This window comes from Hemitrygon akajei, chromosome 8 (genome assembly GCF_048418815.1).
Source record: "Hemitrygon akajei chromosome 8, sHemAka1.3, whole genome shotgun sequence".
Classification (NCBI taxonomy): domain Eukaryota; kingdom Metazoa; phylum Chordata; class Chondrichthyes; order Myliobatiformes; family Dasyatidae; genus Hemitrygon; species Hemitrygon akajei.
Window position 1 is genome coordinate 122,235,678 of NC_133131.1, and position 72,089 is coordinate 122,307,766.

A 72,089-nucleotide genomic window follows, 5' to 3' on the forward strand; every position below is an offset into this window, starting at 1 on the left:
CACTTGAATCCCAGGGGGACCAGTATGCTGGCGGGGGAGGTTTGCTAAGGCTACTGAGGAGAGTTTAAACTGGAATTGTTGGAAGGTGGGAACCAAACTGAGGAGACTGGGGAAGAGGAGGTTGGCTCACAAATTGAGAATGCTTGTAGGCAGTATGAGAGGGAGGATAGGCAGGTGATAGAGAAGGGATGTGCTCAGACCGAAGGATTGAGATGTGTCTACTTTAACGCAAGGAGCGTTGTGAACAAAGCGGATGAGCTTAGAGCTTGGATCAGTACTTGGAGTATGAAGTGGTGGCCATTACAGAGACTTGGATGGTGCAGGGGCAGGAATGGTTCCAGGTTTTAGATGTTTCAGAAAGGACAGGGAGGGAGGCAAAAGAGGTGGGGGTGTGGCACCGTTGAACAGAGATATTGTCACAGCTGCAGAAATGGTGGACACCATGGAGGGATTGTCGATGGAGTCTCTGTGGGTGAAGGTTAGGACCAAGAAGGAGTCAATAACTTTACTGGGTGTTTTTTATAGGCCACCCAACAGTAACTGGGATATCAAGGAGCAGATAGGGAAACAGACCCTGGAAAGGTGTAATAATAACAGAGCTGTTGTGATGGGAGATTTTAATTTCCCAAATATCGATTGGCATCTCCCTAGAGCAAGGGGGTTAGATGGGGTGGAGTTTGTTAGGTGTGTTCAGAAAGGTTTCTTGACACAATATGTAGATAAGCCTACAAGAGGAGAGGTTGTACTTGATTTGGTATTGGGAAATGAACCTGGTCAGGTGTCAGATCTCTCAGTGGGAGAGCATTTTGAAGATAGTGATCATAATTCTGTCTCCTTTACAATAGCATTGGAGAGAGATAGGAACAAGCAAGTTAGAAAAGTGTTTAATTGGAGTAAGGGGAATTATTAGGCTATCAGGCAGGAAATCGGAGGCTTAAATTGGAAGCAGATGTTCTCAGGGAAAAGTACAGAATAAATGTTGCAAATGTTCAGGGGATATTTGTGTGGAGTTCTGTATAGGTACGTTCCAATGAGACAGGGAAGTTATGGTAGGGTACAGGAACCGTGGCTGTAATAAATCTAGTCAAGAAGAAAAGAAAAACTTTCAAAAGGTTCAGAGAGCTAGGTAATCTTAGAGATCTAGCAGATCATAAGGCTAATAGGAAGGAGCTTAAGAAGGAAATTAGGAGAACCAAAAGGGGCCATGAGAAGGCCTTGGTGTGCAGGATTAAGGAAAACCCCAAGGCATTCTACAAGTATGTGAAGAGCAAGAGGATAGGACGTGAAAGAATAGGACCTATCAAGTGTGACAGTGGGAAAGTGTGTAGGGAACCGAAGGTAATAGCAGAGGTATTTAATGAATACTTTACTTCAGTATTCACTATGGAAAAGGATCTTGGTGATTGTAGTGATGACTTTCAGCAGACTGAAAAGCTTGAGCATGTAGATATTCAGAAAGAGGATGTGCTGGAGCTTTTAGAAAACATCAAGTTGGATAAGTCGCTAGGACCGGATGAGATGTACCCCAGGCTACTGTGGGAGGTGAGGGAGGAGATTGCTGAGCCTCTGGCAATGATCTTTGCATCATCAGTGGGGATAGGAGAGGTTCCAGAGGATTGGAAGGTTGCGGATGTTCCTTCTTTCAAGAAAGGGAGTGGAGATAGCCCAGGAAATTATAGACCAGTGAGTCTTACCTCAGTGGTTGGTAACCTGATGGAGAAGATTCTGAGAGGCAGGATTTATGAACATCTGGAGAGGTATAATATGATTAGGAGTAGTCAGCATAGCTTTGTCAAGAGCAGGTTGTGCCTTACGTGACTGATTGAATTTTTTTGAGGATGTAACTAAACACATTGATGAAGGAAGAGCAGTAGATGTAATATATATGAATTTCAGAAAGGCATTTGATAAGGTACCCCATGCAAGGCTTATTGAGAAAGTAAAGAGGCATGGGATCCAGGGGGACATTGCTTTGTGGATCCAGAACTGGCTTGCCCACAGAAGGCAAAGAGTGTTTGTAGACGGGTCATATTCTGCATGGAGGTCAGTCACCAGTGGTGTGCCTCAGGGATCTGTTCTGGGACCCCCTACTCTTTGTGATTTTTATAAATGACCTGGATGAGGAAGTGGAGGGATGGGTTAGTAAGTTTGCTGATGGCACAAAGGTTGGAGTTGTTGTGGATAGTGTGGAGGGCTGTCAGAGGTTACAGCGGGACATTGATAGGATGCAAAACTGGGCTGAGAAGTGGCAGATGGAGTTCAATCCAGATAAGCGTGAAGTGGTTCATTTTGGTTGAGTGAACTCAGCCTTTTCTCCTTAGAGTGACGGAGGGTGAGAGATGACCTGATAGAGGTATATCAGATGATGAGAGGCATTAATCATGTGGATAGTCAGAGGCTTTTTCCTAGGGCTGAAATGGTTGCCACAAGAGGACTCAAGTTTAAGGTGCTGGGGAGTAGGTACAGAGGAGATGTCAGGGGTAAGTTTTTTACTCAGAGAGTGGTGAGTGCATGGAATGGCTGCCGGCAACGGTGGTGGAGGCAGATATGATAGGTTCTTTTAAGAGACTTCTAGATTGGTTCATGGAGCTTAGTAAAATAGAGGGCTATAGGTAAGCCTAGTAATTTCTAAGGTAGGGACATGTTTGGCACAACTTTGTGGGCCAAAAGGCCTGTATTGTGCTGTTGGTTTTCTATGTTTCTATGTCTCTATGTTTCTACAGCAGCATTTTGCAAATGAATTGCATTGTCTGTTTTTCATTTGCTGTGTGATTCAATGGAAGTACAAAACCAATCAGTGTAGCATACAGCACTGTGAGGGTATGATTATGGCCTGGCTCTTTTATGACTTTACATCCCCACCCCTTCAAGGTATGACTGCTGGGTAAAATCTGGGGTGTTGTGTGATATCATACATCTCTGATCATCATGGTGAAATTTCCAAACTGCTGAATCCTTAAGAAGCATCCATTATGATGACACACTCACCAATCCCAGGTTCCCAAGTCAAGTCTCAATTGCACTTTTTGAAGAGCATCCCTACTTGCCCTCTACAAGTGCCAAGATCATCAGACATTAATCAAGGCTTATGTAGAAAAGCATGAAGATATTTATAATATTTAAAATGTCCTTAAGACCATATATTTTGGATATATACCTCAAGAATAGTTGAAAAGAGATAAATATTTAATGAATATACTGTTGTTGGCTGGTAAAAAGACTCTTACTAGGAAATGGTTATCACAGGAGAGCCCAACTTTAAATACATGGATGGAAATTACAATGGACATTTACAAAATGGAGAAGATAACAGCATCTGTTAATCATAAGCTGGAACAATTAGATTCATACTGGGGAAAAATAGTTTAACTACATAATGCCTCATAGGCCTGATTTTATTCTCACAAATCAATGAATCTGTTGTAAAAAAAAAATCACTCCCTACTTGTACATAGTTCTTTCCTTTTGCTTGTTTTTTCTTTCAACTCTTTTCTGTAACCCAGATAAATACTTTGTGGAGACTTGTGATATATATGTACAATGTCTGAAATACATCTTATGGAAATGTTTGTTTGATGATGAACTTCAATAAAAAATAAATTACAAAAAAAAATGTTCATAGATATATATATACTTAAGGAGACTAATGTGAAATTTACAAAAGGAAAATGACTATTCAAAAACCCAATAGATTAACAAAACTATATAACCACAATTAGTTTTCTAAATATTCCACTTCCTAAATTCTATGATTGATGTCTGAGCCTCTGATAGATTAACTGTTTTGGAGAGTGGTTTCAAGATGAGGCAGAAATATAATTGCAGATGAGTCACATAACGACTAAAACAATAGATAGAAAATTTAAGTTTGATTTTTTAATCATCATACAAAAGAATGCTTCTACATAAAATTTTCAGTGTAGAAATGTAAGTGATGAATTTTATTGTAAATACATATTTTCCATTGCATTTTATTTATTACAATAAAACACAAGTTCATAGTTATGGCAACTTTATTCTTCTTCTCTATATTGTAAAGTTATATATATGTTTTCTATATTCTCTATATTGTAAATCAGTGGGTGATGCTCACTGTAGAGCTGTAGCCATTATTTATCCTCCCAGTCCACTCCTAAATGTATTGCACTGAGCTGTGATAAATAGGGCTCTACCAAGACTTCTATTGAAAAATCCATAGCAAATTGTGAATGCAAGAAGATCAAACATGACACTACATATTTTTCATACTAGTAATAATTTCATTTTCAGAAATTGTTAATATTGTATTTAACTAAGTATATATATTATAATGAAATTTTAAAAAAGAAATGTTCTTCCTGATCATGAATCCCTTAACTACAAGAATTGGTATTGTAATTTAATATTAGGAGCAAGTGAAATAGGGAGAAATGATTTGGAGAAGGTGTATGTGAAGCAATAAAACCACTCACCACAGCCATTAGCTCTCCTTGGTGCCATTAGTCTCACTATTTAATGTGCTGGTCTTCCTGCTGGACCTCAGACACAACTAATACCAAATGTTCTGGAATCAAGATGGCTTTGCAGCCTTTTTTAGTTTGAGAAAGGCAGTGACTGATTACAATAAGCACTTGGGCAATCATTTTAACTTTTCCCAATAGTATAAGGATGGCAAGAACAGGTTAATCCCTTATTCAACACATCATCTGCTAGCAGATGAAGATTGATCCCTATAATGAAACAATGTCGGAATTACTAACAGATCATGTAATCACCAAAATTTCAGAAAGCAAAGCTGATAGTCTGTGGTTTTGCAAACATCACCTGTCATGTTGGATATTAAATTCCCAACAGAATTCATGTTCTCAATATCATTTATTTATTTTACATTTTAATTAGCACAATTTGTTTTCTTTTACAGTTTGTCACTCTTTGCTTATGCATAGATTTTCATAAGTTCTATTGTATTTCTTTATTTTCCTATAAATGCCTGCAAGAAAATGAACCTCAAGATAGTATATGGTGACTTATATATATATATATATATATACTTTGATAATAAATTTCCTTTGTATTTGACTTTTGAAATTCAATGACTGAGTTGTCATTGTCCATTTTAAACTGTCACGAAATTGTCCAGAGTTGCTTCACCAGAATAAGACCAGTGTCATTGTAAGAATTAATTATATTATTATTTAAACTGTGAATATGATGTAATTGTTGATAGTAAACACAAATATACATAACAGCGTGGAAAGTGGGTGTAGTCAGATAATTTTATCCCTATGGAAAGAATGGGAGAAATGTGCTGGTTTTGGGTTAAAAACTAAGAGGGAACCCTGTTCTCCTACTGGTCAAACCACTGAGATTGGTGAAGTCTGAAACTGAGCTTTCCCAACTAGTTTAATAGCGAAATCACAAAATTGTTTGGATCTTCTTTGAAATTTATCCGTCTTCCAGCTAGTACGCTGCAATGGAAGTAAAAATCCAGAACGTGGATAGGACTAGGAAAAGAATTATGGAAGATTGGGAGCTCAAAGGATTAGAACATAGACCATAAAACAGTGCAGCACTGGAACAGACCCTTTGTGCCAATCCAATTGATGTTTAGATCAGATACTGATGATTGGTCATAGAGTCATTGAACATGGAGTTATAGAGCATGGAAACAGGCCTCTTGGCCAACTCCTCCATGCCAGTCCAGGTGCCTACCTAAGACAGACTAATTTGTTTTCCTATGGCCTTTATATATTGAGACTTTTCCTATCTGAGTAACCGTCCAAATAGCTTTGAGATAAAACAATGAAAACCTACTTGTGTCTTGATAAATGTTGGGGAATAACCTGCTCTTGAGAGGTGGGCCAGGAATTGCAATATGTAATTGTGGGTGTGTTTCTCAGATTTATGGAGCCTGGCAGATGACTAGCTGTGAACTTGTCCTAGATTCTGCTGGATTTTGCTGACAGTTCTGCATGGACTTGTTGGCATTTCCCAACTGTGAGCAGCTTAGTCAGGCTGGGAAAATGGAAATGTGGTGAGATCAGACTGATCCAAGAGCCAAATGCCATAGCAGGTTGTAGACCAAGAGCAGCAAGAACTGCTTTCCTAGCATTACAAATCTATCAATCAAGATCTGTGTCACTTTCCCTAGCAAGCATCCAAGTCCCTTCAACCCAACTTGTCAATCAGGTCAGTATTATCCTGGTCCAGTCTCCAGCTTCCCATGTGATCCATTGCCTGTCTATGATGAAGCACAGTCTATTGTGCGCAGTTATAATCACATAGCTTTATTAAGCTAGAAAAATTGCAGAAAATGTTCACTATGATATTATGGGACTGATCAGCTTGAGTTGTAGGGATTAAATAGACAGGGGCTGTATTCCCTGGAGTGCAGAAGAGTATTTTACACTCATGAAGGGCATAATTAAGAGGGTGCTCACAGGCATTTTACCAGGGCAGGGGAGTCTAGAACTAGAAGGTATAGGCGAGAGGGTAGTAATTTAAAGGGGTTTTGACTGGCACGTTTTTTCACAGAGAGGTTGGGTATGTGGAATGAGCTGCCAGAAGTGGTAGAAGCAGATAAACTTAAGATGTTTAAAGCTACATAGACAAGTACTTTGAATAGGAACGTTTCTGAGGGGTAAATGACATAGGCAGACAAATAAGACCATCCTAGGCAGGCACCCTGATTGGTATGGACGGGCTGGGCTCGGCTGGAGGGCATGTAATGTGTCGTGTAACTCTATAATTCTATGGCTCTATGGCAAAATACCAGGATCTTCCTTATCCTTCAATCCTGTGAGCTCCCAGTTTCCAATTACTCCTTTCTCAGTCCTATCCACATCCCACACTTCGTTCCTCGCTGCAGCATTCCCACCGGTCGATGGAGAATAAATTTCTACAAGGATCCAAATTATTTTGTGATTTCACCGCTGACTTGTTTGGGAATGCTCAGTATAGGTCTTCACTTCACTAATCTTAGAGTTTTGAGAAACTCCTTGTTCCAGTTATTGCTCGATTTTGCTGACACTTTTGTATAGAATTTCCATTACTTCTCAGTAAGTACCTCCAAGTTGTGATTGTAACATTTTGCGGAACTTGACCAGGTGCTACTGGCCGTTCTCCAGCTGCAATCCAACACTGGTCACCCTGAATTCCATTGGAGTCCAACAGTGAGGCAGAACCTTGCTGAGACTCCCCAGCATTAACTCAGTGGAATCCACTATAGGCCCTACACCAAGATCTATTGCTGGGTTAATGAGACCTTTCACTTTAATGGGGATTGTAGGGTGGGAAGGAAGGAAAGAAGGTATAAGGCAACACACTATTTTTAAAAATCATTTGTGTTTTGCAATGTTTTTAATTCTTTGAAGGTTTTTTTATAAGTGATTTATTGATTATCATTGATAAACATTTCTGAATATTGGAGACAATCAGTATTTCTGACCAAACTCTGACAGCTAACAAATCTGGTAGAGGAGGGTGACTGTGAGGAACAGAATTTCTCCTGACCACAGTTTGTTCTAGCCTGGCCACATCACTCCATGATGTTTGTTTGAGGGCCTAATATCATTCTGGTTCACTTGGACCAGTGGAGTCAACTTTTTGGAATGGACTGAGGTACATTTGTGTGGAAGAGGGCATGAAACACTGGGGAGAGGCCAACTTCAGAGGAAAAAAAGTTCATTTATTCACATCATAGCATTATAAATGTGGTTATTCCAAGAGATTGGAAGTATCTGATTCTGCTGTTTGAAGATTCATTCGGGAAATGACATCATGTATTTACAAAGCATCTCATTCTGGTGCAATATTTGGTTCAGATATTGAGATCACTTGGGCCTTTCTTTTTCCTTTCCCAACCTTGCCGGATTCTGTTGACCATTCTGTCTACACATGGAATTATGAGAACTAGTTTTAGAGTCAGCACAATGCATGGAATCACCATGGACAGAAGGTACGTTGGTGGAAGTCCCCACCTGTAGCGTGAGGGATAGAGAAATTTATTCCACCCAAGTAAAGCAGTATGCAACGTGCACAGCAACAACGTGACATGACCCAGCTTTGACTGTAAGAAAAAGAAAAAATACTTTAGACAGGGTTATTATGCCTTCATACAAGGCACAAAGCCATAATAAGATCATGTATGCTTCTCATTATAAATAAACACAAATAAGTTCAACTACAGAAACAATTTCAGTAAAAGAAAATTTTGTTTACCAAATGCTTCTTTTTAACTTATAATCAGCTGCCCGACACTGACCTGCAAAGATACCGAGCACTTACGTGATCAACCATCTGAATTCAGGTGATGAAGTTTATAATTTGACTTCTGAGGGTTATTTCTAAGTTAAAGGCAGGAATATAGCCCACCTGGGAATTGTACAGGGAAGCTTTAATAAATTAACAATTGCTGGAAGTCGTCGGGATTTAGTTGCCAGGCCCTTCGAACTGAGGCGCATGTGACTCCCACTAGAGATCAAGGGAAAGATCTTTGGCACTATTAAGTTTTCAAGTTGTGTGTATGGGGTTTGAAGGAGCTGTTGGAAATCACTGTTTTTGTTTGTAATACTTTTTATAAGATTTGTATTTTTTAACAAACTCATGTATTTTTCACACTGTCTGGCAGAAAGTAGTACAGCAGCTAATCTAACGGTTTATCACCTTTCTCATTTTTCATTGTTTAAGTGTTAGCATGTTACCCATGTGAAGTAATTGTTTTAATTATATTGCCCATTCATAAATTCATTTCTATCTCAGGAATTTCTTTAATTTTATCTATAAAGGTGAGAGTTTTTCGGAAGAGCCATCTTTTATTTTTTATATTCCTTTGTCTTACACTTTTCAGCAATAACTCCCCTCTTAGCATCATTTCTCAGCCGTTTATTTAGCTTGCTTAGTATTTCTATGTTTGTTTGTACTTTAAAATAAACTGAGATCTTGGAATTCATCCATCTAGTCCATGCCAAATGATCAAAACTGCCTGCTCCCATCGACCTGCCCTCCATACCCCTGCCAACCATGTACCTATCCAAACTTCTCTGAAATGTTGAACTCAGGCTTGCATGCACCACTTGCTCTACTGGCAGCTGATCCACTCTTACCACCCTCTGAAAAAGTTTCTCCTAATGTTCCCCTTAAACTTCTCACTTTTCACCCTTAACCAATGACCTCTAGTTGTAGTCTCATCCAACCTCAGTGGAGAAAGCCTGTTTGAATTTACCCTGTCTATACCTTCATAACTTTATATACTTCTATCAAATCTCCCTGCTTTCTTCTATGTTCTAAGGAATGAAGCCCTAACCTATTCAGCCTTTCATTATAACTCAGGTCCTCCTGTCCTTGTGAATTTTCTCTGCACTCTTTACACCTTGCTTGCATCTTTCTCATAAGTAGGCAATCAAAACTGCACACAATAATCCAAATTAGGATCACCAACATTTTATACAACTTCAACATAACATCCCATCTCCTGAACTCAATACATTGATTTATGAAAACATATGTACCAAGAGCTTTCTTTATGACTGTATCTACCTGTGGTGCCACTTTCAATGAATTATGGACCTATATTTCCAGATCGCTTTATTCTACCACACTCCTCAGTGCCCTACCATTCACTGTGTAAGACCTATCCTGGCTACTCTTACCAAAGTGCAACACCTTACACTTACCTGCATTAAATTCCATCTGATATTTTTCCACGCACTTTTCCAGCTATCCAGATCCCACTCCAAGCTCTGATACTTTCTTGCTGTTCACTACATCCCCAGTCTTGGTGTCACCCGCAAATTTGCTGATCCGGTTGACCACGTTATCATCTTGACAAACAGCAACAAACCCAGCATCGATTCCTGTGACATTCCACTCGTTTACAGGCCTCCAGTCCATTTTACTACCTTGTCTTGAATGCCAAGTGACTAAACCTGCTTAACTAATTTACCCATGTGAGACCTTGTCAATTACCTTGCTAAATTCCATGTAGACAACATTCACTTCCTTGCCTTCATCATTGCTGGTAAATTCCTTGAAAAACTCTGTAAGACTGGTTAGACGTGACCTACTATGCACAAGGACATGCTGAATATCCCTAATCAGTCCATGTCAATCCAAATAATCATATATCTGGTCCCTTAGAATACCTTCCAATAATTTTCCCACTACTGATGTCATGCTCACTGACTATAATTTCGTGGTTTATTTTTAAAACCTTTCTTAAACAGTGGAGCAACACTGGCATTCCTCCAATCCTCTGGTACTTTGCCTGTCGCCAGGGGCGATTTAAAAATCTCTGCTGGGCCATCTGCAATTTCTGCACTTGCCTCCTATCGGGTTTGAGGGAACATCTTGTCAGACCCTGGGGATTTATCCATCCTAATTTGCCTCAAGACAACAAAGACCTCCTTCTCTGTAATCTGTATATTGAAAAAAATGTGGGGAGAAAAATGGGATTGGTGTAAATAGATGACTGATGATCAGTGCAGACTCAGTAGGATGAAGAGCCTGTTTCAATGCTGCCTCTAACTAACTCCATTTAGATCCTGGAAGATACGTCGCTCAATGTGTTGATTAACTTCCGATTGTTAGACTTTTACTACTCTTGTCTGATTGGGTGGCATGGTAGCCTAGTGGTTAGCACAACTCTTTGCAGTATCAGCAACCTAGTTTCAATTCCCGCTGCTGCCTGTACATTCTCCCCCTGACTGTGTGGGTTATCCACAGGTGATCCGGTTTTCTCCCAGAGTCCAACGATATATGGTTGATAGGTTAATTGGTCACTGTAAATTTTCCTGTGATTAGCCTGAGGTTAAATCAGGGGTTGCTGGGCACTTCAGCTCGAAGGGCTGTATCTCAATAAATAATAAAATAGAGAAATAAAAATCCTGCTTGTATTGCACCTATAAGCTTTATCTTACTCTATAGCTACTAAAGATGAGATTCAGTGTTTTCTCAATTTCACCCATTTTTTAATGATATTGAAGGCTGTTCAGCCTATCAAGTCTGCACCATCTCTCAGAACAATCCATTAACCCTATATTCTCACTTACTTCCCTATAACCTAATCAACCTCATTACATTCCCCTGATTTTCTTACCACTCAACCATAACAAGTAAATGACCATTTATGGTGGCCAATTAGCCTGCCAAACAACACATCTTTTTGGCATGGAGCATTTCTTTCTTTCCATATTTTCTTTTTGGATGTGGGAGGTAGCTGGAGCACTAGGGAGACCTACCCAGTTATGTGGAGAATGTACACACTTCGCACAGTTGTCACTGGATGTCAGGGGAGCTGTGAGCCAGATGCATTTGATTAAAAAGGTATTTTGAGAAATAAACCTGATTTCTCACCAAGGGCAGTTTTATATTTATGCTCTGCTTTATTTGACCAGCTGTAATATAATACATTAAAATAGAAATTAATAATCATCTGTAGCAACTAACAAAGTACCTGAACAAATCTGAATTCTCTCCAGTTCATAGTGTTGCTCACAGATGGCAGGGAGGTTATTCCAAGCAAAAGGAAGACTGAAAAGCCCAGGATTCCAGATGCATAAAATGCATCACTTCGCCAGGTCCAGACCATCTTAAGTTCTGAGGACGAGTTCTTTTTCACCTGGATGGCAATCAAGAAATAAACTGTTATAGCTTTACAGTATGATACCTTCTCAGATGGAAACAAATTCACTTCAAATAGGCTAGCATATTAGGATATTGCAATGATTAATTAATACTTTCCTCTCACAGGATTACAGGAATCATTTAGCTTACTTTTAGCTCACCTAGTTACAAGTTTTTCATAAAGATATCCATGTTTACAACAGCTGGAAGACAGGGGTTGACTAAGGATAGTCAGCACAGCTTACTGTTTGGGCGTTCATATCGTTCGAACTTGATTGAGGTTCTTAATGATATGAGGGAAGTAGATAGGCTAGGTGTATAGATTTCAGTAAGAGCTACATGGAATCCAGGGAGCACTGGCTTATTGGTTACATGATTGGCTTGATGGTAGGAAGCAGTGGGTAACGGTGGAAAGTTACTTCTTGCACAGGAGACTTTTTACCAACAGTGTGTTTCGGGGATCAGTGCTGGGCCTTTGTTGTTTGTCATCTATATCAAAGATTTAGATAAGAATTTGGTTGGTAAGTTTGGAAACAAAACTAAAATAGGTAGTATGGTGGACATCTTCAGAAACCTATTGCAGTAGGTTAGTTTTCATAGAATATAGAATAGTACAGACCTTTCAACCAGCTCCACAATCAATCTAACCCTTCCATTCCACACAGCTCCCCATTTTTCTTTCATCGCTATGGCATTCATAAGAGTCGCTTAAACGCTCCTAAAGTATCTGCCTGTACCACCATTCCTGACAGCATGTTCCACAATCCCACCATTCTGTGTAACTTACAGGGGGATCTTGATCAGCTGTTATGTGCACCGAGGAACGGGAAATGAGTATGAGGTGTTGCATTTTGGGAAGTCAAATCCAGGTAGGTCTTTTACAGTGAACAACAGGGTCCTGGGGGATGATATAGAACAAAGGGAACTTGCAATACAAGGACATGGTTCTCTGAAAATGGAGTCACAGGTAGACAGAGTAGTGAAGGCTTTAGGCATGCTGTCCTCCCTATGACAGGGAATTGAGTTTAAAAGTTGGGGTGTCGAGTACACTGGCTAGGCTGCGCTCGGAGAATTGTATTCAGTTTTGGTTACCCAACTGTAGGAAAGATGTTAGTGAACTGGAAAGAGTGCAGAAAAGATTTATAAGGATGCTGCCAGGACTTGTGTGGCTGAGTGATAGGAACAGACTGAAAAGTGATTTTATAGAAGTGAATAAAATAATGAGGGGCTTAGATGAGGTGAATGTACTCACTCTTTTCCCTATGGTTGGGGAATCAAGAACTAGAGTGCATAGGTTTAGATGAGAGGGGAAAAGTTTTACAATAACTTGATGGGCAACTATTTTATACAGTAAGTGTATGTAAGTGGAATGAACTGCCAGATGAAGTGGTTGATTCAGATATAATAACAACTTCAAGAGAGAGTTGGACAACTACATGGATCAAAAAGGTTTACAAAGTTGTCAAACAGTGGAAAGGAGTTCAGGTTGTATGCAGCATTTTTTGTGCCTCATAACACTGTGCCAACAATGTGTGGAGCTGCAGGAGATGGCTGAGGTTTTTAATGTCCATTTCTCCTTGGTGTTTACTAAGGAGAATATTATGGAGGCCATAGAAAGGGGAGGAATAAGTAATGAGATCTGGGACATACTCATATTATGAGGAAGGAGGTTTCTACAGCCTTAAAGTGTATTAAGGTAAGAAAATAACCAGGGCCTAACCAAATGCACCTCTAAGCCTTATGGGAGACCAGGGAAGAAATCACAGAAGACCTTGTAGACATTTGCTTCATCCTTAGCTATTGGTGCAATTCTGTAAGGCTAGATGGTAGCTAATGTTAACACGTACAAACAAGCTGGATGAACTCAGTAGGTCTGGCAGCATCCGTTGAAAGGAGCAGTCAACTTTTTGGGCCGAGACCCTTCATCAGGACTGAAGAAGGAGGGAGCAGGGGCCCTATAAAGAAGGTGGGGGGAAGGTGCAGGTGAAAAACCAATCAGAGCAAAGATCAATGGGTGGAGGAGGGGAATCAGGGAGGGGATAGGCAGGAGAGGTGAAGAAGGAGTGTAAGGGGAAAGCACTATGTGTAGTAGAAGAAGGCAGAATCATGAGAGAGGTGATAGGCAGCTAGAAGAGGAGACAGAGTGAAAGTGGGATGGTGGAAGGGAGAGGGAGAGAATTACTGGAAGTTGGAGAATTCAATGTTCATACCAAGGGGCTGGAGACTACCCAGACGGTATATGAGGTGTTGCTCCTCCAACCTGAGTTTGGCCTCATCATGGCAGTAGAGGAGGCCATGTATGGACATATTCAAATAGGAATGTGAAGCAGAGTTGAAGTGGGTGGCAACCGAGAGATCCTGTCTGTTGTGGCGGACGGAGCGGAGGTGCTCAACAAAGCGTTCTCCCAATCTGCGTCAGGTCTCGATGATGTAGAGGAGGTTGAACTGGGAGCACCGGATGCAATAGATTACCCCAACAGACTGATATAACAGGCAACATAGCTAATGTTGTTTTTCATTGGTCAAGGAATAAGCAAGGACAAACCAGGGAACTGCAGACTGGTGTGACTGACTGCACTTGTAGAGAAGTTACTGGAGGGAATTCTGAGGGACAATATCTACCATTACTCAGAGAGTCAATGTCTGATCAGTAACAGCCAGCATTATTTTATGCATGCAAATTTATATCTGATGAATATCTTGGAGTTTTTAATTAAGGAGACAGATGATAGTAGTGGGTAGTGCAGTGGATGTTGTCTATACGTACTTTAGTAAGGCCTTTGACAAGGTTCTACATGGCAAGCTAATCTGGAAGATTAGGTTACATGAGATTTGGGGTAAACTTGTGAGGTAAATTCAGAATTGGCTTGATAGTCAGATGCAGAGTGTGATTGTTGAAGTTTTGTTGATTGTTGATTCCCTAACTGAAGAACTGTGACTAATGGGATGTCCCAAGGGTTTGTGTTGGGACATTGTTTGTTTAGTTTTTATGTAAATAACTTTGATGTGAATGCACATGGCACAATTAGCAAGTTTGCTGATTATACTAAATTAGAGGCACTTTTCATAGTGAAGCAGATTGCAATGAATTACAAAAAGATTATGATCCATTAGCAAATGGTTTTACTCCTTTGACAGCAGTGAAGTGATAGATTTTGAATGTCAGACCAGGATAGGATCTATATGTTGAATGTCAGGGCATTGATGAGTATAATGAAACATAGGGACCTGGGAGTACATGTACACAGTTCAGTGAGAGTAGACAGACATGGAAGAAGGCATTTAGCATCCTGACCTTCAGTTGACGCCCTGAGTTTAGAAGTAGAGACGTTCTGTTGCAGTTATATTAAACCTCTTAGAAGTTTATAAAGTCACAAGGAGTCATAGTCTTTTTTTTCCCCAATGTTGGAGAATCCAAAACTAGAGGACGCAGATGCAAGATAAGAAGGATAGATTTAAAAGAGAGCTGAGAGGTAACTTCTTTATATGGAGGTAGTGAGTACCTGGAATGGGCTGCTGGAGGAACATGAGAACATAAGAAATAGTAGCAAGAGTAGGCCATCTGGCCTGTCAAGCCTGCTCCACCATTCAATAAAATCATGGCTGATCTGGTGACTCATCTCCATCTGCCTGCCTTTTCCCCATAACCCTTTAATTCCCCTTCTATGCAAAAATCTGTCCAACCTTGTCTTAAATATATTCACTGAGGTAGCCTCCAGGGCTTCATTGGGCAGAGAATTCCACAGATTCCCCAATCTCTGGGAAAAGCAGTTCCTCCTCATCTCTGTCCTAAGTCTACTCCCCCGATTCTTGAGGCTAGATCCCCTGTGGTTGAGTGGTTGTGGAAGATACAACTGCAATACTGTAATTAAGAGGCATTTGGATAGATACATGGAGGGGAAGGACTTTGAGGGTTATGGGTCAAATGTGGGACTGGCAGGGAGGATGTTGTGGTTGGCATTGACCAGTTGGGCCAAAGGGCCTGTTTTTTGTGCTGTATTACTCCATAACGCTTTGTCTCCATGCCACTCTTTCAAAAGTCAGGGTGACATGAATTAATTGCCTAATGGGGGCTTCAAATAAATGAACAGTCCTGAACAAAATAAAGCCAGTGTTTTGTTTTTCAAAGGCAGTATTGAATACCTTTATATTCAGTTTGCATTCTAAATGAAATACTACCTCTCAATCTCAATGCTGAGCATCATGTGGGGTAGAGTGTGATTTTGTGCCATAGTGGAAGACTGGTGATACTGACAATCTTACAGCTCCCCTTATTTTCATTAGCCTGATCACAGATGAATAGTGACTATGCCATAGAGTGGATAGACTGCAAAATGGAATTTCTGCGAACCTCCTGCTTGATTTCCAGTAGTCTAACAGTAGAAATGCAATGACATCGGAAATCTTTAGTATAATCACAAACCAAAAACGAAGAAACACTGATATTTTTTTCTCTAAGGAAGGAAATATTGAGAGGACGTAGGGATACATTATGAAAATAATGACTATGGCATCGTTTTAAGGGAAATGTTTCAGTTTTCGTGTAAGCAGGAAAGACATTCAATTGTTTCACCATTGTGTCCAGAATTAACAATGGAGCTAAAACCTGACACAGAACAATGCTCAATGAACAAAAGATTTAAAAAAACCAAAGTGTCTGGAACATTATGAAGCTGCACGCAAGGGAAGGAGAGTTGTGTTTGGGTACATATGCAACTCCAGAATAATATCAGAGTGGCAGCAGATCATGCTGTCACCTCAACATAGTAGCTCAATTCTATAACATTAGTTTCAACTCATAAATTTTCACTATATGCCACATAAAAATAAAAATGCATTGAAAATGCTCGATGTGAGCCTTAACTGTCTTACACTACAGCACATAGTTGGTGCATTCATCCCAGTTGTCTATGCATGGCTTGATGGCAAAGTCACTCAGGTTACGTTGCACGTTGCCCATGGATTACAAAGGTTATTCTTGCTCATAAGAACATAAGTAGGGAGTCATCCACTCATTTAGTTCATCTAGATCCCAAACACTTGGCCCATTCTAACCACCTTAGCACCAGCTGCAAAACCTGCACATTTGCAGGATTTGTTTATGAATTATAAGCATTTTAAAACATGGAATGCTTGAGATTGAAAAGAAAATTGTGTTCAACCTATGATTTTTAGTAGTCATAGACTCTTAGTAGCATCATCAAGTGCTCATGATTAAGCACTCTTGTAAACTATGATTTTTCATAGAAGTTTTTCAAATGCAGTTCTGAGGACCTCAAGACTGAGATGGTTTCTGCAAATATGTTTGAGCTGATGGAATAATGGAAGGACAATCATACACCTGTAACTTTTACAAGACAGTTTCCAGAATTTCCAAACTGTATGTCCAAGAGATTATTAGGGCAATAACTCATAAAGGAAAATTTTAAGGTTACAAATGCCTTTGGAAATGTTCTGAAGATCAGACCGATGCAACACACACACACAATATTCCCAAAAGTGGATTGGGATTCTGCCTGTACTTGGAGAATTGTGTACATACCTGAACTATGCCTATTACAGCCTTTCCTGAGTATGCCAGTACATGTAAGACCAGAGATGGGCAATCAAAAGATAGCAATGCAGAGACTGAACCTGCACCGGATGAGTGTTACCTCAACCTTTATAAGTTCAAAGGGATCATTTTAGGTAGGTTACCATGTTCTTCTTGGGCACTAGTATGATTGAAGCCTGCTCGAAGAAGGTGGTTGCCTCAGACTGCCGAAGCAGTCGTTAAACACTCCAGTCAGTTGAATAACACAGGGTTTCAGTACTTGGCCAGGTACCCCATCTGAATCAGATGTTTTCTGTAGTTTCACCATCCTAAAGGAGCTTTCATGTGCACCAGTGACTGAAGTCACAAGGTTGGTGGGTGCTGTGGGATTTTGTAAAGGTCCCTCCATATTCTGTTGAGGCATTGATAAAGTGAGCAGGCAGCATCTTTTTCCCAGAATGGCAATGGCTAATATGAGAGAACATAGTTTTAAAGTGATTGGAAGGAAGGACAGTAGATCAGAGGCAGCTTCTTTACAGAGTGGCAAGTGTGTGGAACACATTGCCAGTGTTGGTGATAGAGACAGGTGCATTAAGGACTTTTAAGAGACTCATAGTAAGTACATGGGTGAAGAAAAATGGAGAGCTATGTGTGAAGTAAGGGTAGATTGATCTTGGAGTAGGTTAAAAGTTTCAGCACAACATTGTGGCCAAAGGGTCTATACTGTGCTGTACTGTTCTATGTACCTTAACTTGGCTCACACTACTCCAACATGAACCCAACCCCATGTTTTCTAGTTTTTGTATGTACTTCGGAGCCATGAGTCCTGAGCAACCTTTGATGAATGATCATCAACATGAAGAGTTAACTGAGACTCTCTGCAGATTAGATGTCAGAGTCAACAAATTGCTTTCTTCTTTCTCTCGCTAAAATCTGAGGTTTCCTGCTCTTCTCCTTCCTCCGCACTTTCTTCTCATGCCAAAACCCCCAAAGACTTGAAATTTTCATGAATCCCGAAGGACAGTTCATCAAGGGCCACCAGTGTCTTTGGTGTATGGGCCATTCTGCATAATAACAGGAGTTTCTGCTATTGAAAAGAAGTCATCTGCTATCACAGGGCAGGAAATGAGGTTAATGTAAATGAGCTCAAAGCAAGTGATACTAAATCAGAACAGCTCTTATCCCCATCTTGTTCCCATTCTATTTCTTCTTTGATAGTTATTCCCAACTCCAGGTTCTCTGATAAGGAGGTCTGTAAGGGAGCTATCTCTGACTTCTCAGATTTTCTCCCTGGGTTATTGTCCTCAGACTCTAATGTCCTACAGCAACTAGAATGATACCACAGTTCTACCCATTCAATTCACCTTACTTCACCATCCTGACAGAATAATATTTAAGACAATACTAAAATACAACAAAGGAACAAGCCTTACCTCTTCTGCAACATATTTAACATAGCTCCAGTAAACTGAGTACCTAAGTGATGCGATCAATGAATAGAATACATGAAGAAAACCATATGCAAATGCCACAAGGCCAAGTTGTTTTCGGCACAGCATCCACTTGTCAAGCCATTCAGGAAATCTCTTATACTTTGTCCCTCTGTAGAGCTGGAGGAATGCAGCAATCACACCTGGCAGGTAAACCAGCCCAAGGAGAATGAGAGAGACAACTGGAAAAATCGTATTGGGTATGGAAACCATCAACAGATAGGAATTATCCTTATTCTTTTCCACATAAGGATGGATCACTTTAATCACCAAACAATATAAGAAGAAGAATATTGTGAGACCAGCTGTTATAATAAATGGTAGTCTCCACATTGGGAAGAGCTGTAGTGGGTAGTTCTCTATTTCTTCAGCTGCTAGAAGAGACCCCTGGTCTAAAGGAGTGAGGCCTAGACTCCTGGCAACATCCATCACCTGCTGTTTGGATTTAGTGTCGTCACCGCAGATAAAGACCTGAAACAAAGTGCAATTGCTTTTACTTCTGATGGAGAGGCAAGTGCTACAATTCAATATAATTAGCACTACTGGTGAATTTTATTATAAAAATAGATTATCCATGTAGAGAACGTTCTTCATATAGTCAGTAGAGCTGTATGTGATCTTACCTGACTGTTGGCATCCAGGCTGCCTGACTGAAGGGCCCAGGCTGAAACTGTGTTAAATCCCTTCACCACAATTGCTTTGGGGACCAGCTGAGAAAGATACTGAGCATTGGACTCAGGGTATTGATTCATTTTGAGGTTGTTGCTCACGTCCACCAGCACTTTACCATCTAATAAATTGGACAGAGCTGGGAGAAAGTCATAGTTCTCCCTGTGAACTGCCAGGAAAATGATGTTAGATTCTTTCAGGGCTTCAGCATGGGTAGTGACTTGAGCTCCACTTGGAAGCAGGGTGGAATTTTTTGGGTTTCGGCTGCCATATACCACTGGGTACCCTGACTTGAGCAGCCTCATACCCAAAGATCGGCCAAAGTCCCCGGTGCCAAAAATGCAGATTGCCTCCCGCTTATGGTCCAACCTTCTTCTGCTGGTCGTCTGATGAAGTGGGATCATGTTTGATGAATTGATGTCCAACTCTGAAAAATATAGAAGAAATTTCCTATTTGTTATTTTTCTTCAGATATGCCAAATATCAATTCTGTAGTTTTATGATGTACAATTATGCTTGGTATGAAGTTATCCAATATTCAGTAATATTTTTAATTCATTTTTTCAGCTAAAACATGATAGGCAGTAATATCCTTACTTCTTATGACCGGTAGGAGCACATTAGGCTTCATTCCTCCCCTTATTTCCTTGTAATCTCTGTAAAAATCTCACACACATAACTATCAAGTTACTTGCCACGTATAGAACATCTTGTGATTTTTCTTAACCCCCATCTGCCAGATGCATCATACATCCTCTCTCTGTCCCCCAATTTCACTCTGAAGAGCTAATGTTTTTACAATCATCAAGGGATTTACTCATCTCCAATCGCGTAAACTCAATGTATGCTTCCTTCTTTCTCTTGTCCAGAAACTCAATATCTCTCATCAGCCCAGGTACCTTAAACTTGCCAGGTTTATCCTTCACCTAACAAGAACATGTTGCCCTAGATTATTGATATCACACTCTTAAAAGCCTCTCTCTTGCCATTAGTTCCATTCCTTTCAAACAGATTTACCGAATTGACCTCTGCTAGATTTTGCCTAATTACTCTCAAATTCACCCTGCTTTAATTTCGGGTTCTAACCTGTAGACCTGTCCAAAGTATCTTTAAACTAATAGAATTATGGTCAAAAGAGCCAAAGAGCTCCTTAACATTCTGTTACTTGCCCTGACTTGTTCCCTAGGAGAATGCCCAGTACTGTACCGCCCAAGTAGAGCCTTCTATTTCTTGACTCGAGAAACCTTCCTGGCCACATTGCGCAAATTTCATCCTGTCCATGTCCCTAATACTCTGGGTAGTCCAGTCAATACTGGGGAAACTTAAATCTCCCACTAATACAACCCTATTAAGTATGAGCAATTTCTCTACACACCTGAGATGAAAAACATCTGCAGATGCTGGGAATCCAAGCTACACACACAAAATGCTGGAGGAACTCAGCAAGCCAGGTAGCATCTATGGAAAAGAGTAACAATCGACATTTTGGGCTGGGACCCCTTTATCAAGTTCTGATTAAGGTCTCAGCCTGAAACATCGACTGTACTCCTTTCCTCCAGCATTTTGTGTGTGGTTTTCTACACACCTGCTTCTCAAGTTTCTGCTGACTGTTTGGGGTGGGGTTTATAATACAGTTCCACTGGAATGACCCTCCACTTCTTGTTTTCTAAGTTCTACTCATATGGCCTGACTGGATAACCGTCTCAGAATGTTATCTGTCAGCACTGCTTTCAGGTCCTCCCTTATCAAAAAGACAACACAGCCCCTTGCTTAGCTATAGCTCTGCCACACCTGTTGCACCTGTATGCTGGAATACTGAGCTGCCCATCCTGTCCTTCTCTCAGCCTTGTTTCTGTTACAGCACCCCAGGCCTCAGAGTCAATCCACGCTCTGAGTTCTTACCTGTTCAACCTCATGCCTTGAAATAAACACAGTTGAACTGGGTATTCCTTCCCCTGACCCTGGCTTTCCTGATTACTAAACTTGCTCTCCCTGGCTGCTGCTATAGTCCTTGACATCCTCCTGCTCAGAGTCACCCCCACCACCCACCTCGCTTATTTAGTTTAAACTCTCCCATTTAGCACTACCTAACTTTTCCACAAGGATATTGGTCCCATCTTCTTGAGCTGGTCGCTTCTCCCCCAGAAGGGATCCCAATGGTTCAAGAACATGAATTCCTGCCCTCTGCACCACATCCTCAGCCACACATTCATCTGGGCTATTGTTCTATGTCTGACCTCTCTAGCATGTGAGTAATCACTACCCTCAAGGTCTTGCTTCTTAACGTCTCACTTAACTCCCTACATACTCATCAATGACCTCGGACACCTACTTAAAGTTGATGAATGTACCTTTATGTAACCAATTATGTAACAAGGATCTCATTTTTTGCTCTTTATCCCCTCTCCAGGCCTCGCCAGCTGGCACAAACTTCCTGCAAGTTTTAAAACTATAAAGAAATCTGGAAAGCACCATCTCCTTGGTAGTATTTCTGAATATCGGTGGAAATCAACCTCAATCAGGAGAATGATTCACTTAAATTCCACTGATGGGGCATGTAGTGTATTTAATATTACAGTAATATTTGAGTAACCTTGCAAATACATTGCTTGATTGATCATTCTTGTTTGTTTAAATAATTAATTATGGGTTATATGTAAAATTATGTTAATTGCATATGTAATCACACTACCAGCAGGACTTGTTTAAAGTAAACACGAAGTTGGGCCTGCATTTTGGATTTCTGTGTGTTCATTTGAACTAGTTAATATTTTTAAAATTACAAAACATAACATTGGTGATGAATGAACCTGAGATAGCTGTCAACCTGTTGAAGTGCAGTGAAACATTTCATGTTCAAAGGAGTGAGTTGCCAGGCACGGTGAGTGGCAAAACAGCTGGCACATGGAGAGATAGGTCAAGTTAAAAAAAAGCAGAGCCACAGGTGTTCTTTGGAAGGGAAGACATGATTGAGTTTAACAATAGGTAGTAAACTGAGGAATTTATGTGTTCATAAAGTGTGAGTATCAGGTAATAATAATCATAAGAAAAAAGCAAAAATAGCTGGCTATGTCAGAAAAATCAACGTATTTGATTACACAGAAAATTGAAATATGTATACTGAGTTAATTCAGCAATATTATCAAGCAAATGAAAGAGCCAACAAGTACAAATTTTGCTGAGTTCATTGAGCTTAAAGGCATATAGTTTGCTTAGATGTTCAACTGCTCCAACCAGACTAGCAGAAATTAGCTTTGCTGATATTGTAAAAGCAATTAGAACATTTAGAACCAAAGCGATTGCTGATTGTAGAATGCTTTGGGTTTCATAAGCAGAATAAGCAAAAGGAAGGGAAGCTGAATTTAAGTGATTGTCTGAGCATTGTCAATTTGGTAATGGTTTTAATGATACACTGAGAGATCATTTAGTTTGTGGAATCTTCAAAGAAAGCATTTAAAACAGCTTCAAACTGAAGCACAACTTAAAAACTAAAAAGAGCTTTTGAAGTCACTGTTTCAATGGAAACCACAGACATGTGTTTGAGTTACAGTCAGGAATAAAAGTGAGTATGAATAAAATTGCAGTATCAAAACAGAAAACAGCTGGCTTAACAAATTGTGTTACCATTGTGGCAGGAGCTCACATACAAATGCAGATTTAAAGATGAAACTTGCAGAAAATGCAACGAAGTAGGACAAATTGATAGAGCATTTTGGGCAGAAAAAATAAATGGATTACTCAGGGAAGCAAAAAAGCTAAAATATCAAGTTACAGTTTCAAAAACAGCACTAACCTGTACGCTGTTGATGAAAAATCTGCTAATAGTGAGAGTGATACAGATCTGTGCAGCCTTCAGATTTATAGTGTGAAAAATAACAACAGGTAAGCAAGATGGCTTACCCCAGAAGTGAATGGCAATTTAATTTAAATGGAATTAGACACTGCTTCAGCTGTTTGACTTATTGTACAAAATGAGTTTGAATGGCATTTCAAAGATACTAAACTGAACCCTTCAGATATACAACTAAGAACCTATACTGGAGAAAAGATAACTCCTGTGGGAATGATACTTACAACAGTGAAAAATAATAACCAACGTGCCACATTAAGCGTGAATGTGGCAAAAACAGGATGGCCAACACTGTGGGGGCATGATTGGCTAAGAAAATCACAACTTGATTCCACAATTTGCATGCTCTGTCCCCTGCAATGAAGCCATGTGAAAGTGCATTAAGAAAGGTACTGGATGATACCACAACTTTTCACATGCTGAACAACATGAAGTGTTGCCAAACAGGGGACAAGCAGACGTTGGTGTCAACCTCTGTGCCTCTGGCTGGAAAGCATATTGGACCAAGGAAGGACCATACTGCTCATGAATTTTGAAAGCAATAGTCCTACTACAACAGTTTTTATAGGCAACGTATCTGAGGAAGCACCTGATGTGTTAATCAGGCAGTTACTTGTGAATTGTTTTATGCTAAAATAGAGTTCAAGGAACTTCAGGAAGGTGGTAAACATTTGGCCTTTGTGAGCATAAAGAAACAGAATCTACTCTGTGTGCATTAAAGTTATTGCATGAACTTCAATTGTGAGACCAAAAGCTGCTTGGTCTGATGCACAGACCAAAGCCCAGCTGGATGAATGGAAGGCCAAAAAGAAAGGAGGCAACGGAGATACAAAAACAGATGATTCTTAGATGATATTGTGGATGAGGAAACCAAGAGGAGAGATCAGATCATAAAGGGAGCAATAGAAGCATTAATACCAGAATACTCTAATTAACAAATGCATCTTCCCAAGATCAAGATGCATAAACTTGAAGAAGAAAGATATCTAGAGCTGTCAGAACTGCTTCCTGCAGTCTCAGAGTCAATACCTACAACCACCACAGAGGAGGTCTCAGAACCTTAGACTGTTTTCAAAGCAGCAAGTTTCAATGGCCAAGCAGAGTGATCTCACTTGTCAGGAAAGATGTTATCCCACAAGAGCAAGAAATGCTCCACATCGATTAAGTCTTTAGACCTGAATGGGACAATTCAAAATTTGCTATGCTGTGGATTTCTGTTTACAGTAGTTGTATTATTTAATATACTGTGTATGCAGTTGAGATGCATTCTCCATTGAGTTGGATTTTATAACTAAGCAGGGAGGAGTGTTGTGTATTTATTGTTCTAGTAACATTTGAGTAATCTTGTATATGTGTATATTGTTCAATTAATCATTCTAGTTTGTTTAACTGCAGACTCCTGTGTGTTCCTTTGATTTAGTTTAATATTTTGAAGTTACAAAATATTATTGGGAATTTGTCATGTAATTGAATGTTTAATTAAGCAATCCAGACTGCAGAGATTTAAAGGTTTATAATCTTAAAGCTTAATCTTAAAATATTCTGCTTTAATAAGTGATGTATCTTTAACGGCATGCAAATACCAATTTTGGAAGATGCCTTTTTTTGCAAATAGCCTGCAATTCATTTTGACACAAGGATATGAGATAATTCTTTTCCTTTTTCAGTAAATGTGAGCAATCAGTTTTTATTTTATGGGAAATGCAAAGGAACCCGATGTTCAGATGGAGTCGGGCCAGATTGAAAAGGTCGAAGTGTTGGGACCCAAGGCGAGGTAAGGGCCGATTAAAATCGCTACTCCACAACGTTTACTAGGCTCTGTGCCAAACTATGCAGACTTCAGTTCAGAAACACTGTTTGCTTGTGGTTGCTGTTTGCATGAAGTTTCTTTTTCATTGCAAATTGGGTGTTGGATGGTCTTTGTTATGGGTTATTTTATTGTTTTAATTTCTTATGGACATGATGTGGTTGTTTTATTCTTTGCATGTTGGGTGTTAAACAGTCTTTTTATATATATATATAGGGTTTGTTTCTGGCTATCTTTGTTTCATGTCTGCCTGCCTGTCTTGGACATATGATATATAGACTCGTGCACACAAACACATACAACATACATCAGGTGCACAGTTTACTAACACACATTTCAAGCACTTTTCAGTTTGGCAGGGTGTGCTTGTTTAAACAAAGAGCCTTTTGATCATTTAGCTGCTGAGAACTTCAGCCAATAGGTGCCTTTGTGGTCAGACTATTGACATCAATCCATTTTCTCAAGCACCTCAGTTTTTGCAGTCACAACAGCAAGTGTAAGTCTGTTATCTCTGCATAGTGAAAGACATTCTTTGCCCAAATGGAGACAAGTTTCAACATTTATGCTGTGTCAGGAGTTATCTGGAAAGAAAAGAAATCCAATGACATTTCACATCAAAATTCAACATTCTATTGCCTTTCCTGTTTCATAGAAAACCTACAGCATAAAACAGGCCCTTCGGCCCACAAAGCTGTGCCGAGCGTGTCCTTACCTTAGAACTACTTTTTTACCCATAGCCCTCTATTTTCTAAGCTCCACGTAGCCATCCAGGAGTCTCTTAAAAGACATCGTTTCCGCCTCCACCACCGCCGCCGGCAGCCCATTCCACACACTCACCACTCACTGCATATAAAACTTACCCCTGATATCTCCTCTGTACCTGCTTCCAAGCACCTTAAAACTATGCCCTCTCATGCAAGCCATTTCAGCCCTGGGAAAAAGCCTCTGACTACCTACACAATCAATGCCTCTCATTATCTTGTACACCTCTATCAAGTCACCTCTCATCCTCCTTCGCTCTGAGGAGAAAAGGCCGAATTCACTCATCCTATTCTCATAAGGTATGCTCCACAATCTAGGCAACATCCTTGTAAATTTCCTCTGCACCCTTTCTATGGTTTCCACGTCCTTCCTGTAGTGGGGCGACCAGAATTGAGCACAGTACTCCAAGTGGGGTCTGACCAGGGTTTCACTTCCTTGACATGTACATGGGCTTCAATGTGCTAGTTCTGTATTGCTGTTTTTCCTCTATGGCTGCCATCTGTCCACAGGAAGCTACTCCCTTTCCCTTGGACACCAGATGTCCCATATTGCATGGGTAACTCTTGTCCTGGATGAGCCAGAGCTGCATTGCCTCCCCAGCTGATCGAAGTGCAGCCTGGGAGGTTTTGCTGTGGCACTCAGGTGAGCTTACCACCCAAGAAGAACAATACAATAATCTGCTGGGAATTAGCCATCTACTCTATTGTTTTGCATATTTTCACATTTCTTTATGACAAGTTCATCTCTTGAGTTTAGGGTGGCTCTCAAAGCAATCTCTTTCTCCTTCTCATTTTTCTTTCGCATGCCCATCACCCCCACCCTGTATTACGCGCTGCCTACTTCAATAGGAGTCAACTGGAATAGCCAGTTAACCAACACATCAGCCAGCACATGGGAGGGAACTTGAGCACCCAAGGGAGAACGTTCAAATTCTACACAAGCAATTCGAAAGGCGAGGATCAAAGCAGAGTTGCTGGAGCTGGAAGGCAGCGACTTTGTTTGCTGCACCACTGTATTGTCCCAGCTCCAGGGACAGCATTGAGCTGCAGGTGCCTTGTCTCTGCTCTCCTCCCTCTTCTTAATTTTAGCTCTGTATAATCTGAGCAGGAGTCTGTTCACAATGAAGAGGAGTGTGGGTGGAAAGAATGAGATTTTCTGCAGAAGACCAATCAGCTCACAAATGGTTTCTGTCTGTGTGTGCATGTGGGTAAAAGCAATCAGCTAACAGACATGAGGCCTCTCTTTAGACGAAATAATACTGCTCATTTTCTCCATTCCTTTGCTCCTGTCCAACGGTGAACTGATTATGGGTTAAAGCCCTGTGTTCATGTTCACTGAAAGCAGAAATCTGATCAGTAATGCTTTGTCTCTGCTCAGTAAGGACTCCCAAGTGTCAGAGAGCAGCCTACAACTGGATCATGCTAACGCTCCATAGAAGGCGGGATTTGTGTGGCCTTGCTCGACAGTGGTGGAACCATCCCAAATACCCAGTAATAAAGTGCAAACGGCCTCCCGAGTGGAGATCATAACCTCCCAGCTCTTGAGATATCTTCGCTGTTCTCCTTGTCATCTTCTGTATTTGTCACTCAGGACCTGACAGCTCACTAACCACCTAACTGTCTTGGGAAAGACTCCCAATTGTGAACCTCTGAAGTATGCTCAACAGTACTTCCTTTATCAATCTGCTTTCAATCCAACACGGAAAGAACCATCTTTACATTTAATTTTCATTAATAAAAATCTGACATGCACCAGTGAGAGAACACGTGATGAACAGTGTTTACTGGATCATGAAGTATTGATCAGTAATGAGCAGTCTAAAGTTGTGCTTCTTACATGGTGGAGGATTAACTTCAACGAGATGAGAAGAGATTTGGCTGGAAAGAAGTGGAAGCAAAGATTGGTGGAAGTGCAGGCAGGGTACTTGCCAGGGGAACCTTATCTGGACCTCCTCAGATAACAAGGCAGATAGGAAGTATGACACAACAGAACTATGCATATGATGTGTATGTATGATACAAGAGAGAACAATATAAAGAAGCCTAGAAAGATTCAGCATAGAAACAGGCACTTTTGCGCCATGATGCAAAATCAACCTGACTCCATCTGCCTGCTCTGTTCCCTGCCTAAATGCCTCTTAAACATTGCCATCCTATCTGCTTTGCCCAGTTTCCTATTGGCATGTTCTAGGCATTACCACCCATTGTGTGAAAACTCTTCCCCTCTCACAAACTAATGGCCTCCAGTATTTGACACTTCCACCTTGGGTGAATTTCTCTAACTACCCATTTGTAATATTATATGCTTCTGTTATGTTGTCTCCTCAGCCTTTGTGCTGCAAGTTTTTCCAACATTTCCTCATGGCCACCATACTCCAATGCAGGCTGCATTCTGGCAAACCTTTTCTGCTTCTTCAAAACCTCCACATCCTTTTAAAAATGTGGAAAACTGAACTACACATTATTTTCTAAATGTGGTCATAAGAATTACCAATTTTATATGCAATGCCCCAACCGATGAAAGCAAGCACGTTATAACCCTTCTTTACCACTCCATCCACTTGTTTTGCAGGGTGATAGGGACTTGAATCCTATGATCTCTCTGTACATTCATATATCCTGCCATTCACTGTATACTTCCTTCTTGCAGTTGATCTGCACTCCTGTCCAGATTAAACTCCGTCTGCAATTTCTCTGCCCAACTTTCCAACAGATCTATGTCCTTTTATATTGTTTGACAATCTTCCTTTGATTACCCAATATGGTATGCTGCTAGGAAAATACAATGGGCAAAGAGAAGCTACATGTATGAGGAGAGAATAGTGTTAATCTCAAAGGTAGCCAAAGTCTTCTAGTGTCTGGTGAATTAGTGAATAGTATGAGAGCTGATTAGAGACTGAAAAGATAGAGGCAAATAAGTGGCAGGGAGGGCTGGAATTCTGGGATACTTTGTATGGTCTTTACCAAAAAAGATCATGCCACCAGTATCTTTAGTGTAGTGGTCTAATGTTGTGGAAAGACATGATATAATCTAATAATCCTCATGAGATGAAGGCGATTATGTCAGCATACTAGTAAATGGCAAATGCAATCTTTTTTTCCCAAAAAATAGGTTAAAATTAAGCCAGGAAATGACACTTTGATTTTAGGCAAACATTCTGGAAAAAATGTGTATTAAAACTAATGGATACACAGTGTCTCTCTTATCCAATCAGTTTTCTCTCTTATCCAATAACCTGCATGAGTATAGATGCAAATTGATTACTCTTCAATGGTGTGGCATGGTCTCAGAAAGCTCAACGGCCTCATTTTATGCCATAATAATGATCTCGTTCTGTGACTCTTTGATGTTCTGACCATGCCTCAATGAATGCTGTTTCTCACTAGGAATTTGAGAAAAGTGAGCTCACCTGCTTAACACAGTAGGCCTTTAAAAGGAATCTGAATCAAACCAGTTTATTGGACAGAAGACTGATAGAACAGACTGAAAGAAAAAAACAAGTTTGCTAATCAGCCGATACTAAACTTTTAGGTACTTTAATATCAATGACGGTGTAAGAAAGATAGGAAAACCAGGAAAGTGTATTCTTATTTTATCTATTTCCAATGAGCACCAAGATCTTTATTGGCTGGTGGTGAGGAAGAACCTCTTCACTGGTTGTTTCATGTACAATTAGAACAGTGACCATGCAGTATACTGCCCTTGTTGTGGCTGTAATGGAAGTGAAATGATTGTTCATCTCCTTAGAGAGGCAACTTTGCCAGAAAGGTGCAAGAAGAGACATGGACATAGTTATCATAGCATATCCCTAACAGCTGCATAACACAGGGCTCAGGACTATGTAGACTTTTGCTAGGGACACACACTGAAACAAATATCAACTGCAATGGAGAGATTATCAGTTCAGTCAATGGTGCCTTCTGGTCTGTTCTGTTCAATGACATTATGAATTAATACATTATCTAAGACTAAATGCTATGCTATAGTATGGTCAAAAACACAATGAGGAAAGGACATAGCTTGGAGCCTACCAGACATAGCACACAATTTCTTTGAAATCAGTACTAAAACTCCATGAACCATTTGGTCTAGGATCAGAAATGAATGATTACAGATGACACGACATGTTCTTGTACATTTTATAATACAGAATATTTAATTTCTTTGAAATATAATATGTACTGAAACTTTAAGAAGTTTGTTTTAATTTTTGGAACTGCTACAAGAAAGACTCTTGCTTTCTAATTTCAATTCCAGTAGGTAAAAGATAAAGGTTATCATATGTATAATATTATACAAATAATTGTGCAAGAGGCTATAATAATATAATCTAAATCAAATGCCTTACCTGTTTTAGTATTCTTTATCATGGCTCACTGTAAATAAAGGCAGCAAAAAAAACAAAGTTTTTAGCTTGAGTGTGAAAACAGTCCTCTGAAGTTTAATTGCCAAACTGACTCAATATTTAAAGAAAATGATCTGGCCTCAAGTTAGTGTTGCAGTTGCTCCACCTCTTTACCTCTGCCAGAACTGGAATTCTTGCACAAGTATGACTATATTCTATTTCTTCTCTCTGTGTACAGCCCCTGGGAAAAGTCTCATTCATCAGGCCAAATGTTTCGATGTAGTTTCTCTACTATTAATTTTAAAAATGAGTCTAATTTGATGCTCTGTGAAATGCAAATTGTTCTGTGACGGCGTTATTGGAGTCCAATGAGTGCAAGAAGAATGAGGTATGTTCAGTGCTTAAACTTCTGCCAGCATTTTTCAAGTGGAATTTGAATAAAAGCTTAAAATGAGTACAGACTGTCACTATACTAGTTTTCTTGAATCAGTATTTGCAATTTAAAGCCAAATCCTAACTGAATTGGGCTTTAAATTGCAAACTCATGAAACTTCCTGATATCACCATTCTTAGCTCCATTTGGAGATGCACTGACGGGGATATTTCCCTTATATCGAAGATACTTAAGCATCAAAAGGTAAACAAGTTAAGCTAGTATTTGAGTATATTTTGTTCACATTGCTGTTGCTTGCTCTGATGGCTGACTGCCAGATTCTCTGCTGATATTTCTGACATTCCTATTATTTTTGATTTTGCCATGTCCTTATTTTCTTTCCTGTGTTTCTGAAACTTCCACCCTACATTATTTCATCCACAGAGAGGACAGAATTAGGTCAAAAGAACAAGCTAAGTGCATTATTTAAAGGAGCATTCCCAGACTAAAAAGAAACCAATAAACAATTTAACAGTAAATTAACTACAAGTTAATTTATTTTTATGGGATTATTATTGCTTGCAATATAACAATTTTATCTTGTTATTTTGAGGTCATATGTGGTCTTCCTTTGTTTTTTTTGAGCCCTTCTATGTTGCATGTTGTTTTTCATAAATCATTTCTTGAGTGCGGGACAATACAGTGTTCAAAAGACTCACCTGACATTATAGTGCAGTATTGTTCATTATTGTTTCTTTTATTGGCCTGGATTAAGCGAGATTTCCTGCGGCAACACATGCTGGTTACCTCAAAATTTTGTAACTTAATGAATTGTGGGTTAATGACCAAAACTGTAAACCAATTACAAATACTTCCTGATAATAATGCAATATGGTCTTTTCCATGTGGAAATGTTGTGCAATATTCAGTAATGCTTTCAATTCCAGTTAATTCACGACCTGCAAGAGCAAAGAAAATATTCTTGAAAATCGTCCTTGAATGTGAAATAATCATGTTAGGGAATATCAGTAGAAAATGGTTGTACTGAAGTTAATTTCTGTTAAAGATTCTATTTTATAGTTGAAACTCAGAATCTGCTGACAACAATAATTATCATGTCATGGTTCATGGAGTTTTAATACTGATGGGGTGAGGCAAGGGAAAGGGAAAGGCCTGGGACTGATTCTGAGAGTCCTATTGCTCATCACTTTAATTTTCCATCCTACTCTTACCTCTGATGGAACTCATTTTCTCTATATCCGAACTGGCCAGTCAATTTGTGACACTGGCTCAGGTTTAAACCCACCATAACAAGAGGGACGTATCCTATACTTCTGTATTCTGAATACTTCTCATTATCTGGTACCCCTATATCAGATCACCTCTTATCCTCCATCACTCCGAGGAGAAAAGGCCAAGTTCACTCAACCTATTCTCATAAAACATGCCCCCAATCCAGGAAACATCCTTGTAAATCTCCCTTGCACCCTTCCTATGGTTTCCACATCCTTCCCGTAGTGAGGTGACCAGCATTGAGCACAGTACTCCAAGTGGGGTCTGACCAGGGTTCTATATAGCTGCAATATTACTTCTCAGCTCTTAAACTCAATCCCACGATTGATGAAGGCCAATGCACTGGATGCCTTCTTAACCACAGAGTCAACTTGCAGAGCAACTTTGAGTGTCTTGTGGACTCAGATCCCAAGATCCACACTGCCAAGAGTCCTGCCATTAATGCTACAGACTGTCATCACATTTTACCTACCAAAATTAACCTCCTCACACTTATCTGCGTTGAACTTCTCAGCCCAGTTTTGCATCCTATCAATGTCCAGCTGTAACCTCTGACAGCCCTCCACACTATCCACAACACCCCCAACCTTTGTGTCATCAGCAAATTTACTAACCCATCCCTCCACTTCCTCATCCCGGTCATTTATAAAAATCACAATGAGTAGGGGTCCCAGAACAAATCCCTGAGGCACTCCATAGGTCACCGGCCTCCATGCAGAACATGACCCGTCTTCTGTGGACAAGCCAGTTCTGGATCCACAAAGCAATGTCCCCTTGGATCCCATGCCATCTTACTTTCTCAATAAGCCTTTATTACGTGTCAGGGATATGCCTTTAACAACGTGTAGTGCAAGTGATACCCGTATTTCATCTTCCCTGGTCACATATTGAAGGTTTTAATGACCAGCAATGAACATGAACATCTATTGTCTTCTGCTATGTAAATTTAATGGTACAGAAGTAGAATATCCCACACCCAATAGCAGGTTTCAATAGCCTTAAGGTATCAGCTACATTGTGAGGTTAAGTTGTGAACAGGTTTAAATTCCAGAAGACTGGTTCTAATTTTAATTAATATCTGCTGTCCGTAAGGTCATACCTTCAGAACAATCCTTAACGACCACTTGGAAACTGGCCCTTCAGCACAATGAGGCCCACTGAGGGTGTTCAGTCCCTGTACACCTCCAACCTCCACCGGGAAGGCCTCAAAGCTCTCCATTTCTTTCTGGACACCAGAACCAACAAGGTCCCCTCCACCACCAATCTCCTTTGTCTAATGAAACTTGTCCTCACTCTCAATAATTTCCTCCCCCTCCCTTCCCCCTCCTTTGGCTCCTCCCACTTTCTTCAAATAAAAGGGGTAGCTATGGGCACTGGCATGGGTCCCGGCTATGTCTGCCTTTTTGTCGGCTACATGGAACGGTTTATGTTCCAAGCCTACACTGATGTCATTCCCCAACTTTTCCTACACTACATCTACAATTGCTTTGGTGCTGCTTCCTGCACCCATGCCGAGCTCATCGACTTCATCAACTTTGCCTCCAACTTCCACCCTGCCCTCAAATTTACCTGGTCCATTTCCGACACCTCCCACCCATTTCTCGATCTGTCTGTCTCTATCTCTGGAGACAGCTTCTCTACTGATGTCTATTATAAACCCACGAACTCTCACAGCTACCTGGGCTATCCCGTTTACCACCCTCCCTTGTTACTTGTAAAAGCGGCATCTCCTTCTCTCAATTCCTCTGTCTCCACCATATCTGCTATCAGGATGAGATTTTTCACTATAAAACGAAGGAGATATCCTCTTTTCTTAAAGAGAGGGGCTTCCCTTCCAACACCATCAATACTGCCCTCACCTGCATCCCTTCCATTTTGAGCATGTCTGCTCTCACACCATCCTCCTGCCACCCTACCAGGATAGCGTTCCTCTTTTCCTCACCTACTACCCTACCAGCCTCCACATCCAGAGCATAATTCTCTGAAATTTCCGCCATCTCCAATGGGATCCCACCACCAAGCACATCTTTCTCTCTCCCAAACTTTCTGCTTTCCACGGGGATTACTCCCTTTGGGACTCCCTTGTCCATTTGTCCCTCCCCACTGATCTCCCTCCTGGCACTTATCCTTGCGAGTGGAACAAGTGCTAGACCTGCCCCTACACCTCCCCCCCTCACTACCATTCAAAGCTCCAAGCAGTCCTTCCGGGTGAGGCGACACTTCACCTGTGAGTCTGTTGGGGTTGTATGCTGTGTCCAGTACTCCCGGTGCGGCCTCCTGTATATCGGTGAGATGTAGATTGGGAGATTGCTTTGCTGAGCATCTGCGGTCCATCTGTCAGAAGAGCAGCATCTCCCAGTGGCTGCCCATTTTAATTCCACTTCCCTTTCCCATTCCAATATGTCGATCCATGGTCTCCTCTACTGTCATGATGAGGCCACACTCAAGTTGGAGGAGCAACACCTTATATTTTGTCTGGGTAGCCTCCAACTTGATGGCATGAACATTGATTTCTCGAACTTCCGGTAATGCCGCCCCCCCTCACGATTCCCCATCCCCTTTTTCCTCTCTCACCTTATCTTCCAGCCTGCCCATTGCCTCCTCTGGTGCTCCTCCCCCTTTCCTTTCTTCCATGGCCTTCTGTCCTCTCCTATCGACTCCCACTTTGCCAGCCCTGTACCTCTTTCACCAATCAACTTCCCAGCTCTTTACTTCATCCTTCCCCCTCCTGGTTTCACCTTGTGTTTCTCTCTCCCCTCACCCACCTTTTAAATCTACTCCTCATCTTTTTCTCTCCAGTCCTGCCGAAGGGTTTCGGCTCGAAATGTCGACCGTACTTTTTCCCATAGGTGCTGCCTGGCCTGCTGAGTTCCTCCAGCATTTTGTCTGTGTTGCTTGGATTTCCAGCATCTGCAGATTTTCTCTTGTTTATGACCCCATTTTATTCTCTCCACTTTCCCACCAGCACCCCCTGATTCTATCTCTAACCTACAATGCACAGTGGCTACTTTATGTAGTAAACCACACGTTTTTGAAATGTGGGAGGATTAACGCCTCACAGAAGCAGCATCAGAGATCAGGATTGAACTCGTATTACTAAAGCTGTGAGGCAGCAATTCCAGCAGCTACACAACTGTTCTTTTATATTCATTTGCTTTGACTCTTTTTCTCCAGCTGCTTGTGTTAACCCATCAACCAGACAACCTCATTTACAGGTCATCTCCACAGCAACTAGCTTAACGTACCACCATGTACCACTAGGTTCAAGGATAGCTTCAATTGTGCTGTCAACAGGCTCTTGAATGGACCTCTTTACAATAAGATGGACTCTTGACCTCATAATCTACCTTGTTATGATCTTTATGAAACCCAGGATTTCAGAGGCGTTTTTAACTTGTTACCTTTGCACCTGTACACCCCAGGTCTTTGCAATTCATGTTCAGAATCATTAGTGCACACAATTACAAATGATTAAAAAAGTCATCTTTTGTTTTTTGCAATGCTATTATTAAAGTTTTTATTGAGTCTTGGTTTTCCTTATATTAGCAAACATCCACAATTCAATAGAAAGTACATATAGGCATCTAACACCCATTATTGGTATTGCAAATGCATGTGCTATAGTCAATAGACAATAGATGCAGGAGTAGGCTATTTGGCCCTTTGAGCCAGCACCGCCATTCAATGTGATCACGGCTGATCATCCACAATCAGTACCCCGTTCCTACCTTCTCCCCATATCCCTTGACTCTGCTATCTTTAAGAGCTCTATCTAACTCTTTCTTGAAAGCATCCAGAGAATTGGCCTCCACTGCCTTCTGAGGCAGAGCATTCCATAGATCCACAACTCTCTGGGTGAAAAAGTTTTTCCTCAACTCTGTTCTAAATGGCCGACCCCTTATTCTTAAATTGTGGCCTCTGGTTCTGGACTCCCCCAACATCGGGAACGTGTTTCCTGCCTCTAGCGTGTCCAATCCCTTAATAATCTTACATGTTTCAATCAGATCCCCTCTCATCCTTCTAAATTCCAGTGTATACAAGCCCAATTGCTCCAATCTTTCAACATATGACAGTCCCGCTATCCCGGGAATTAACCTCGTGAACCTACGCTGCACTCCCTCAATAGCAAGAATGCTCTCCTACTAAATATTCTATCCACCACTGACCAATATAAGTGAAGGTGAGACATGTATCTACATTCTTTGTATATGTTGTCACTAGGCAAAGCTTCATGCTGAAAGATGTTAAGAGTAAGATCCAAGGGGTGGACTGTGCAGAAAAGACCTGAGTCCTTAATCCAAAGTTATTTTTCAATTTTGAGAGGACTGAGAGGATTTTCCTTTAAAAGAACGTTACATGCCAATGTGGGGACAAAGGATTCTTGTAAACAAATTGAAACCTTGCCACTGATTGTAGCATTTCTGTATTATTCCCTGTAAAGATTCATGCTGTACTCTCCAGAACAAAAAAAAACTTACTTAATAATTCAGTAGATCAAGGATCATCTGCAATCTTAAAGGAATGGTTGGTGTTTTAGGTGGAGATGCTGCATCAGGACTGAGAGTGTAGAGGGAAGATAATATTTCGGAGAAGTGCTGGTAGATGATAGGGCCAACTGCATTTAGGGTGGGGGTGAGGGCTGATGGGCAGATGGAGCCTGAAGGTGGTGGGGGAAGTGGAGAATGTTGAAGCAGAGTCTAGTAGATGACAAGTTAAATTAGATAAGGGAGAAGAAGCCCAGGTGAGTGGATGTGTGGCTGATAGGCAGATGGAACCAAGACAGGGTAACATGTCGAGGTAACAAATGGTGGAGGGAAAGAAAAGATGGACAGACTGGGAATGAAAAAGATGGAATGGTGGGAGTGGAAAAAGAACACAGCAAGTGTGGGTTTTGTGAAATTGAAAAATTCTATGTTCATACATTGGGCTGTAGGTTATCCAAGTCAAATATGAGGTTTGACTTTGCATTGTCCTTACCCTAGCAGTGGAGATGGCCAAGGACAGATAGGTCAACATGGGATTGGGAAGGGAAATTGAAAAGGCAAGTAACTAGAAGCTCAAAATGACCACTACAGATAGATCACAACTCTCTCATGTTTATTTTCACCTCACACAAGTATGGGGTTCCTCATATCAGGACAAGGAAGGTTATCTCACTGAGAAATTTGCTGGCTGCAACCTTAGACCATCTTTTTCCTTGTCTCCCTGTGGTGAACTACATATACCTGTCTGGACACGCCCCCCTGCTGACTGCTCCTGTGGCTCCGCCCACGGACCCCGGTATAAAGGTGATTGGAGGCACCGCCCCGGCCTCAGTCTCCAGGATGTTGTGTGGTGGTCACTTGCTGCTGGTTCTTTCTTCTAGCCAATAAAAGCCTGTATCTCACCTCACGTCTCCGAGAGTTATTGATGGTGCATCACTCCCATGATGACCTTTTCTGTATCCGCTCTGTGCCTAACATGGGGTTTATTTTGGTAAGCTCAACAAGTTCCACCGTGACCAGCTTGGCAAATCTGCTGCCTTTTTATAACATGGGAAACCGCACAATCCTTTTTTAGTACATGCTTCTGGGTGCAAATGTTATTAATGTACTTTTTGATAATCTCCTGATTTTTAATAGGGCACTTGATTGGATGTCAGTTCTATATCTAGAAAATTACCTGCCCATGAAAAAAGCAAGAAGCCTGATTTCTTGCTACAGATGTTACAGATTACACACTGATCAGAAAATTTGCTCTTTGAATGTTTCAGACTAACCTCTCTGATGGTACCATTGCAACACTTTTCTATTCCCACGTGGATAAACCTAATTACCTACATATTGCCCATGGAATGATATGGGCCCTTGTCTACTGCTTATATGTTTATGAAGCATATTCCGATATTTATATTTTTGAGAAAAAATGCTTTTGGAGTCTGGAAACTTTTCAATGTGGGATTAGAAGCTGGCTTCTGGCTGTGTCTTAATTCATATGATTAAGGGAATTTTACATTCAGCGGCACTGGAGTCTCACCTTGTACTGAATTTGAATTAGGTTCCAGATCCATACATCTCTCCTTCACCTCTTAGAAATAAATAATGTGCATGAGAAGACTGGCAAGAAGGCAAACAAGAGGAACAAAACCTGTTTCAGCTTCTGTGCTGATCAGCTGGAGCATCTCTGAGGTGGTTAGCCTGTCGTCGATCAGTTAGCCAGGCATCCCCTGGCTTGAGCTGCCTGAGCAAAGCCCAGTGAGTGCAAACTGGGGGGGGGGGAGGGTGTCAATGTAATATCAGCAACTGCTAGCTTTGGACGAATTGACCATAATAAAGAAAAGAACACAAGTCCTTTGCTGCCCTTTCGTGGCCATGCTGGCCAAGAAAAGAAGTAGTTGTGCTAATTGTTATGTCAGCCCTGCTTATATTGCTTAATCAAGGGGCAATGGGTAGTAAGCTTAAATTCCTTTCTTTGTAGCCTCTAAATAAGCGTAGCAGAAGGGAAATGCAGTATGTCACTGTAATATTTCTGCTGCTTCAGAGGTAGGCACTCTAGAGCCTTCAAGGGAAATCATAGCATTCTATAGGCAGGAGACAGATGCAGGCAAGATTTCTGCCCAGTTGTCTTCTTGTTACAAAACAGACGAAAGGCAGTTCCAAACCTGCTTCAATGTCATGCTTTGTTAACCTACACTGCAGCTTGCTTGGCTTTTGGTTTCCTCTCCCAGCCCTGCCTGATCCTAGTGATCATTCTGTCTACACACGGGGTAATGAGAATCAGTTTTAGAACCAGTACAGCGCAGGGGATCGCTATGCCCAGCATGTATGCTTGTGGAAGCCCCCATTTGTATCGGTTTGATTGTAGAAATCGGTCCCAGCCAAACACTGCGCAATGAGCAGTACACAGCAAGAGGGTCACAAAGCCCAACTTGGACTGTAAGGCAACAGAAAAATCATTCAGTCCATTTTCGATAACAGCAAATACATATCATAAAACTTACGTCATAAAGTGGATTCTGGTTAATTGGACACATCAGGACCAGTATATTTTGGCCAAATTAATCCGCTGCTCCAATTAGCCAAAGTTTCATGGAAATGGTTATAAGGTATAAAAAAAGCAAACTACCATTTAACTGAGTAAGAATTTATGTATTTAAAAGAAATACAGAACAAATCAGTACACTATCAATACCTCTACGGTGCTATAAAACTGTGCGTTATTTCCTAATAGTTTAAGGAGGAACTCATCTGCACTGTTCTTTTGATTGACTGTAAATGAACAAAATCAGTGCACCGGCTGCAGATAGGGGACTGCATTCATGTAATGCTTTGGACGATTGTATTCCCCAAATCTTCATTTTCATTGTATCATTAATATCTTCAAATGCTTCATAATTCCTAACTTGTTGAAGTAGTGAAATCATTTCATTCTCACTCCCTGTCATTTCTGGCATCTCCAAGCCTGAATGCTTGGAACCGCAGTGGGCAAAACAGATTTGAATTGTCCTGCTGCTTATTTCTCGGCAACTAGCACTGCTTTTTGAACAGCAACAAATGCAACTGAGAGTATTTAAAAAAACGGATGGCTCTAATCACAGTGTAGTTCTAACAGCCAGGCAAGTACATGAGACTTATGCTAGTTAGAAATGTTTTGGCAAAAGTTTCCTGTCCCAGTTAAGTGGCATGGTGTTCCAAATGTATGAAGGGAATCCTGGCTCTTCTCTTGATTTAGATTTTGTTTTTTTAGAGTTGTTCTAAACAAACAACTGCCCCGATTAACCGATGGCCCAATTAACCAGAATCCACTGCATTTTTATTAATTTTTCCCAACATATAATGGCAGTTGCTGCCACAACATTTAACTTCCCACTTATCTTGATGAATTCACTACCAAATAAAATATCAAATAACATACTATTTATATAAAACTTAATAATTTGTGTTCCTGTGATTCTATCATCAGTGTTCTTTAAGCTCATTAATGGGTGAACAATAATATTCTAGATGTATGGAATTTAATTGAATCCCATAAGGGAATACCATGTAAAGCAGGGGTGTCAAACTCATTTTAGGTCACAGGCCGGATTGAGCAAAATGCAGCTTCATGCGGGCCGAATCAGTCGGACGCATGCGAACGCAGCTTTCGTTGCTTCCGTTTTTTCAGCCTGCTCTCATGTGTCTCAGTCTCTGCTATAACTACAAAGTGTTTCACTTTACAAATTCCGTTTCTTATGAAGAAGACTGCCGAGCAAGACTGCTGAATAAACACTAAAAGCCCTGAAAACCTGGTACCTGAATAAACTCAGCATTAGCCATATCATACGCCATAGGCGCTTCGATTACTGGGGCCAGCTTTAATAGTAATTAGATATTATCTCGCGGGCCAAAGATAATTCCACCGCGGGCCGGATTTGGCCCGCGGGCCTTGAGTTTGACATATATGATGTAAAGTATATCAGCAACAGATGAATGAGCATTACCTACTAGAACATACTGTGATGACCATGTTGTCTATATTAATAATTCAATATCTTCATCTCATTGTTACTGGTTCAATGGATATACGTGGCAAGTGATACCTGTATAAATCGGAACTCTCTCCAATTTACAGCATTGCTGACAGATGGAAGAGAAGTGATGCCCAGCAGAAGGTAAAGACTAAATCCAAGCATTCCTAATGCGAAGTACAGTTCAACACGCCAGGTCACTACCTTGTTTAACTCCATCGTTGTGTTCTTCTTTGACTGCAGGGCAGTATCAAAGTTTTAGAGTGAAGACTGTGTAAGGTTTATTATGACACAGAAGCAAAGAAATACGATTAGCAATTTAGTCTCTCACACCTGTATTCAATTGGAATTGAACCTCATCTCCATTTACCAGTTTAAATCCATGTCATTTTATCTAACAAAATCTATGCTTGAGTGTCCTTGCATCTATTGTGTTTCAGGAGAAAAAAAGCAGATTTCTGCTGCCTTTTACTTCCGGAGTTCTTTTTGAATAAACTTCAATTGCTGAGAATTGAACATTGATGCTTATTATTAATATACATAAAAACTAACAAGCTTATTTAAAAATACACATAATTAACAAATGTAAATGAGTAGTATCACATTGAGGTATTTTTTCACACACTGTTCCCTGCGAGATGTTGCGTTGCCTAAGGTGTGTACAGTCAATGTCAAGTACTGGCTATAATCTTGGTATTCTATATTTGTAATGTGAAGAGGAATATTTTCCTTAAGTAGAAACCAACGTGTTAATTTTCCAGACTTCTGAAACAATATGCAGGAAAAGTTTTTTTAAGTGCTCCATTGAGCATATACTTAAAAGGTTATGCTGCAATTTTTGCCTGCCACCCAGAATTGTGTCCCACCAACCAATCACGGAATCTCCTGGAGAGGGTGAGGAAATAAAAGGAAAAAAAAAGAAAATTGTCTGTTTATAGAATTAAAAATTCAAAGTCTGATGATAACTCTCCATCCCTAAGGTGAATACAACAACTTTCAGGAGAGACCAGAAGACAGGTTCTGGTAAATATAACAGCACTTCAGTAATATTTGAGAAGTCATCGATCCTTTCCTTTCAGATTTTTGCAGCCCTTGCAGGAACTCCTGCCTTCCTCAATCAGCTCTGATTCTGAAGAGAGGTATTTTCTCTTATCTAACCTCGTTTTATCTCTATATGGTCTGTTTGCACATCTCCAAAATCCCCTTTAACCTAGCTAACTCAAAAACCACTTGCAGCCTCTGGGGTTTAATATAAAATTCTACAACTTCAGGTCACTTGCATTGTCTGTCTGTATCATGACTGGCTTGTTCTACTGTAGGTCATCAATTGATAATGGTGGCTCAGTTCTCTTGACTAGTAAAGCTAAGAGCTGAGTGTTTTCTATAGCTTTACGTCTCACCCTCCTTTGTTTGTGCTGCCTCTTACTCACTCTCTCTGTCTGCAACCACTTCACAGTATTTTGTTTCCTTTGTTCATGTTCTTACTCGCCAACTGGCACTCATTAATCAGCACACTAGATTAAGGTAAAGGTTTTTCTACCAGGCTGAGAGACCTCCGAACATTCTGCTACCACCCAGTAGTGCCAGTAGCATTATTACCCTATTGTATATTTAACTATATGTTGTATAATACAGTTTATGCCAACTTGTCTATCTTCAGAATATTCTGTTTATTATTAGCTGTCAATGTTATTGCGTTAATATTATTTATATGAGGCATGTGATATATGTACTGTGTTTTACACTTTGGACTAAAGAAACATTGCTTTGTTTAGCTGTATACATGTTTAATACTATATATATCAAGTATATCAAGTTTAATACTTGAATTTGAACTTCAACTTGGTCTCACCTTATTAGAGATATTCTCTTTGTCTAATCATCTCTGCTCCATGCTCTCTGCAATTTAGAAGTTACTTATTTTCTGTTATAAAAGTTGGCAAGTCATATTGTAGCTGTAAGAAACTTTATTCAGCCATTTTTGGAGTGTTATGTGCAGTTCTGGCCACCACACACGCAATAGGAAGGATGTGGAGTCTTCAGAGAGCATGCAAAAGAAATTCATCAGTATGTTGCTTGGATTGTAGTGTATCAGCTGTAACAAGAGGTTGGAGAAACTTGGATAGTTTTTTACTGGATTATTGGAGTCTGATAGAAGTAGATAAAATTATAAGAGATGCGGATAGCGTAAATACATGCCATCCTCAGATAATGAGTGGATTTCATTTTAACAGATTTTGTTCATCAGTCAGAAAATACACTATGTTACTTGATATGGTAACTATAGCTGCAAAGTGTTGTAATGGATGGAGTCAAAAAAACACAAGACCAATAAGAAAGCACAGTTACTAAAAGTGCACAAAGAGAGGAAATTAGTTCAGCCATTTGCATGAACAAACTTAGATATGTACATCTGCTTTTTGAATTTAATAATACTACTGGAGCTCATACATATGTATGATAGTTTATAAAACAGGCATTCTTAATCTGTGGATGGCCTGTAGTATTTTTTCCAGGCTGGGAATATGAAAAACTAGAAGGTATAATTTTAAGGTGAGAGGGAAAAGTTCAAAGGAGATTAGCACAGTGTGGTAAGTGACTGGGACATGATAAAAGCAGATACAACAGCAATGTTTAAGATGCATTTAGATGGACACATGAAGGCATGGAGTAGAGAGGTATGGACCATGTCCAGACAAGTGGGATTAGTTAGACGGGTATCATGGTTGGTGTAGATATGGTAGGCTAAGGGCCTATTCCTGTGCTGTACTTTTCTATGAGTTCTATCTTCTAGAGCAGGGGTTCCCAACTTTTTTAATGCCATGGACCTCTGCCATTAACTGAGGGATCCATGGACCTGGGTTGGGAACCCCTATTCTAGAGTAAAGTTCTACTAAGTTAACTGTGCTGTTTAATCTAGATGCAATCCAATGATATCCTTTTGGAAATTTTTCCAGAGTCACTCATCTCTTTTCATAAAAGTTGTTCAACACCAAACACCATTCAAAATGAAGATTGATAAAATAGTTTGTATTTCATCATGTTAGCAGGATTTCCAAATAGCTCGAAGTTCAACAAATTTGAAGTTCAAAAGTTCAGTGAATTTGTGGAGGACACCAAGATTGGTGAAGGAGTTGGTGGACAGTGAGGAAGGCAATCAAAGATTGCTGCAGAATCTGGACCAGCTGGAAAAATTGGCTGATAAGTGAAAGATGGAATTTAATGCAAAGAAGTGTGACGTGTTGCACTTTGGTTTGATAAACCAGGGTAGGTTTTACACAGTGAATGGCAGGGCACTGAGGAATGTGGTACATAATTCCTTGAAAGTAGCTTCACAGGTAGATAGACTTGTAAAGAGAGCTTTTGGCTCAGTGGTCTTCATAAATCAAAATATTGAGCGCAGGAATTGGGATGTTATGTTGTAGTTGTATAAGATGTTGGTGAGGCTTCTGGAGTATTGCGTTCAGTTCTGGTCACCTACATACAGTAATGATATCAGTAAGATTGAAAGAATGAAGAAAAAATTTATAAGAATATTGCCGGGACTTAGGACTTGAATAGCTTAGGACTTTATTCCTTGGACTGTGGGAGAGTAAATGGAGATTTGATAGGGTTATACAAAATTACAAGAGGTATAGATAGGTTAAATGCAAGCAGGCTTTTGCCACTGAGGTTGGATAAGACTAGAACTAGAAGTCATTGTTTAAGTGTGCAAGGTATAATGTTTACGGGGAACATGAGGAGGAACTTCTTCACTCAGACAGTGATGAGAGGGTGGAACGAGTTGCCAGTGCAAGCGGTGCATACAAGTTTGACTTCAACATTTAAGAGAAACTTGGATAGGTATATGAATGGAAGGGGTATGGAGCACTCAGCAGATTAGCCAGTGTTGTGGATAGCAAAATTGAGTTCTGATGAAAAGTCATCAACCTGAAATGTTCATTGTTTCTTGTTCCACAGATGCCACTGTTTCCAACTTTTTAGTGCTTCAAGCATTTGATTTACTTTTGCAAAAAGGTCTGCATTTTTGCTGAAATACCTCACATAAAACTGTTATTACCTCTTTAATCATTGAGTAAATCCAGTTCCACCTCACCGAGTATCTGGTTGGTATGATGTACGTGTAGAGAACGTGTAGAAAAGCATAGGCAAGTGCCACAAGGCCAAGCTGCTTTCGGCACAGCATCCACCTGTCAAGCCAGTCAGGGAACCTCTTATACTTGGTCCCTCTGTACAGCTGAAGAAACGCAGCAATCACTCCTGGCAGGTAAACCAGGCTAAGCAGAATGAGAGAGACATTTGGGAAGACACGATTAGGAACTGAAATTGCCAGCTTGTAGGAAACGTCGCTATTTTTTGTTACAAATGGATGGATCACATCAATCAACACAGAATAAAAGAAGAAGAAGACCGTGAGACTGAATGCTATAATAAGTGGTAGTCTCCACATTGGGAAGAGCTGTAGTGGGTAGTTCTCTATTTCTTTAGCTGCTAGAAGAGACCCCTGGTCTAAAGGAGTGAGGCCTAGACTCCTGGCAACATCCATCACCTGCTGTTTGGACTTAGTGTCGTCGCCACAGACGAAGACCTGAAACAAAACACATTTGCTTTTACAATTGGTGAAATTGTGGAAGATCAAAGTTTCAGCACAATTAAATAAAGCTGTCATGAAACAAGGTTAGCTGACTCATATTATTTCAGTTGTTCCTCACCAAGAAAAAATTCTTCACAGGAGACGTGTGTGATCTTACCTGACTGCTGGCATCCAGGCTGCCTGATTGAAGGGCCCAGGCTGAAACTGTGTTAAATCCCTTCACCACAATTGCTTTGGGGACCAGCTGAGAAAGATACTGAGCATTGGACTCAGGGTACTGATTCATTTTGAGGTTGTTGCTCACATCCACCAGTATTTTTCCATCTAGTAAATTGGACAGAGCTGGGAGGAAATCATAGTTCTCTCTGTGAACTGCAAGGAAAATCAACTTGCATTTTTTCAGGGCATCAGTGTGGGTACAGACTTGAGCTCCACTTGGTACAAGGGTGGAATTCTGTGGGTTTCGACTGCCATATATCACTGGGTACCCACACATGAGCAGCCTCATACCCAAAGATCGGCCAAAGTCCCCGGTGCCAAAAATGCAGACTGCCTCCCGCTTATGGCTATTGTCACCACCTGCAGTTATTTCAGACATCTCCATCTGGAAAAAATATGGAAAAGTAGTGATTATTGAATAATGTCAATTATTCAAAAAACTAATATATTTTTATATTTTTTGCAGTTAGCTTGGAAAGGTTGTCATAGATTGGGAAAGGATAAAGCAGCAATTTGCATTGCAAATCTCCACAGATACAGTATTTTTTAACATATCATAAATGTTCTAAAATTACATTCATCTTCCTCTTCAATGATGCCTCTATGTTTACAGTATGTTCTTTCCGTTACCCCAGTTTGGAAAAGGAGATCGTCAAATGTTATTTTAATTGTAAGTATAATAAGTTGACTAACAACAATAAATTGAGTAATAATCTCAAATAATTCAGTGCCTAATTTCTGCCTTTGATATTATAGGCATTATTATTAATATTAATAATATCCTACAGATCAATACTGACCAAAGAAGAAAATGCTGTGGCTACAAAAGCAAGCCATGATATTTGGATAGTTAAATTAAAAAGGCTATTGAAGAGAAAGAGATAAAACTAAACAATAAGGGCTGGTAATCCCCAGTCTCCAGAATTTTAGAAGTTTGAGTGATGGTTTGACTCCAATAATCCATGATTTAATTATTTAGGTATCAAAGTAGTTCAGCATTTAGTGAATTAGTGAATGTTGAACAAAGTGAATTAAATGGGCATTTCTGTATTAATAGAAATAACATCCAGTAGTTTGGAAAGTGTGACTGTCTGGCATTGCCAAGTACCTGAGCTTTCTGGACTAGTGGAGTTTTACTGCATTGGAATGGTCCCCATCATTGTTCAATTAGAGCTTATATATGATCTTCTGAGTTTATATCAAAGCATTTCTGAGTGGAATGAGGACATGATGTTTGTAATGCTAATGGGTGTACTCGATGTGCCCAGTTAACTGGGCAGAGCACGTTCTCTAAATAGATAGATAGATACTTTATTCATCCCCTTGGGGAAATTCAACTTTTTTCCAATGTCCCATACACTTGTTGTAGCAAAACTAATTACATACAATACTTAACTCAGTAAAAAATATGATATGCATCTAAATCACTATCTCAAAAAGCATTAATAATAGCTTTTAAAAAGTTCTTAAGTCCTGGCGGTTGAATGGTAAAGCCTAATGGCATTGGGGAGTATTGACCTCTTCGTCCTGTCTGAGGAGCATTGCATCGATAGTAACCTGTCGCTGAAACTGCTTCTCTGTCTCTGGATGGTGCTATGTAGAGGATGTTCAGAGTTTTCCATAATTGACCGTAGCCTACTCAGCGCCCTTCGCTCAGCTACCGATGTTAAACTCTCCAGTACTTTGCCCACGACAGAGCCCGCCTTCCTTACCAGCTTATTAAGACGTGAGGCGTCCCTCTTCTTAATGCTTCCTCCCCAACACGCCACTACAAAGAAGAGGGCGCTCTCCACAACTGACCTATAGAACATCTTCAGCATCTCACTACAGACATTGAATGACGCCAACCTTCTAAGGAAGTACAGTCGACTCTGTGCCTTCCTGCACAAGGCATCTGTGTTGGCAGTCCAGTCTAGCTTCTCGTCTAACTGTACTCCCAGATACTTGTAGGTCTTAACCTGCTCCACACATTCTCCATTAATGATCACTGGCTCCATATGAGGCCTAGATCTCCTAAAGTCCACCACCATCTCCTTGGTCTTGGTGATATTGAGACGCAGGTAGTTTGAGTTGCACCATATCACAAAGTCCTGTATCAGTTTCCTATACTCCTCCTCCTGTCCATTCCTGACACACCCCACTATGGCCGTGTCATCAGCGAACTTCTGCACGTGGCAGGACTCCGAGTTATATTGGAAGTCTGATGTGTACAGGGTGAACAGGACCGGAGAGAGTACGGTTCCCTGCGGCGCCCCTGTACTGCTGACCACCGTGTCAGACCTACAGTCTCCCAACCGCACATACTGAGGTCTATCTGTCAAGTAGTCCACTATCCAATCCACCATGTGAGAGTCTACTCCCATCTCCGTTAGTTTGTGCCTTAAGATCTTGGGCTGTGCAAAGACATCAATATGTTTGTGCTAAGGCATAGGAAGGCGTGATTCAGAGGCCTGGATTTAGAAGCTGTGGACTGCAGGAGGGCTGCCGCCTCTTTGCTTCCTACCATTTGTACTAACATTTCACAATGAACCCTGCAGCTCAAAGGGTTTCCACTTCATTGACCATCCTCCTGACTGCAGTCACAACAAACACACTGTACAAGCACAGACCAGAATCCAGGGTAAGGTGCGGGATTGAAGCAAAGCAAGTGATACTTCCTAGCGATGTCTTCACCCACAGCATAACTGGGGAAGGCAGTTCCATAAGCTTTGCAACGCTGGGGCTTCAACATATATTCAAGAATATGCCTTCCACATTATTTTGAGCTCCTCTCCTTCTTTGCAATGTTGGCCCTGTCTCTCATCCTGTTTTTTTATCATATCAATCACATAACTCAGGTCTTACAGAACATCTGTATTGACACCATTGTCCTCCACAGGACCCACAGAACAGAAACAGAAGCAAGAGATTGCCCAAGAAGATCACTTAATAAAGACCTAATGCAGATTTCATATTCATCTATTTATTTCATTTTATATCAGTGTATTGTGCACAACACGCTACTGTATTTTTTACATTTAGTTACACTTTTATTGTTTATAAGTACTTAGGGGCTGTAAAAAATTAAATCAGAATGCAATTTTTTCTCCTCCATTGTATACACGCTAAATCGAAAAACACACAAGAAAGGATATAATGCAACAGGTGTAATGCAACAGATAAAGGGTCCCCATCTGCATTAAGACTTACTCTTGTGTAAACTACTATTTGTGAGCTTCTCCAAGCAGAATAAATCAAAAACATGTGAGTAATTCCAGCCACGGGCATTGCAAACAGATTCCAACGAGCTAACATGATACTGGTTTAAATAAAACTTTCTGCACAGTTATTTCTACTTTCCCTCTCATACTGTTGGTGTACAGTTGATTTGATCTACGTACAGCACATTAACAGAATCCTGCTTTCTTTAGACTAGCAGATCCACACAAAACTGCAAGATGCAGGCAGAAAAGAAAATGCCAAGTACTTTTCTGTGGTGTCTGGGCAATTAATGCCCTGTTTCATCCTAATGAAAGTGTTTAATATTATGCTTTCCTCTATATCTGTTCAAATGTGATGGCTATTTTCTTAAACAAATACTCACAGGCTGCTGCAATCATTCACTATGTTATCGTAAAATTAATTGACAATTAATATGTAAGTTACACTTGCTATATGCACTATTTCATGATTATGGCATTAAATATTAATACAGCATACAAAGCATGACAATATAGATATTTGAAATAAAGGCAGGTAGGTAATACATATATTTAGTTACCTTTTTTTTTATCTGCAGTGCTTTAAAAGTGGTCCAGTTCACCACGAAATAAAATCCAACAGAGCAGAAATTGTCAACAACTAGTAGGAAACTTGGATCCTTTGTCTTCTCTGCAAGATCATCTGACAGAATTTTTTCCTTTTAGTCTTTAAATAGTTGTTTGTGTAATTTCAGCTGGCAATTTGTTCTAAGTTTTATTTCCAATTGGCTGCTTAGTACAGATTTCTCAAGGATTATGGGGAAATTCCACCAGTTGTTATAATGATGTTAACTGCTACTTCCTGTAAATATGTACCAGAGAGTTATGTAATATGACTCCCCTGGTATACTCATCTGTCTTCTGCAAACACAGAGTTCACTGCCAGCTCACAGCAGGATATGTAATGCACTGTTGCACCAAGTGACGAAGAATGTCATGAACCATTCTAACTGACAGCAGCACACATAATTTCAGATTCAGATTCAGTTTATTGTAATGTAGAAAACACAAATGCAATGCAGTTAAAAAATGAGACAACGTTCACCGGAATGATATCACAAAAACACTTGACAAAACAGACTACACCAGAAAATCCACATAACGTTTGGCAATCCCCAATACAGAGTCCAGAGAGGCTGCTGCGTATTAATATCGCACTACCGTCTTAGTGCGTTCTGTGGAAAGGAGCTCCAAATCCACTAGACAAACAAGACCAAAAACTAAAGCTATAAGACCTGCACAAAACCACATAGTTACAACATATAGTTACAATAGTGCAAACAATAGCATAATTGATAAAAAAACAGACCATGGGCACAGTAAAAATAGTCCAAAGATGTTAAAGGACTATAAGTTCAAAAGAAATCACCACACAGTTTCCACAAGTCCCCAGGATCCCGACAGACTCGCCATCCCACGCCGGTGGCAGAAGGGAATACCCCTGCTATGGACTTCCACGGTGCCGCCCAACTCAGCCTTGCAGACACAGCACACAATGAAAGCGACCTGACCGCAGTGGATTCCGAGTCCTTCGAACCTCCAAGCCGACGACCATCCCCTCCGGCACAGCTTGTCCGAGCACCATCCTCTGTCGAGCGTATTAAGACGGCCCCGCCAACGGCCATTGGCAACGCAACCCCGAGGACTGGGGGCCTGTTCTGATTTGAAAATCATTTGTTTTTGCCTGGTTTACGATGAAAGCAGCAACAAAGCCACACTATTTATCAAATCTTCTATACCGATTCTGAGCCTATCTTTAATTCTGATCAACTTTTATAGATGTGTGGTGGAGAGTATATTGACTGACTGCATCGCAGCCTGGTATGGAAACACCATTGTCCTTGAACAAAAAATCCTACAAAAAGTATTGAACACAGCCCAGTCCATTGCAGTTAAAGTTCTCCCCACCATTGAGCACATCTAGATGGAGCATTGCTACAGGAAAGCAGCATCGATCATCAGGGACCCCCACCACCTAGGTCATGTTTTCTTCTCTCTGCTGTCATCAAGAAGAAGGCACAGAAGCCTTAAGACTCACACCACCAAGTCCAGGAACAATTATACCCCTCAATCATTAGGCTCCCGAATCAGAGGAAATAATGTCACTCAACTTCACTTGCCCCATCACTGAACTGTTCCAACATCCTATGGATTCATTTACAAGGTCTCTTCATCTCATGTTCTCAATATTTATTTTTTTGTGTTTGCATAGTTTGCTGACTTTTGCACATTGGTTGTCTGCCCTGTTGGTGTTGTCTTGCATTGATTATTAGATTTAATGAGTATGCCAACAAGAAAATGAACCTCAGGGTTGTATATGGTGACATATATGTACTTTGATAATACATTTATCTTGAACTTTGAACCCGTGAGCTTGAATTTCAAATTCAAGTCAAGTCAAGTCAAGTCACTTTTATTGTCATTTCGACCATAACTGCTGGTACAGTGCATAGTAAAAATGAAACAACGTTTTTCGGGACCATGGTGTTACATGACACAGAACAAAAACTAGACTGAACTACGAAAAAAAACAACACAGAGAAAGCTACACTAGACTAGAGACCTACACAGGACTACATAAAGTGCACAAAAACAGTGCAGGCATTACAATAAATCATAAACAGGACAATAGGGCAGTAAGGTGTCAGTCCAGGCTTCGGGCATTGAGGAGTCTGACAGCTTGGGGGAAGGAACTGTTACAATTCATTGCAATATTTGATGGTGAGCTATGCCACAGTTTTAATATCTATCAGATACCTGTTCTTATGCAGGAAGACAGTGGATACTGCAAAGCAGTGGATAATTTACAGGTAACTCATTATAAATAAAATTGCATTTGTACTATATGAATTTCAGTGATTTTCTGTGAAAGTCTTTGGAACTGATTTCCTTAACTCTGGCCATCATCCTGTGGAAATTACAATCAATCAGCATTTATTGCATCTTTTTATGATTATAGGTGTCTGATTACTTGAAGTTGAAAAAAAAAAACGTTGCTGACTGTATTAGGTAGAAAAATAGACCTGGTTTCAAAGTTTTACAGATATTTGTCTTTACTGATGAGGCATAGTTGTTCAATGACAGTGACTGCTATTATAACTTATGAGATTTAAGGGTACAGGGAGAATACGTAGAGGCACCTTGAAGGGCATATCTTAGCCAAGTGCCTCAGCTGATTTGAACATGAGATGAGGAAGCATAGCACTGTCTCTACTTCCTGAGGAGACTGAGGCGAGCAAACCTCTTACCTCCAAATCTAATCAAATGTTACCATTGAAATTGTCCTGACCCGCTGCCTCACTGTCTGGGTATGCGATTTGCAAGGCATCTGACCACAAGACTCTATAAAAAAGATTTTGACCGCTGAGAGAATCACTGCGGTCTCTCTTCAACCCATCGGAGATACTTAACAGAAATGCTGCATTTGTAGGGCCCTTAGCCTTGTCAATGATCTCTCCCATCCATCCACCAATCTCTTTCAACCCCTACAATAAGGCAGGAGCTACCGTAGCTTCTTCCCCCAGACCATGAAACTATTGAACTCACTGCCATCACCCAGGTCTCACAATGTAGCATTACACTCATTACTTGTTAAGGAGTGATGTAAATGCACCCAATTGTTTGTTTGGTAATATTACTTAATGTGTTGTGTGTGAGTTGTACGCACAGTATTACACCTCAGTCTGGAGGAACATTGTTTCGTTTGGTGGTATACATGTATACGGTTGAAATTACAGTCTGCTGAGTGTTTTGTTTTTCTTTTAGATTTCAAAAAGTTGTAGATGTTTTTTTTAAAATAGTAGATAGATATTTGCTTTATAAAACAGTTATTTTTACTGTTCATGGATGAGGATGCTTGATGGACCTGGACTACATTGCTGAGAATTGCAAGTGGAGACCAGTCTAGCCCATGTGACTCTCTGAGCTATGAACTCAACAGCATCATTCTGCTGCCAGTTCGAATGGGAGAATGAATATTCTCCTGTGAATGCAGACAGCCCCTTCAGCCCAATTCATCCATGTTGAGCAATATGCATATCCTGGCTAGTTCCATTTGGCCCACATCCTTCAAAGCATTTTCTATCTAAATGCCCTTTAAACATCATAATTTTACCTATCTTACAGCTTCTTATGGCAGCTCGTATCCACCTTTCTCTTTGCGAGAAGTTGTCCCTCAGGTCCCTTTTAAATCTGCCCCCTCTCATCTTAAAAATCCATATCCTCTATTTTTAGACTACTCTACCCTTGGGGAAAATATTGTGTCCATTCACCTTATCTATGCCTCTCATGTGCCTTTATAAAGTCATCCTCAGCCTCTCAAGCTCCAGGGAAAAATGTTCCAGGCTTTCCAGCCTCTCCTTATAACTCAGACCCTTCAGTTCTCATGAAACTTTCCTGCACCCATTTCCAGCTTAATATTATCCTTTCTATACTTGGGTAACCAGAACTGAGCACAATCCTCCAAGTATGGTCTCAAGCACATGTAATTTGCAAAGCTGTGCCCTATGTAACTGAAGTTCTTCTCAGGCTGAGTTTAAACCTTTGTGAAATCTAGCAGTGTTATTGAACTGTACTTTGGAAACAATGAAGTTTTAAGACATAAAAACACAAAATGCTGGAGGAACTCAGCGGGCCAGACAGCATCTATGGGAGGAGGTAGTGACGACGTTTCGGGCCGAAGCACTTCATCAGGTGTTTTAAGACATACTCAGTGTTTCTGGTCTTGTTTGTGACTTCCTGTGTTTCATTGACTTTTTATATCCTTTATGCATGCAACCTCGGGCCCAAATGAATTTTTCACTTCCTTCTACACAAAAGTTCATTCATTCATTTGGGGCCTCACGTTATTCTCATAAAACTTACTCAACAACAGGTTCAGAGATTTTTTTTCTTGCTTAGTAATTGTGATCAAAGCAACTTGGTTGCAGAAACAGTGTTTGTAGGTTATATGTGGTGGCTTGAAATATTTTGAGTGGTGACTTTAAAAAATGAGGCAATCTGGTACATGGTGTGATTATCAGATGGTGTGGCATTGTTCATCCATGCTTAAATATGTGTATGCATGTGACAGAACTGACTTAGAGAAAACCTTGATGTCCTTTAATTCAGCATATTGGTCCCGTGACATGGGATCATAGCATGGAACCAAACCCTTTGGCCAAACTCATCCATCCCAGCTCTGTTACCTAGCAGTCTAGCCCATGTCTGACTCATAGCCCTTTAATCTCTCCTGGCCATGTACTTACCACCTCAACCACTATTTCTGGCAGCTCTTTTGAAGAATTCACCACTCTTTGCATGAAGAAGCTGTCCTTGATGTCCCTTTTAAATTTCCTGCTTCTTATTTCTGATGTTAAATCTATGGCTTCTTGTTTTCAGGACACCCTCCCTGGGAAAAAGACTATGTGCCTACACCTTGTTGGTGTCCATCATGACCTTTTATTCCTCTATCAGATCACCCCTGAATCTCCTATGCCTCAGGGAATAAAGTCTTAGTCTACACAAACCATTCTTCTAACTCAGGATCCCAAGTCCAGGCAACATTCTGGTAAGTCTTTTCTGCACTCGTTCTAGTTTAATAATTTATTTCCTATAACAAGGTAACAGTGTACAGAATTTTCCAAGTGCAGCCTCAACAACAACTTATACTGTATAACTACAACATTAAGGGGGTATCGGGAGTCCAGGGAGGGGGTTGCACCTCTGCTGTAGGGGCTTGCCTTGTCCACTGGGGGCAGCGGACTCATCTTTGTTCCCCACTGGACACACAGCTCTCACTTGTGCCTCCGCATGTAACAGCGGCCACACCCTGGTAAACTGCTTCAATAGGCAGGCTAAGCTAGCTGAGAGTAGCCAGTGCCTCATACCCCAGTGAGAAAGGGACATGCCTGTCCTAGCATGTGCAGCCAGCTCCAACGGACTGAGAGGATGAGACCGACAGTGAGATCCAACAGCCAGGAAGGCGGTACTGCATTGCTCTGTGGAGAGCGAAGGGTATGACAAGCCACTGCAACAATGGAAGTCCCCAGTTTGTGATGCTAGTTCGTATCACTGGATCCGGAGGTTGAGAGAGTGGAACTGCCCCAGTGCAATGGCTTTTCCACTTTAAAACTGTCTCACACTGCAATATTACATCTCAACTCAGTGCCATGACTAATGTAAGTCATCATACTAGATGTACAAACAAGCTGGATGAACTCAGCAGATCAGGCAGCATCCGTTAAAATGAGCAGTCAACGTTTTGGGCCAAGACGTTGACTGCTCATTTCAACAGATGCTGCCCGACCTGCTGAGTTCATCCAGCTTGTTTGTACGTGTTGATTTGACCACAGCATCTGCAGTGTACTTTGTGTTTATCATACTAGATGTGTTCTTCACCACCTTATCTTCATGTGACACCGCTTTCAGTGTACTGTGCACTTGCAATCCTTGGTCGCTTTGTTCCATAATACTTAGCTGGCCCACCATTCACAACATGTCCCACCCTGGTTTGTTCTCCCAAAATGCAATACCTCATTTTTATCTGGACTGAAAGCCACTTGAGCGTCCTCAAGAAACATACCTAGCTAAAATACGATCATTCACAAAATCACTAACCATGCCTTGTACAGTCTCATCCAATATAAATTACAGACAACAAAGGTCCCAGCAGCAACTCCTTTGGCACTGCACTAGACACAGGCCTCTGGTCTGAGAAACAATCCTGAACATCACCCTCTGATTCCTACCACTGTGTCAATTCTGAATCCAATCAGCTAACCCTCTCTGGATTCTATGCAATCTAACTTTTCAGAGTAGCCTGCCATGAGAGACCTTGTCAAAGACCTTGCTAAAGTCAACATAGACAACATCCACTGCCCTACCTTCATCTACCTTCTTTGTTAGCTCATTGAAGATCTCTAAATAAGTTATCAGTCACAACTTCCCACACACAAAGCCATGCTGATTGTCCTGAATCAAACCCTGTCACTCTAAATGTTGTGTAGATCCTGTCCTACAGAATCTCCTCTGGCAATTTACCCACCACCATTGTCAGATTCACTAGCCTGTTTTTCCTGGCTTGCTTTTTCTGCCCTTTTTAGATAATGGTATCACATTGGCCACTCTCCAGAACCTTACTTGTTGTCAGAATTGAAGCAAGAATCTCCACAATTCCTTCTCTCACTTCCAACAAGGTCCAAGAGTGCATTAGGTCAGGCCTTGACAATTTATCCACCTTAATGTACTTTACAGCCTCCATTGCCTTCTCCATGGTATTTTTTATGTAGTTGAAGGAATCACCTTGGTTTCCCTCATTTTGTCCATCATAAAAATCTCTCCCATTGCCTTTGGTTCCACAGATGACCCTGCTGATCTTTAGGGAGAACTTTTCTCTCCCTAATCACCCTTTAACTTTTAATATGGCTAAAGAAAGTCTTGGGATTTTGCCTCTCCTTCCCTGCCAAATCCGCCTCATATCTTTTTTTTGCACTCCTAACTTATTTCTTAAGTGCACACCTACATTTGTAGTTATGAAGAGATACACTAATTTTCAATTGCCTATGCACTGTGTATGTTTTCCCTCTTTTTCTTAACGAGAGTCTCAATTTCTCTCAGCATCTGGGTTCCTGAAACCTACCAGCCTTGCTATTCACCCTAGCAGGGCAACCTGTATTGTTTCACATCTTATTTAAAATTTGCCTAATAAATATTGCAAACTGCTCAATCTTTCAAGTTCGTTCAGGGTCTTCTCTACTTGAGCCTTTCTGATGTGTGATGTCGATCAAAGGCAGCTGTCACAAACCTTGACTTTTATTTTAAAGATTATGTGGGATTTTTTGCCCTTAAAGTTGACATACCAATCTTTCAACAAATCTTCATTAAGCTGCAGATGATTATCTAGATGTATTGCAACCTTCTCACAGTAATTTCATTCTTCCAAACCACCTTATAAATCTCAGCCCGATTGATGATAATAACAAAAACTGAAAATGATTCAAATATTCAGCAGTCAGAGAAAGAGAAACAGAATTAATATTTCAGGTGGAAGGTGGGGGAAATTTTCTAATCAGTGTTACCAAAAAATGTCTTCAGATTAATTCAGCAGCTAGTAGTTGCAACAATGTTCAACTGATCAACTGATTGTTAATTTTCCATTTCAAATTTTGTGAATTTTCCAACATCACTTTTCATTAATATAGTACAGAAAGCTTCTTTTCACCCCTAATGTCTAATCCCTGCATTTTCAAACCTACAACAGGGCTGTCTGAGGGCCATTTTCTTCTTCCTTGATCTTCTGGAGATCTTGCCTTCACAGCCTTTAATTTCATAAACACAAGAAAGTCTGCAGATGCCGGAAATCCAAAGCAACACACACAAAATGCCCGAGGAACTCAGCAGGGCAGGCAGCATCTATGGAATTGAATAAACAGTCAATGTTTTGGGCATCCTGAAGAAGGATCTCAGCCTGAAATGTCAACTGTTTATTCATTTCAAATGATGCTGCCTGACCTGCTGAATTTCTCCAGCGTTTTCCGTGTGTTCCCCCAATTTTGTAGCTCCCCAGCTGCACATTGTTCAATCTTAATTGTCGTTCAACCATACATGAATACCTATGAATACAGCCAAATAAAGCAATGTTGTTCCGGGGCATTGGAGTCATATGCAGCACAACAGACATATAACACATATAAGATAGCAAGCATATATACGATAGCAAGCACATAGAAGATAGCAGTCACACAAAAAGTATAGTCAAAGTTCCTGAGTCCATGAATGTTGCAGCAGTCTGCTGTTGAACAGAGTACAGCTTGTCTTCTGCCTAGCGAACACTGGAGGGCAGCACTGACTCCAGCAACATAGTTTTTGCCTCACAACCAGAATATCCTAATATATCCATTGTTTCTGTAGGACAAAAGCAATCTAGCTTGTTTTAGTCCCACAGGACTCATTTCTTCCTATTCTAGCTCTATTCTTTCTTATCATCTTCCAATCTCCTTCAACTTACATCCAAAACACCTGTGATGCCTCATTAACAGTTTCCATATTCCTGGCTCCAACAGGCTCATTTTCACCATGGATGTCCAATCCCTCTTTATTTCCATCCCACAACAGGATGGCTGAGAACCTATGATACTTTGAATAAAGCCATGCAAAGAGGGTCCTGGTGGAGAGGCCTGACCAGTGGTTCTCCACCAGAACCCTCCTTTACCTGGCTTTATGTGTTCTTACGCTGAGCAACCTCTGCTTTAGTTCCACTCACTTCCACCAAATAAAAGGCAGAGCTATGGGCGTTCAGCTGGGGTGAAGCTATCCTTAACTCTGTGGTACACAAAGCTGCTTCAGTTCCGATTAAACCCTCCCTCCTCTCTATTTCCAATATATTGACTATTGCAAGGGTCGGCAACCTTTTTGCCTCTGTGGACCAGATTGCGTATTAATCAGTGGACAGTGGGCCAGCCATAAAAAACTTGACCTATGGGCATTAACCATTTAAATACATCTAGTTATGTATTGCCTCAAATTAATGAATAACACATGCTAGAAAATCATTTGTGCTTAAGGTTGCCTGCCCCTGGACTATTGAATCAGCACTATTTCTTCCTTTTGAGCAGCCCAAAAGTTTCAGTTTCTTTCCTGTCCATTTCAAAATTGCTCTCCATTTGAAATTATTCCCTTCCCTTTCTTGACATTTCCATACCAGAGGATAGGTTAGTGAACAATAACCTCATGAAATCCCACAACTAATTTAACTAACCCAAGCCCACCACATTCCTGAGATGACTCAGTTCCATTGCCCTATTTGTCTTGCTCAGTCATATCTACTTTGATAACTATACAACAGCAGAGTTTCTAACATATTGTCCTTTCTCCTCAACTATGAATCATAGTACAGTACAACACAGCACAGCGTGGGTCCTTCAGACCACAACGTTGTGCCAACGTATATAAACCTACTCCATGATCAATCTAACCTGTCTTTCCTATACAGCCTATAGTCCTCGATTTTTCTTTCATCTCATGCACCTATCTGAGTCTCTTAAATGTCCCTGTTGTATCAGTCTCTATCAGTACATTCCAGGCACTTACCACTGTGTAAAATCCTACTCTGACATCTTCCCTTAAATATATATCCTCTGGTATTGGCCATTACTACCTTGGGAAAAAGTCACTGTCTGTTCACTATGTCTCCACCATCAGGCCCATAGCCTTGTAGGTTATGGCCCTTCAAATAGTTAAGTGTGATATGGATTTCTGCTTCTATCACTGTTAGGCAGTAAATCCAAGACTTCTAGCCCCTCTGGGTAAAATAGATCTTCCTTTAAGCCTACAATTATTTAAAACTATTGATGTCAGCGAAATCTTCCCACTTCACTGGCAGGATCAATGTTAACACGTTAATGTCAATACTCCCTTCCAGGCCACCATTCTTTAATTACACCCAGTTGGTTCCAACACCAGGCAATTTATGCTATTTTCTATCATAGCAAAAGGTTTGCCTGAAGGACTGAGGAAACTACTTAAGTATGTTTTCAAATCTTTCTTGAAAAGGTACGAGAGTCCAACTAAACCCCCCAGGAATAACTGGTCCAAGATGGAATGGCATCCAGGACAATATTGAGAATCTTGGTTCTCTTTGTCAGGAGCATGTGTCAGCCTGGTGAAAAGAGCTGAAGAAGAACACTCTCTTTCATATGACCCACTCACTTGCACCATCCGTTTCCCTTGGTGGATCTCACAAACAGAATCTGTGGATGACTCAGCAGCCATCTTAGAACACATGAGAATGGAGTGGCAGCAAGTCACCCTTTACTTTGAGGACTGCCCAAAAAGAGAAGACCATAATTCCAACATTGACATAACAACAGAAAAAAAATTTGGAAAGCCTGGAGCGGCCTTTGTGAACAGACTACTGAAACAGTAGGTTTCCTTGGCTGCATAGGTCTAGGGAAGACAACCTCTGGCCCCGCCAAATTCATGAGATTGAGGCGCACTCGATCCCACCCCAAACCTCAGTTTATGTCATTTGCTACCCTGTTACGAATTAATGCCATGAAATAATAGACAGTGTGCTGCATACAATTAAAGGAATTTATGATTCTTAACTGAAGGGTTAGTAAAGAATAAAAGGGCCCATTCTAACTAAACAGTCAAATGTGCATAAGTTGGAGCTCATGTTGAACTTCTCTGTCACTCATACGCTGAGCCCTCGGTCAATGTGAAAGCACACACCACCTTCCAAACGTCACTCACAATCCACCTCGAACAAACTGGACTGCCACTGATCGTATGGTTCTCCCCAGCGACTTCTCTCTTCATCTCCTCTCAAACAAAGGAAAACCTCAAGCCCAACCTGACTGCCCTCACCAAGAAAACCTCACACTAATTGGATGGCACACATTATACATCATTCTTCATCCTCAACAATAACCCAAACAGGTTGAAAGCAGAACAGCATCTCTTACAGAGCTGCTAAATGAAATACCTACAGCATAACAGTAAAGATGTGAACCAGGGCATTATACCACCTTAACCTTTAACTTTTCAGAAGCCCAAATCTTAGGAAGATCATGTGCTTCCACTTCCTTTTCTCTATATTCAGCAGGAAGATCATCAAATCTTATTTCTTTAAGAAGAGGTCACATTTGACACCCCACTTTGACAATCCAGCAAATTAAAAGACAAAGAATATTGAGGTAATGATGTCTGGCCTGACAGGCTTCCTTCGCTTGCAAACAGCCCAGTCATGAGTACATGGCTGGAGCTGTCTGTAGAATGTGTCAATTCTGAAAATTTTAGTGTCCTGATGCTTTGCTCCTTGGACTGAAAGTGACTGATGGTAATAAAGCTGGAAGTAAGAAAATGGTTAAATAATTCACAATGGAGGAAGGAAATAAATTGTCAAAGATGCAATTTAAAATGAAATAAGAGAATTGTGCTGCAATTTATCAGATTAAAATATATGAGTCAGAAGTGCTCCTGACAAACTCAAGAATTTGATTGTTTGTATACCCAGAGGATTAAAGAAACAACAGAACTAAATTATAAAAGTTTACAATGAGCTTACAAAATTCTTTTGAATCTGCAATTGTCCCTTTCAACTGTGTACTATTGCATTATTTAATAAGTCAAATTTTTCAAAAAGATATTAATGGATTTTTTAAACTTCTGATTTTAATAGGTATCATTAAAAAAAAAGACGGAATTAAGATATAGATCAGCCATGATAGAATTAATTACGTGCAGTAAAAGACTCAAGAGTTAAAAAGAGTAATTATTTTGTTCATTAGTATATACATTGATGTTGAGTTTTTTCTCTTACATTCATATTCACCTTGGATAATTCAGTCTTTAGAATTAAACACCTGAAACCTTTTTAAAGATAAGCAACCTTTCCATTTGAAAGCTTCTCATACATCTTTGTAATATCAATATGAATATAGTATTGTCATACATACATTACACTATATCATTTAAATCATTAATACTCTGTCTCTTTTTTCTTTGAGCAGCTGAGGCTTTTTATTTTTTCCAATGACATTATCAGTTTTTGATCTATGCAAAGAATATATTACAAATTACAAAGTTTTACATTTACTGTTGAATGTTTGAAAAACTGATGAACATTACTTGTTAAAAATGAACTTGCCCTTATTCAACTCTTACCTCCTCAAAGAATTCCAAGAAGTTTTCAGAGCATAACTAATTGCTTCTTTAACAATGGTCCCTACATTTACAAAGCCTGTGGTACAAAGTATTTATTGTCTTTCAAGATAAAATGATGTGAACATTTAATTCATTCTAGGTTCACTCATCTAGGGGGTTACTTGTTCACACTGTACTTGGGAATTATTTGTTCAGTAGATTTAACATCGACAACCTGAGAAACATTAATCAGAACTTTGTTGGTTTCTTTAATTCATTGAGATTTATGAAGTTCATCTTTTCAGATTCTGCATTACACAATCTTTACTTAATTCTGAATTCATTGTTTTAATTCCATTTACTTTAACTTTCCATTTCCTACATCGGGCCTTCTCTCTCTCTCTCTCTCTCCCTCCCTCCCTCCCTCCCTCTCCCTCTCCCTCTCTCTCCCTCTCCCTCTCCCTACTCTAACTTTCTTGATGAACTTGTCCTTATCTTCTTAGCACTAGCACTGGATGTGACCTAGTCTAAGACCAAAACTCTGCCTCTGCACAAAGGAAATGGCCCCTTTTACACCTTTCAAAACCCTTAAAACTAGTACTTTTCCATCCCCACTGTTGCAGCGTGAACAAGGTCTCTGGAGAGACACTGAGGCTAGTAGGTACAGACAATACACACATATTGCTGGAGGAACTCAGCAGGCAAGGGAGCATCAATGGAAAAGAGTAAACATTCAACATTTCGGGCTGAGACCCTTCAACCTGATGAAGGGTTTTGGCCCAAAATGCCTACAGTTTACTCTTTTCAGTTGATGCTGCCTGGCCTGCTGTGTCCCCCCAGCTTTATGTGTGTATTGCTTGGATTTCCAGCATCTGCAGATTTTCTCATCTCTGGTGGATATAGAAGTGTATTATTCAATAGAATGAGACACTCTTTGAGAAAAGGCCTCTTTGAACAAATATTACATGACATTTTATATGCTAAAGATCAAAGACAATTCCATAGTTACAATGAATCCACAATGCTTTCTTTGAAGTATATATAATCTTCACATCTCCTTCTTCGCACCCACATTCCTGACATCCACAATTAACGTTAATCAGCATTCTCTGGTTTTCAACTAACTGGTGTCCACAGCTCCAGGAAACTACTGTCCAGGGCTGCATTTTAAATTTAATCTACAATCCATGTTCAGGTCTAAAGATTAGTTGCTGAAGTTAATATTTGCCATATACCCTAACGCTAGAATATGCCCAAACCCCACCAGCTGCACCCACTCCCTTATCTTTTATGAACTTCAGCCCAGACAAACATGCTTTTCACCACTCTCCACTATTATGGCGGCAGACTTATACTTCCTCAACACTCTCAAAACACTGCTGTGTACTGGTTCTCCTGTACTTTCTCAAAACAATCCCAACCTAGGCTAACACCATTTGGTCTTACAGACTTCCATTTTATTTTAGCCTATACCAAGAAGTAATCATGTTTAACTCTTTCCTTACAGGGAATTGACATATGGAAGAAGAAAAGTGCTAAAATTCTTGAGAGAAGCAGATTCAAATATCTCCCTTATTAATATCTGACTCAAAATCTGATTTATTATCACTGACTTATTGTATATGATGTGAAATGTGTTGTATTTCAGCAGCAGTATAGTGCAAAGACAAAAATACTACGAATTATAAAATGAAGGGATTTTTGTCAAAATAAAAATCGGCAGATCTTAAGATTTAGTGCAGAGTGTTTTAACCATATGTAGTATAAGCAATCAAAATCCTGCAAATTTAAATCTAAACCTTGTGCCAAAGTACAGTGAAAAACTTTGCATGCCATCCACACAGATGATTTCATCATATCAGTACATTGAGGTAGTACACAATAACAAAGTACAGAATAGAGTGTTACAGTTAAAGAGAAAGTGCAGGGCACAAAGATAATAAGGCTCTAAAGGGGACATCTTAATTATCTCATAAACACAGGGCCGAACTTATCCTTGCGCTCGGTGGCATGTGTTTTCAGTGTTTTTTAATCTTCTGCCCGATGGGCGGGGCGGTGGGGGGGGGGGGGGGAAGAAAAGGGTACGTTTGGGATCGGTGAGGTCTTTGATTCTTTGATGATATTGGCTGCTTTTCCAAGGCAGTGAGAAATCTAGAGACCGTCCATGAATGGGAGGCTGGTTTTTCAGATGTGCTGAGCTGTGTCCATGACTTACTTCATTTCCTTGTGGTCTTGGTCTGAGTAGTTGCCACAGCAAGCCAGGATGCATCCAGATAGGTGCACCAATAAAAATGGGTCAAAGGGGACATGCCAAATATCTTCTGCCTCCTGAAGAAGTAGAGGTATGTTTTTGTACTTGGGGTGTCTACATGGTTGGATCAATACAGGGTATTGGCAATGTTAACTTCAAAGAACTTGGTTTCAACTCTCTCAACCTCAATACAGGATGTAAACGGGAGCATGTGCACTGACCCCTTCCTGAAGTCAATGACCAGCTCTTTTGTTTTGGTGACTTTGAAGGAAAGGTTGTTGTCATGACACCATGCCACTACTCTCCCTATCTCCTTCCTGTACTCTGACTCATTGATACTTGTGATTCAATCCATATGCTGGTATCATCAATAAATTAGCAGATGGAGTTAGGGCAGAAACTGGCCACTCAGTTGTGAGTGTATAGGGAGTTAAGTAGAAGGCAGCATTGAGGGGCAGCTGTGCTGAGGGTAATTGTGATGGAGGTGTTGCTCCCTATCCTTACTAATTCTAGTCTATTGGTCAGGAAGTCAAGGATCTAGTCGCAAAGAGATATGTTTAGTCCAAGTTCTAGGAGTTTGGGGATGAGTAATCATAGAATTATAGTATTGAAGGCAGAACTGAAATTCATCAACAATAACCAATCATAAATTTCTTTGCTGTCCAGATGTTCAAGAGATGACTGTAAGACCAAGGAGATGGCTTCTGCTACAGACTTGTTTTGGTGTTAGGCAAATTGCAGTGTATCAAGATTGTCTGTGATGTTGGAGTTGATGAGTGCCGTGACCAGCTTTAAAAGTACGTCAAGATGGTGGCTATCTGAACCACCGGCTGGTGGTCATTAAGACATGTTACCCTATTTTTTTTAGGTACCAGGATCTGTTGCTCTGTTAGCAATCTTTCATTTGCAGCAAGAAAGTGGATATTGAGAAGCACACTCTTAAACCTCAGCTCAGATTCCAATTCCATATCTGTACTCTTTGGCACCCTTCTGCTCTGTTTGTTGCTACATATTCTTTTCTCATTTTAAGTTGAATTCCTCGGCACAGTTGGGTTTTTGAGTGTGAATGGCAAGGCAACAGCAGAGTGGGAAGCTGTGTTGCTGGAGGTGACTGCAACTGATGGTGACCCTAACATTAATGTCCAAAACTTTTCATCCATGTATCTCTACAGATTATAAAGTTTGGAGCATAAAGAAATCTGTATGTTGCAAGGAAGATAATTAAAAGTTCTCATGGTTTGTTATTAATAGTAGGTGCTCCAATGTTTTTACACTTGATTTCCATGGCTCATTAGCATTATTTTAAGACTTTAAAAAATAATAGTTTGAAAACGTGGCTAATGGATTTGTTAAATATAGGATGTAGAAACACTCATTATTTAAGAAATTAAACTGAAAGACACTTGGGCTTAAAGGTGCCACCTTGGTAGGATATATTGTTTCCATATACTCTGGGTAAACCATCAAAGTAATAATGGAATAAAAAAGAAAGCACTGGAAATAATCACTAAGATCTAGCAGCATTTGTGAAGAAAGAAAAAGCTAACATTTCAGGCTTATGGTCCTTCATCAAGCATGCCATACAACAAAATACTGTGAATTTCCAACAAGAGTGCAAAGATAATATTCATATCTGATTACTTTGGATGTTCATGGATCTCATATGTATTCATTTCAGAGCATTAAACCACCTGCTCTCTGGTTGATAATCGGAAGCCTGGGGAGCGAGAGAGAGCGAGCATGCATTTTAAAAATGACTGAAAGCTCTCTCATATAAATTGAAACACTTTTGATTATGCTTTTCATTTGGTAATTTATTACTTAATTTACATTTGCAGATTAGTTTTTTTTTCTAAAAAGCTGTTTATATTATTCTACAGTGGTGATAAAACTCTGATAGCTAAAGGAAGATAAAAAAGTATCCAAAAATGATTGCAATAATTGGAAAGTAACATTTACTACAGATATTATGAGAAGGTACGTAGGAGTGTTGCACACAATTTATTTGTTACTGAACAATCGACAAGTTTTTACATGCAGTAAATACCTAGAGCTCAAATGAATCAATGCATTACATAAAGGAAGGTCATTGAGAGCTCAAACAGTTTCCCGCAATTCGTGTTACAAATGAGAAGTTGTACAATGCCCTTTATTTTGCACATTTTGACACATCATCACTACTTTGAGTAACACATACAAAATGCTGGAGGAACACAGCAGGTCTGGCAGCATCTATGGAAATGAATAAACAGTTGCTGTTTCAGGATGAGACCCTTCATCAGGATATTTTAAAATATCAGCACTATTTTGAAATCTTTCAAATGTAACAGTCGAGAAAATAATGGGGGAACTGGAATAATGGATCTTTTAAAGGAACGTGCTGATAAAGTTTCCAATTTATAATGGAGTTAAAAGTTTATAGGCTCCTCATTCTCTATTTAAACTGTTGGTGCTCTGCCTGCAGGACCATTGCACAACAAGTGAGTATTTGTACCAGGTATTGTTAGCTTTCTGAATGTTCTGAATAGTAACACGGAACAGTAGCACAGAAATAGGCCCTTCTGCTCATAATGTTGTGCTAAACTAATTAACCTAGCAATAAAGTGCTTTCAAATCCATTTCCCTCCATTAACTGTCCAGTCATATGCCTATCATTTGTACACCAATCATAGAGCAGCAACTCAATGCATAAAAGCATGCAAATATGATCAAGCAGTTCAGTTATTTCTTCAGAATTGGAGAGGAAATGTGATCTAAGTGATTTTGACCGTGGAATGATTGTTGGTGGAGAACAGGATGGTTTGCATATCTCAGAAGTGTCTGATATCCTGGGATTTTCATGCACAACAGCCTCTAGAGCTTACAGAGAATGATGCAAAAAAAATCCGAAAAACAACCCATCAGTGAGCAGCAGTTTTGTGGATGAAAATGCCCTGTTAATGAGAGAAGTTAGACGAGAATGGCCAGACTAATTCAAGCTGACAGGAGGGTGACCAGAACAAAAATAACCATGCATCACAACAGTGCTGGGCAGAAGAGCATCTCTGAATGCACAATATGTTGAACTTTGAAGTGGATGAGGTTCAGCAACAGACCACAAACATACCCTTCAGTGGCCACATTTTTTTTTATAGAGGAGGTTCCTAATAAAGTGGCCACTGACTGTACATCACACTGAATCCTTTGGCAGTTGTGTGTGCACTATCCGCAGTTTTGGACACCCTACTGGAGGAAAGATATTATTAAAATTGAAAGAGTGCATAAAGGATCCACCAGGACTTTGTCTGGGCCCGGGCCCCAATCCCCAAGGAGAGCTTGTGTAGATTAGGACTTCATTCCATAAAACATAGATGACTGAGGAGTGAACAAGCAAAATCATACAAGATCATGAGAGTCAGTAATGTCATTTTACAGCACTTGCACAGACTTGTACACTCTCACAGTCCTTCTGAACATTTAATTTCAGGAATTTAATTAAGTTACCGAGACACAGCTTACAAAAAGCTTATCTATTAAGTATGACAAGAATTCAAGAAAAATATATATGCTGGGAAATAATTTAAAATTAAAAAAATATAGAGCCAATTTCTTAAAGTTGTTTAAAATTCAGCACTTAAAGGAAATAACAATAAATGTTATTAAAAAGAAACTTTGTAGATGTATATTACTTCAAAGTTTTGAAGAAACTGTAACCAGAAATTTCCTACAGGAATAATAACATTGCTGCATTGCCACCTACTGTTTAAAATCCACTTTGTCAAGTTATTTCCAGATGATCATTGGCAATAGGACATTTGTTTGTCTTTAATCAACTATATTGTATGCCATTCTTCCTTGCTTTTATAACCCCATGACAGAGCTAGATAATCAAACTGAGGATCATCTCTACCTGCTGACATGGAAAGTTAGTGATCAATCAAATACAATGACTGATGATACCCTACAAGAGGACATAGTAATTTTGACATATTTATTAAAGTTGGGGATTGCGGGTATAAAAATTTGAGATTCACAGTAATACTTCAGTCCAACAGTCTTCAATGTTGGTTGCACTTCGTTTTCTTTACACTGTCATTGAAGAATATGCTCAATGGAACAAAATGAGACACTATATTATGTTTATTGTACCAATTCACTGCTCTAATTATTCTCCTTTGTTGTCCAAATTGTCTGAGAAATAATTAATGAAAACAGAGAGAACTGACCACTTTTACCCAAAAGGCTTTTACTTTAGTCACAGACTGCATAAATTATTTATACTGTTCTATGAGGGTGGTGGGGTGGAGATAAGTCTCTACCAAAGGAGGTGTAAGGTGCTCCTTCCCTCTGCTAGACTGTAGGTCCCCCTTGGACAAGATGTAGCATCTGCTTACGCCCCCCCCCCCCCAATCAGTGTCACATGAACCATGGGAGCAGTTGGTGAATGGTTGTATGAGCAGCTGGTACATACCATAATTCCTGGTTCTGCAACGACTGACACTAGGCTGGGAGCCTCTAAAGCATATTGATAATGACTGGGGTCACCCATCTTGTACAGACACTGCCCAGAAGTAGGCAATGGCAAACCAATTCTGTAGAAAAATTTGCCAAGAACAACCACTGTGAAGGAAAGACCATGATCGCACATGTCATGTGACACGGCACATAACAAATGAACATTCTGTCAAAATGTCTGGCTGAGAAATGTGCTCTCTCATTCATTGTATTGGTACTACGTGGGGTGCCCGTGGTAGTTTACTGTAGGGACCCAAAGCTCTGTTACTCTATATACGTGATGTTTGAAGCTTGGTCAGATGGGTCTTGCACAGTCAAGCAGCAAAGCTCTACCCTGGCCATTAACATCTCTGAGATCTACTCTGAGCCCATCACATTGATGCAAACATGAAGAGTGCAACTGGCTCTACTTTGCCAGGAGTTTCAGGAGACCTGGTATGTCACCAGAACCTCTTACAAATGTCTATAGAGGCTCCAATACACAGGATTGCAAAGGGTTGTGGACTCATCTAGCTCTATCCACAACCCTCCTCACTATCGAGGACATCTTCAAAAGACAGTTCCTCAAGAAGGCAGCATTCTTCACTAAGGACACTCACCATGTTCTTCTCGTTACTACAATTTCATAATGTGGATTTCATAGAAGAGGACAACAATGTTTCAAATCAGCGCTGTCCTTGCTGGAGCATATTCTGGATTTAGGGTGTATAGCAAAATATTAACTTCAGTCACCAGTCTTCAGATCTGAATATGGACTGTAGATTAAATTTAAAATGCAGCTCTGGGCAATGGCTTCTGAAGAGCCATGAACCCCAGTTAATTGAAAAAAAAAACAGACAAAGCTGATTTAACATTCATTTTGGGAGTCTGTAGTGTAGATGTGAAGAAGGAGGTGTGAAAGTTATATGTAATTCAAATGAAGCATTGTAGATACATTATAAATATAGAATTGCCCTTTGACCTTTAGTCATGTCATGTAATATTGGGCTGAGGAGGCCTCTTCCTCCAGGAGGGTCTTAATATGATGTCTGCTGTGTTTTATTTTGTAAAATAAAAGACTACTTCTTATCTACCAGCTTGCGTCTCTGCGATGACTTTATACACGTTATAACAGTCCTAGCTTCTATGACATTCTCCAGGCTAAATACAGTTGAGAAATATTCATTTGAAGATCTTGTCCATTTCCTGTAGCTCTATGAATACCGTAGATAACCATATTGATCCTTAAGGAAACCTATCCTCTCCCTTGTTACCCCTTTCCTCTGAATGTACTATAGAATCTGTATTCGTCAAACTAACTCAAGTTTTTTTTTACCCTTTTGATTCACCTCTTAAGATCACTTGTATATCCCTTTTACTCATCAAGGCATTCTCTCAATTCCAGCAGCCTGTGCCTGACACATGCCACCTTCATTTTTTCCTGGCTTTGTGTGTGTCAAGTCCCTTTTATACAGTTTCCTTTACTTTGCAACAACTTCCAAGTCCCCAAAATTGCTAATAAATGATGATTAGTTTATTTTTGTCATATGTACTGACATACAGTGAAATGCTTTTGTTTGCATGCCATCCAGACATATCATTCAAAGTTTTAGTCGAGTTTATTGTCATACGCACAAGGGTGTGCATGCACAAGTGCAATAATAAACTTACTTGCAGCAGCCACAAGGCACATAAGACCATAAGACACAGGAGCAGAATTAGGCCACTTGGTCCATCCAGTCTTCCCCACCATTTCATTATTTCTGATTTATTATCCCTCTCAATCCCATTCTCCTGCCTTCTCCCCATAACCTTTGGCATCCTGACTAACAAAGAACCTATCAACTTCTGCTTTAAATATACTCAATGACTTGGCCTTCATAGCTGTCCATGGCAATGAATTCCACAGATTCACTACCCCCGGCTAAAGAAATCCCTTCTCATCTCTGTTCTAAATGCACGTTCCTCTATTCTATGCCCTCTGGTGCTAGATTTACTCACTATAGGAAACATCCTCTCCACATCCAATCTGTCTAGGTCTTTCAATATTCAATAGGTTTCAATGAGATCCCCTCTCATTTTTGTAAATGCCAGCAATTGCAGGACCAGAGTCATTAAATATCTTTATACATTAACCCATTCCTTCCTGGAATAATTCTCGTGAACCTCCTTTGGACCCGTTCCAAGGCCAGCACAACTTTTCTAGACAAGGGGCCCAAAACTACTTAAATACTCTGTGCAGTCTGACCAATGACTTATAAATCCTCACCATCGTATCTTTGCTCTTATATTCTAGTCCACTTGAAATAAATGCTAACATTGCGTTTGTCTCCTTTACCACTGACTCAACCTGCAACTTAACCTTTATGGAATCCTGCAAAAGGACTTCCAAGTCCCCTTGCACCCCTGATTTGTGAATTTTCTCCCCACTCAGAAAATAGTGTATGCCTTATTTCTTCTACCAAAGAGCATGACCATACACTTACTTACATTATATTCCATCTGCCACTTCTTTGCCCATTTCCCAATCTGTTCAAGTCCTTCTGCAGAATCCCTGCTTCCTCAACACTGCCTGCCCTTCCACCTATCTTTGTATCATTTACAAACTTGGCCACAAAGCCATCAATTCTGTCATCCAAATGGTTGACATATTACAGGAAAAGAAGTGTCCCAATACCGAAGCCTACGAAACATCACTAGTCACTGGCAGCCAACCAGAGTAGGCGCCCTTTATTCCGACTCTGCCTCTTGCCAATTGGCCAATCTTCTATTCATGCATGCCGGTGTAATACATTGGCTTAAGTCCATGCTTTATTTGATTAATGCAGTTATGCTGTTGGGCATTGTATTTTCTACAGATCTCCTCAAAATGCAAATCTATATAAAAAGTTCATTTAATCACATTATACACATGATAATATACAGTTCTAAGCAAGTATTTCATTTTTGTTGTTTAAAGTACAAATTCAGTTGATTAATAAGTTGGGCTTGTTGACTTGGCTAGAGGAGACTGATGTCTTTTCTTGGATGTTGTTTGGAATTTTTTTTTTGTTTTTGCTTGGATTGGTTCTTCAACGCAGAACTGTTTCGGTACCATGAGTAAACTAACTGAAGCCAACTGGATTGATTACATAGCTTGAACTTCAATGATTGCATGCACGCTATAGATTGACATATGTCATAGGCCCTTTTCTTTATTTTGTTTGTTAGAGCTTAAAATATTTTGTCGATACAATTTCAATCTAATTTTATGCAAGTATGAGCTAAATTATTACTTCCTGGTGAACATTAAATTTGTACATGTCTGTCAGCATCCATACAGATAATTGTCTTATTTTCCCTTCGAAGAAACATTCAGACTTTTATATTTTCATGGTTTTCTGAGTTATATCAGTCCTAGACCCGTTTATTTACTGGTAATGGCCCTTTCATCATTACTCCCATGCATTGTAGAGTTATGTTGCTGTTAGTTTGTATTTACAGTAATAGCTAGCTCATTATGGGCCTCCTGTGAGAGGATTACACCATTGTTTTATTGTTAAACCATGGCCTCTTACCTTGTTAAGTACCTTGTCAAAGGCCTTCTGAAAGTCCAAGTAAATAACATCCACTGACTCTCCTTTGTCTATCTTGCCTGTTATTTCTTCAAAAATTTCCAACAGATTTGTCAGGCAAGATATTCCCGTTAGGAAACCATGCTGACTTAGGCTTATACGCCTCCACGTACACTGAAACCTTATCCTTAACAATGGACTCTAATATCTTCCCAATCACTGAAGTCAGGCTACCTGGCTTATAACTGCCTTTCTTCTGCAGTGTTATTTCTATTTTTTTTTACAACTGTGTGGACCAACCATTACTCTGAGTAGGAAATTTTTAAATGGCCTGAGAAATGCACAGCACATTATATAGGCAACATCAGCATTTAGTGAGCTGGCGGTATATTAATAATGAGCTACTTCCGCTGCTCAGTCTTAAATTAGAAACAATCTTTTTATGATATCTGGGGACCTTTCCTAAGTTACTTTTCCAATTTATAAAGTTTAACAGTGCACAGACTTTTATGTATATTTCTACCTTCTCTTCTTAAGCGAATACGTTTTTTTTTTCTATTTATCCATTATCATCCATCAGCTTTTTTCTTTGGTAGTTGGTAGGGTTGGTAGGGGGTTGACTTTTTTTATATAAAAAATTTCTTTTATGATGTATGACCTATCTTTAAATTTTTGATTACAGAGAGGTATGCCTTTATGTGATAAGCTATAACATTTTGATCAATTTTATTACAATATATGAATGTACACAATTTATGTTGAGATGTATCTATGTGTTACACTCTGTAAATCTTGTTTTTTCTTCTGAATAAAAATATTGTAAAAAGAAAGAAACCTATTGACTTCCATTCTATGCTTATTTTTACAACCCCTAATAGTGTTGTAACTTGAAACAGTGACAATGTGGAAGCTCTAAATTGTTTCAAA

The 72,089-nt window shown here is 40.1% G+C and overlaps 2 protein-coding genes across 5 annotated transcripts; both read right to left on the bottom strand.

The window, feature by feature from the left end:
* Positions 1–3,856: 3,856 nt before the first annotated feature.
* Positions 3,857–30,618, bottom strand: LOC140732217 (metalloreductase STEAP4-like). Of its 3 annotated transcripts, XM_073054513.1 has the most exons (6): positions 30,061–30,618; positions 29,122–29,195; positions 19,248–19,720; positions 18,568–19,095; positions 11,432–11,596; positions 3,857–8,047 (listed from the first exon to the last, which is right to left on the bottom strand). In XM_073054513.1, exons 3-6 carry the CDS (start codon positions 19,695–19,697, stop codon positions 7,799–7,801), a joined length of 1,392 nt encoding a protein of 463 aa, XP_072910614.1. In that variant the 5' UTR covers positions 19,698–19,720; positions 29,122–29,195; positions 30,061–30,618; the 3' UTR covers positions 3,857–7,798. The 3 variants fall into 3 exon arrangements, with proteins under 3 accessions (XP_072910614.1, XP_072910613.1, XP_072910615.1); XM_073054512.1 differs by lacking the exon at positions 29,122–29,195 and having other exon boundaries at positions 30,061–30,615; XM_073054514.1 differs by lacking the exons at positions 29,122–29,195; positions 30,061–30,618 and adding an exon at positions 25,419–25,531.
* A 4,608-nt stretch (positions 30,619–35,226) lies between these two features.
* On the bottom strand, positions 35,227–49,050 carry steap4 (STEAP family member 4). 2 transcript variants are annotated; one of them, XM_073054510.1, is made up of 5 exons: positions 48,782–49,044; positions 44,960–45,406; positions 44,269–44,796; positions 40,281–40,445; positions 35,227–38,635 (listed from the first exon to the last, which is right to left on the bottom strand). In XM_073054510.1, the coding sequence occupies exons 2-5, from the start codon at positions 45,404–45,406 to the stop codon at positions 38,390–38,392; spliced, it is 1,386 nt and encodes a 461-aa protein (XP_072910611.1). In that variant the 5' UTR covers positions 48,782–49,044; the 3' UTR covers positions 35,227–38,389. The 2 variants fall into 2 exon arrangements, with proteins under 2 accessions (XP_072910611.1, XP_072910612.1); XM_073054511.1 differs by lacking the exons at positions 35,227–38,635; positions 40,281–40,445 and adding an exon at positions 40,467–41,093 and having other exon boundaries at positions 48,782–49,050.
* Positions 49,051–72,089: the final 23,039 nt, after the last annotated feature.

Bases quoted from the DNA above. Each gene is read 5' to 3' on its own strand.
- steap4 (XM_073054510.1), bottom strand. From the start codon at position 45,406: ATGGAGATGTCTGAAATAACTGCAGGTGGTGACAATAGCCATAAGCGG. The intron at 44,797-44,959 runs GTAAGATCACAC...GTTTTGTTTCAG, and splicing joins GCCTGGATGCCAGCAGTCAG to GTCTTCGTCTGTGGCGACGA. The intron at 38,636-40,280 runs GTATCACTTGCC...GTTGCCTTACAG, and splicing joins GAGAGTTCCGATTTATACAG to TCCAAGTTGGGCTTTGTGAC.
- LOC140732217 (XM_073054512.1), bottom strand. From the start codon at position 30,082: ATGATAAAGAATACTAAAACAG. The intron at 19,721-30,060 runs GTAAGGCATTTG...TATATTTTTCAG, and splicing joins GATAAAGAATACTAAAACAG to AGTTGGACATCAATTCATCA. The intron at 11,597-18,567 runs GTAAGGCTTGTT...ATTGCCATCCAG, and splicing joins TTAAATATGTTGCAGAAGAG to GTGAAAAAGAACTCGTCCTC.